The sequence below is a fragment of the Procambarus clarkii genome, chromosome 40 (assembly GCF_040958095.1).
Source record: "Procambarus clarkii isolate CNS0578487 chromosome 40, FALCON_Pclarkii_2.0, whole genome shotgun sequence".
Taxonomy (NCBI): domain Eukaryota; kingdom Metazoa; phylum Arthropoda; class Malacostraca; order Decapoda; family Cambaridae; genus Procambarus; species Procambarus clarkii.
In genome coordinates, this window is record NC_091189.1 from 13,450,915 (window position 1) to 13,523,003 (window position 72,089).

Sequence of the window (72,089 nt, forward strand, 5' to 3'; positions counted from 1 at the left end):
GGTCGAAACTACCAGCAACAAGATAACTAGAAACAAAAACTCGCCAAGAACCACATTAGCAAGCATGCAAACATGGGAAGTATGGAAGAAAATGTACTTGCAAGGTTTGGTATCAATCATTGAGTGCACTGGAACACACACAACAGCTCACTCTAGTACTAGACACAGCTTACATACAAGGCCCACACTACTGCACACACCACACCTTTCCCCACACTACGTCTATATAAATCACCGTTCTCATGTATTGTATAGAGTAGAGATAACATTACATTATTATGTTGAGTTAACCCGGAAAGTTATGCAGATGAGGAGTCACAATAACATGGCTGAAATATGTTGACCAAACTCAAATATGTTGACCCGAAAAGTTATGTTCAAGTTTATATTTGAAAACCTGGTACTGTATTCAATCCATAGTGAAAGATGTATTTTGTCTGAGGAAGTCAGGCAGTAAATCAGTGAGACGTGCCAGGAGACGTCGGACAAATTAGACTGTAAGACGTGACTGAAAACAGATGAGTTCGATGCGTCCCTGGAGGGAGAGTAACACCAACACCCGGTGTGCGGCTGTATCTGGAGAAGGCACTGTTGGACCTGCATACTAAGAAGGGGATCGTTCGAGACATTGAAGTCCGGAAAGACTGTTTGGCATGGTTCATTCAGCGTGAGAACTGTAGCGAGAAGTTCTACTGCTGATGACTTTTTATTCCCAGTAGCTGAATCTATAACAACAACAACATGCCGATGACATTGTTGAGACACGCTTGGAGCTCCGGGTCTCTTCAAGAATCAAAGAGGTAAAGAATCAAGAGAAAGCGTTAAGCCAGTACGACTATACCGGAAGGGATGTGAGGACCAGGAGCTGGGACATGACCGCCCACCCCGCGAGATGCACAGTTGTTGTTGTTGTTTTAGATTTGGCTACTCGGAACGAAATGTCCATGTAGCACGGGCTATGGTGAACCCGTAGAGAGATGCGACCATATTATATTATCCTAACCCATCATGGGTAGCGAGTGGTTAGTAGGCGGAAGTATAGGGTATCTGTGGGGGTGTGTGGGCGGCAGTAGTAGTGTGGCAGTGGCAGTAAGAGTGTGTGGGCGGCAATATTTATCTCTCTCGCCCCACCTGGGCATTTTCAGCCCTTACAATGCATCCAGGTAAATCAATTTTTTTTAGTTTGACACGTCGTGATTTATTGTGTATAATCGTTCTTTTTTCATTGTCATGTGGGGAAAGGTGGCCGTGTTTGATCCTGGTCCCGGGAAATATAGCTGGGGAAGAGGTGGTCCTGCTCTCGTAGTTACCAAGCAGTAACGTGACCTTCCAATCACGCCCAGACTGTGACAGTCATGGGTATTGATCTCTCTCTCTACCGCCCCCCCCCCTCACGCTCCAATCCCTCACCCCCCAGTAGGATCTCCTACTCTCCCCACCATACCCCGCACCCCCAATAACCTCCACAGTTTCAACCAGCCGCCTGGGAAAACCCCCAAGGCTTATCACCTCCCCCAGGATTAACCTACCAATCTCAGGCCAATCCCTCCCTAGCGTCCCAGGATTACCCATATCCTTCACGGCTTATTATCTAGCTCCTAACATTACCCCAATCCTTCAGGGCTTATTTTCCAGACATAAACTAACCCCAATCCCTTAGGGCTTATTCCTCAGCCCTTAGAACCTACTCTTCCGACGTTTTAATCCCGCACCATTGACAGGAAGAGCTTGGTAACCTTCATGGATCCCTTTAAGCAGGTGGCTCATGCAAGTCCACACACTACTGCCGCCCACTTATTGCCGCCCACACACTCTTACTGCCGCCCACACACTCTTATTGCCACTCCCACACTACTACTGCCGCCCACAGACACCCACAGGTACCCTATATATACTTCCGCCTACTGACCACTAACCTAACCAGGCTTTGCGCCCTGGAGAGGCCACTCCAGACCAACAACCAGAGCCCAACTCCGTAGTCTCCTGAGGCTGGTGGATGCCTACTACCGGTCACTCGCTACACATATGAACATTATCATTCGACATTTTCATTGAAAAATTATACATTAAAATATAGGAAATATGTTGTGGTTAAAATTAAGATTTGCCAACTTTTGTATATAGTTTTATTTAGTGCCAGTAGTGAAAAGTAATGTGTTAAATAAATACATTAAAGCATCAGTTCCTGTGATGGTCTCCATGGAGACAGCCTCTGGCCTGTGATGGTCTCCATGGAGACAGCCTCCGACCTGTGATGGTCTCCATGGAGACAGCCTCTGGCCTGTGATGGTCTCCATGGAGACAGCCTCCGACCTGTGATGGTCACCATGGAGACAGCCTCCGACCTGTGATGGTCACCATGGAGACAGCCTCTGGCCTTTGATGGTCTCCATGGAGACAGCCTCCGACCTGTGATGGTCTCCATGGAGACAGCCTCCGACCTGTGATGGTCTCCATGGAGACAGCCTCTGGCCTGTGATGGTCTCCATGGAGATAGCCTCAATTAACCTTAAACCCTAGAAAATAAATGCACTTCATATTTTGTGTACAAAATGGGAATGTTGAGTATAAAGAGATGTCTTTGCCTCCTCACATGTTGCTCCAGTAACAGGGATGCAATGTATGCAAATTAGGTGCAAAATCATACTTAGTATTAAGTATTCACAACAAGAGCTTTGACTTTGACAAGACCGATGCCTTCCGCTCGGAAATGAAGCAGAATAAATAGTTTCCAAATCTACAAGACAACTTAATAACGATGATTTGCGTATTCTTTAACTTAAGATATCAATTTCAGGGAATCTGCGACTTTATTAAAATTCTACAAGAAGTGGCACTTCTGAGGAAAAGGAGCACAGAGCACCGTGTCACTTGCCCCCTGACTACAAGGGGGGAGTCCGGGTGTCATCCTCGGGGTGTCTGGTGCACCCAACAATAGCGTTTGAACATTTAAGCTCGGCGCAAATTGCTCAAATTTGCCTATGGTGCCTATTGCCGGAAACGCGTTGCGTAATAGTGGCGTCATTAGTATGTGTAGTATGTCATTACAATGGTAGCGGACATTAGTATGTCCCTACAATTGTATTTTAGTCTTATATTCTTTGTACGCACATTATTCTGAATAAACATTAATAATAATAATAATAATTATATTATTATTATTATTAATTTATGCACAATAGGCCAACCTTGGTAAGCCTTCACACACACACTGATGTATACTTGACGAATGTTCTTAAATGACTTGGCCACGTCGTTCAGGATTGCCTAGTTACACTATGTTAAGTTAATTCCGACAAGATAATGTGTCTAAGGATGCACAGACAGGTCTCGTTTGATATTAAGGATACGCAAAGCTACACCTGATTATCCACGCGAAAAATTATTGTCATGTTAAACGGAGTTGACACTTTAAAGAGACACCGCTATCATTTGGGTCCCTTGCGGGCTATTCATGCCCGTGTCACCTCTTGGGTGGCTTAATCTTCATCAATTAATCTTTGGACACGGGAGACATCTCCCGTCACGCAGGGTGTAGTCGCACCGCCATAGATCTCCAGTATCATCTCTTGATACTGGTAATGGCTCAAAAAAGGCCACCACTTACGGGCTATTCATGCCCGTGCCACCTCTTGGGTGGCTTAATCTTCATCGATCAATCAATCTTGTGGTCCGTCACTACCAGCGCTCCGCTAATCTGACCAAGATTACTGGTCGCTACTACAACTTGAGCGACCGAATGAAAAACGTGAACACCTCTCACCACTTCTTCGCAGCCTGCACCACCCTTAGTCAACTCGCCCCACCTCCAGCTACGTGCATCTGACTGATGCCCTCTGCACGTGGTCTGTAATGTTTTCGTACATCTCGTGTGAGAATAAACGTCCTCGGGTCGTAGGCCGTCGCTTGGTCTGCACGTAGTCACGGTCTAGGGATCAGAATCATGAAGCAGTTACGAAAGTACTTACGAACGCGTACATATTTCCTCAATCTTTGACGGCTTTGGTTACATTTATTAAACAGTTTACAAGCATGAAAATGTCCCAATCAACTGTTGTTATTGTTATAAACAGCCTCCTGGTGCTTCGGAGCTCATTAACTGTTTAATAATTATAAACGAAGCCGCCGAAGATTGAGAAAAAAATGTACAGGTTCGTAAGTGCTTGCGTAACTGCTTCGTGAATCTGGTCCTAGGTTCAGAGTATGTGGGTTGAAAGGTACTTGTACCCTGCCACCCAGGTGACGCACTCACCCTCAATATCACTAGGGAAGGTGAAACGAAAATTGCTCGTGTTATTGTTCAGAGTACATGCATTTATTCTGAGACGCAGAGCTACTAAACGCGTCATAAAATGTGCATGATGGACTAGTTATTGATTCCAGACTTTAGTGTGATCCCATTATGGCTGTTCTAATGAACAAGTGAAATAATTTAATGCGCCAATTAATGCATTATTATTAGTCCCGTTGTGAGCCAATCTTATCAAATCATTTAAAGAAAAATAAGTATAACATTCAGGGGTTTAAAGTTCAAGCTCTGTGATAATATGAAACACTTCTTTACTGAGAATTATACTATTGTATATGTAATGTAGTGGTGCCTTGTAAATTTAAGTATCTATGATTTATATTGCATTTTATTAAATAAAGATAACAAAAAATCTTATCCATAAGCATAATCCGTTGCAGTCTAGCTGTCTTGACACTTACTTAAAGTAGCAACAATGCACTTTTGTTTTAATATAGAGCAAATAAATATTTTTGCAGACATGATCTTTCTCTGAAACCTGAAAAAAATCTTTGAGGTCGATAGAAATAGATCACTGTGTAGCATCGTAAACTAACCCTTCACAAAGTTGAGTTAACTGAGGATCGCAATAGTTTCCGACACGTGCAGTCGAGGTTTGCACCTTTTTTATTTACAAATATTATTGCATTCATCCTAAGAAAGATCCACAAGACGGTTAGCCACCCTGGGATTACCTCAAAAAAACAGTGCAGATTAGTGGTAGACACGAAATCTACTATAACGAACAATAAACTGATACAAACACTCCGTAAGGACTAAGATAACTGTGGGATCATTAGAAGCTCACCCTGGAGCAGGTGAGGCAGGTGAGGCATGCCTCACCCCCTGGCAGGACATAATGATAGGTGACGTGTCCAGGACGAGGGGGTGAGATAACGCTGGCAGCGAGGGGGGGGGGAGGGAGGGGACAAGAGAGGACACACGTGATAACCAGATAAGTTATCCAAGATATCCATCAGGTGTTAGGCATTGACTCCCATCTACCTGTAAAACTTATGCTTCTGCTTTCAGTAAAAACTGAGGCTCTTGGTGGTGGTGGTGCTTCTGATGTTGGTGGTGGTGGTGCTTCTGATGTTGGTGGTGGTGGTGCTTCTGATGTTGGTGGTGGTGGTGCTTCTGATGTTGGTGCTGGTGGTGCTTCTGATGTTGGTGCTGGTGGTGCTTCTGATGTTAGTGGTGGTGGTGCTTCTGATGTTGGTGGTGGTGGTGCTTCTGATGCTGGTGGTGGTGGTGCTTCTGATGTTGGTGCTGGTGGTGCTTCTGATGTTGGTAATGGTGGTGCTTCTAATGGTGGTGGTGGTGCTTCTGATGTTGGTGCTGGTGGTGCTTCTAATGTTGGTAATGGTGGTGCTTCTAGTGGTGGTGGTGGTGGTGTTTTTGATGATGTTGATGGTGGTGCTTCTGATGCTGGTGGTACCTCCGATGTTGGATATGGTGGCGGTGTTGATATATTTTGGGGGTAGGACTACTGTTAGTGGTGGTAATGATGTTGTTAGTGCTGCTCATGCGTCATCTCCCCGACCCAGACCAGCCCCCATGAAGGCATGTGAGCGACGGCTTGACTGTGCTGCCACCTGGCGGGTCCTTCATAACGGGTGCCATCGTAATACCCTCAGAGTAGAACCCTACCCCCGGCCGGATTGTAGCACTGTCCTCACATGGCAACATCTCACTTTGATAACAGCTTCAAAGCCTTAACTAATACAATCTTGACAGTGCCATTGGTTCCCTTAACTAATACAATCTTGACAGTGCCATTGGTTCAAAAAAATACTTGACAGCCTGCGATATCTGATATCTTTATCACTTATCACTGCTTGCATCCCCAGCAACTGTCATCACTTCCTGTTTCTGAACACAGTTGCAGAAGGAAATAACAGTCACATATAAACATACTGCCAGTGTTCTGTTCTGGGTTTAACGTTAAAAAAAAGCCTCGTGATATACCTGACTTTCGAACACCACTTGTAGGTAACGTCATTTGTAAACACTATCAGCTGTCAACGATGAGGCTAGCGGAGGTGCTAATGTCAATAACGACAAGTGAGCCAGATTAAACGAATATTTGGGTTTGGTGACAAGAGCCATGCCCATTATGAGATTAAAACTCTTCCTCTAACGCCAGCAAGATGGGTATTGGGTGCAAAATAAATGAATTAAACTAAACTAGCAAACTAAATACTACATTGTCATGAGAATCAAACCATGGTAGAAATACTGAAAGGTAATTTCAGTTTTAGTAAACATTAAAAAGACTCCAAAGATATAGTTATCTTTACATATTTTATGATATATTTTCATGTTCAAACTAGTTCATTAAAATTATCAAGGCACATTTTTCTTATGACCTTTTCAAAACAAATATTGGAATATATTACTTAAACTTGACAATACAAGTCCAAATTACAGCATGTTCAGAGTTCCACGATCAATTAATCTGATACAACTTGAACCTCTCGCAAAAAAAGGTTTCCAGCTCAGAGATTCTATGTCTTGTTATATTTCGTTGAAAAAAAAGAAATCGGCTGATAAAATATATGAGAAAAAATTCGAGAAAAAAAATCTATATAAATTTATATAATTTTTTTTTCTTGAAATTTTTTGGGGGGGCATAAAACTAAATATTAAAATACTTTATTATATGCTATTGTGATAGCTTAGAGTCATAGTCATGATTTCAGTTGACACTTGTGTTCGATGTTAAATTTTTGACCATTTTGGAAAATTTTTGACACATAATTCAATTTTTTTTCTCCCCTCCTATTTATGCTACGATGCTGAGACTTGGACCAGTTGAGCCCAATTTTATATATAACTAGTCAAAAAAGTTAGATTGAAATCGAACCAGTTTTCATTTTGTGCATATTTTCGTAATCCGCCCCCTTAACGTTGACCCAACGTTACCCCAGCACTGTGTCCCTGCTGGCAAAGTCTTGTAGCCTACGCTACTGCTACAAGGGCTCCCAAACCCTACTAACAGAAGCTGTCTTGCTACCTATCGCTGCTAGAGGATGATCTCATGCGAGTGAGCCGTGATGCTGTCGTGTCGAGGATGTGTGGCAAAGTATCGTTGAATCAACTCCTTAAAGGCCTCTATCTCCTGTATTGCCTCTTTGCTGATCTCCGTCTTGACCGATGTTGCCCCGAGCTGGTGGTGGCTCTGTTGTTGGTGCCGTTGATGCTGGTGGTCAAGCTCATCGTCACTACTGTTGTCGCTGCAAGACCCGTTGGCTGGAGTGCTGCTGTGCCTGTTGCCGGAGGAAAACAATATGCATAGAAACAGGGGAAAAATTAAGACACAAAAATCCTATTGTATTATACTAAATGATAACAAGAACTACAGGCCTGAATCTCCCGGCCAAACGGTCTATGCTAAGAATGTCAATGACCCAGATACTGCAGCAGAATCAATGAAATAATAAATTATTAGTCAAGGCTGAAAAGACTAAGCAGGAGAGACAGAGGCAGCAGAGCAGAAATAAAGTGGGATCCACAACAGTGGCATTTTGTGGGCTTATTACTGATAATATTGAATTTATCTCTAAATCTCAGAGGAAACAAAATGGAGATTCATGTTTTATGTAGACCTCTCCCCGTAAGACCAGCTTACATATGAGGCCACCTGTACAAAAGTGCCACAGAAAAAGTATGAAATCCTCACCTCTTAACACAGACAGACACACACACTTATTGTTTGTGTTTGTGTGTGTGTGTGTGTGTGTGTGTGTGTGTGTGTGTGTGTGTGTGTGTGTGTGTGTGTGTGTGTGTGTGTGTGTGTGTGTGTGCTAGAGAAAAGTACAAAGATTTACCACAAGGCTATTTAGTAAGAATTAAGAAGACACGCATATGAGATGTTAATTACAGAAACTGACCGATAGAAAAGATTGATAGAAAAATATAAGAGGACAGTACTCTGGGATACAGAGTAGACAAGGACTGTTCCGTCTAGAAGGGAACGAGGCCACGAGGCCACAGCTGGAAACTGGGAACACAGATGAGTAGGAAGGACAGAGTGAATTACTCCTTCAGTGCGCGAATAGTGAGAGAGAGAGGAGCTGGAGTTGAAAGTAGTAAGGTCATTTTCCTTCACAACTTCAGGAGTAGAAATGAGAAGAAGATATTCGGGAGTCACTACACCTTATGATTGATAGCTGAGAGCAGGAGCTCTTTCCTACACACACAAATAGGTAACTACCAGACAATAACAAACTCTTGATCATTTGTGAAACCTCAGGAAGAAGGGGGAGGATGTCAGGACAAGGTCCAAGAGAGTGGGAGGCATTACTACTACTGTTGAGCTACTTGGTTCCTGGCCCACCGTATTGATTCGCTGAATTTGGGATAACCCGGATTATGTCCAACTGCACAGTGGGCCTGCGGTGGCGTGGGGACTGCACGAGGAGAGTCACTCCCTCAGACCCGGGGTAGGGCAGCACTCTATGTGAAATTTATATGAGTCCAGATTTCATCTTAATTGACATAAATAACATCACTAATGGGTAAAGAGCATAAGAATGTAAGATTTTTATGCTCTTATATAAACAGTAAGATGTTTACTGCAGAAGGAAGACTGGTCCATGTGAGATCGGTCTATTTCACATCCCATTATTTTCCGTTACGTATCTGTCTAAACAACTTCTGTTTTACCAAGTTGTTTGTTCCGACGGTGTTCCTTGTGGTCAAAGCTCACCCAGTCTGGGACACAAGCGGCAAGTGTCGCGCACTCGAGGGACCAGCACAACTTTCACAGATGGGAGCAGGATAGCAGAAACCTATGCATCCCGTGAGCGAGATTTACAAGCAAGCGAGCACAATCTCCCACGAGTATGCCAATTATAACCTTTATACCCCCTTAGCTTCCTGGGCTGAGAGTGGCATCCCAACAGTGCTGCTAAGACACGTGTTCTCTGTTAATCCTCGGATGGATATGATTCGCTGCAAGGGAACGTCTTGGCGGAGCAAGTTGGCCGAGGGATTCTTGGCCACCTCACCAACTCGCACCTCACTATACACATTGACATGTGCTGGATACTTGCAGAAATCTACTTAGCGAACAAACCGTTAAGCTGCACCCAACTGAATTGGGTCAGGTAGTGGAAAGACAGGCGAAAGGGAGTAAAAGATATAAATTGGAGAATAAGCATAAGTCAGAGAGCAAGCCGAAGAGGAAGAGCTATCAGAGAGGGTGTATAAGATGGATGAGAACAAGCAGAAGAGGGAGAATATGTAAAAGAGAAGAACAAACAGAAGAAAGATAAGAGATGAAACTAACAGGCAGATGAACAAGCAAGAGGAGAACAAGTGGAAGACGGAGAAGAAGCAGAGGGAGGAGGACAGGCAGAAGAAGAAACAACAACAACATACAGGAAAAATAGAGCCAGGAGGAATAAGAGAAAGCCCCAACAGACCAATCTGTGTTAGCGAGGGACCAAGACGGCGGCCTTGTCAACTCGTCATCATTACAAGTCTACAACACGCACACCAGCGACCTCTGGTGGATCTACACACCCCCTCACTCATCACCGGGTTGTGTCAACACTCATCAGTCTCTCTCACCAACACTGATCAACCACTCACATGAGCGGAGATTCCGGAGGGAACCAACCAGCAGGATCTCACACTAGGTATGATAACAGTGAGGACACAGTGGTAGGTGTTATTTACAACCCTCCCATTATCTTCAGGAAGGTCAAGGGAGGATTATGATAAAAGCGACGAAAGATATCTGAGAATGATAGAAAATGCGGTCACAGTGGTAAGAAGAGCCAGGGCAAAGATCCTAATACTTAAAGATTTCATCCACATGGAAATGGACTTACACAATACAATACAATACAATTTTATTTAGGTAAGGTACATACATACAATAAATATTTACAAGGATTGTTTGACTTATAGGTAGAGCTAGTACATACAATGCCTAAAGCCACTATTACGCAAAGCGTTTCGGGCATGGACTTGACGGGTCCTCACGGGTCCTCACGGGGGAGGTGAAACATGGAGTAAGATTTGTAGACATTACAGGCAAATATTTCCTGTGCCAGCATATCAAGGAGCCGAGAAGAAAAAGAGGTGATCTACCAGCTACCTTATACAGTAACTGCTATTTGCCCAAAATGAGGATGTAGAGAACTTAAAATTTGAGGTACCACTAGAAGCCAGTGACTACTGCGCTATCGTGTTTAATTACATTGTTGAACTGAACGGGAGTTGGAAACAGGACAAGGCACACTAGAGAATAGAGAGAGAGGACTACAAGAGGGAAAGAGAGGAGGGGGAGAGGGATGTAGGAGTCTGAGAAGGGGGGAGGAAGGGAAGAAGCACCAAGGTCGTAATGATCAATACAGAACAAAAGAAGATTTCACTAGCGGCACCAGCAAGGAAGAAGAGGAAAGACGAGGTAAGATATAGGAAGGAGAAAAGAGGGGAAGGAAAGGGGAAAGTAGAGGGAGAGGAAGGAAAGGGGAATTACATGAAAGGGATAAGAAGTGGAGGGAGGGGAGGGAGGGAAGGCGAGGGGAGAGGACACAAACAACCTTCCGCCTCTGGAGTGTACATAAACGTTCATTAAGACACGAACGGTAATACACACTGAGGTCCTAATTGTTTACCAGGAGCATGGGAGGGAGGCCGGGAGCTGCCACCTTACCCTCCCTCTTCCCTCTCTTCATCTTCTCTCCCTCATTAGTTCCGTTACCACTCCTTCACACCAGGAACTAGGAGTGTGAAGGAAGGTGTATTTTTTCCATCCTGGAAAAAAAGGCCACTGATCACAAGGTGGTGTGACCCCCTGGCTTTTATTTAGTACTCTGCCAGTCAGGGTGTAGCTGGCGATGGCGCCTGGGGTGAGACACTGGAGTGTACTGACTCTCCCGGCCTGTCCGGGGCGTGGCTGGGGTGTTTTTTTGTTATAAGACACACTGTGGTAAGACACTGTGGGGTGTGGTGGGTGTGGCTGGAGTGTGATACTCACGACCTGTCAGGGGTGTGGTGGGTGTGACTGAGGTGTGGTACTCACGACCTGTCAGGGGTGTGGTGGGTGTGACTGAGGTGTGATACTCACGACCTGTCAGGGGTGTGGTGGGTGTGGCTGAGGTGTGATACTCACGACCTGTCAGGGGTGTGGTGGGTGTGATACTCACGACCTGTCAGGGGTGTGGTGGGTGTGGCTGAGGTGTGGTACTCACGACCTGTCAGGGGTGTGGTGGGTGTGATACTCACGACCTGTCAGGGGTGTGGTGGGTGTGGCTGAGGTGTGGTACTCACGACCTGTCAGGGGTGTGGTGGGTGTGATACTCACGACCTGTCAGGTGTGTTGGGTGTGATACTCACGACCTGTCAGGGGTGTGGTGGGTGTGACTGAGGTGTGGTACTCACGACCTGTCAGGGGTGTGGTGGGTGTGACTGAGGTGTGGTACTCACGACCTGTCAGGGGTGTGGCTGAGGTGTGGTACTCACGACCTGTCAGGGGTGTGGTGGGTGTGGCTGAGGTGTGGTACTCACGACCTGTCAGAGGTGTGGTGGGTGTGGCTGGGTGTGGTACTCACGACCTGTCAGGGGTGTGGTGGGTGTGATACTCACGACCTGTCAGGGGTGTGGTGGGTGTGATACTCACGACCTGTCAGGGGTGTGGTGGGTGTGATACTCACGACTTGTCAGGGGTGTGGTGGGTGTGATACTCACGACCTGTCAGGGGTGTGGTGGGTGTGATACTCACGACCTGTCAGGGGTGTGGTGGGTTTGGCTGGGTGTGGTAAGACACTCGGTGCTCTTGTGACGGCGCGACACTCGAAGCTTCAGGTCCAGGAAGTGCAGTGGGTTACGTCCCTTCAGCCGGCCCTCTCGCCCTCCTACCTGCAGGTATTGTCTTTCTTAAGTGGGTGGAGTGAGAGAGGGAAGGGGCGAGGAAGAGGGAGATGGGGGGCAAAGGAGAAGGGGTGAGGGAGAAAGGGTGAAGGGGGGGTGAGAGTGCATGACGTCGTGATTAGTGGTTAGTAGAGTGCATCATTGTTGGTTGGGTGGCGCTGTTGTTGTTTTACATTCAGCTATTCTGAACCAAAAGTTCCAAGTAGCACGGGCTATGGTGAGCCCGTTGTACTCACCTGGCACAGGAGATGTGCGGGTGGAGCTACACGGTATGGTTAATGAAGGAAGGTGTGAACGTATGACTTCGTGTGGGGGGGGGGGTCAAAACATGGGGTCAGTGAATGGGGGGAGGGGGTGCTGGGACTATGCTAGGATTATGAAAAAAAAAGTCGCAGGGTAGCATATATTATTCCATTTCAACCATGTCAACAAGAAACAACACAACTGTATATTTAATTTTACCTTTAAATAAATCAAGTAATAATGTCAAATAAATTTTGTAATGATAAGGTAGGTTAAATAAATTCTGTCAAAATATCCAAGATTAAAATTATTTGAAAAAAACAAAAAACAATAATCAGCCCAGCAACGGAAGTTGTACCTTGATCCCAAAGAATTTTTCAGGAGCTTTTCTCTCACTGGAGGAGACGACGATGGAGGGGATGGAGGAGAGAGAGCCCATGAATGAGCCGCCATGTGAACCCTTCAGCAGGTTGCCTTCGTCGCTCCCAGATCCCTTTGTCACGTCCCCCAGCTCGCCTCCGAGGTCTTCGTCGACGCCGCCTGCAACGGTCAGACACCTCTCAGACCACCATAGAAAACGAATATGAGAAAACGAGCTAACACACAAGAGAAAACGAAAGCCGTATGTATATTTAGGGCTAACTAAGGTAAAGCTAAAGTGTTTGTATTTTACCTACAAATAATACAAATTTTTTAATTATAGCAATTTAATGGTATCAAATGAACTGTTCATTTGATACAACTTTACTGACAACCCAGTGTACCTGTTTGTAAATATTATTAAATAAAATAATAGAGAGTAGGTGTGATAAATGTTTTAATTGTAGTCTTCATTGGCAACAAAAATGACTTTTCAAGTGTCCTAAGTTATAAATTCCTGGGAATGGGCATCAATGAGAATCAAATTCCCTAAAAATCTCTTGAATTAAATAAATAGAATGAATGATCTTTAACAGGCAACGCATTAATGCTTCCAGGATTATTAGAGTCACTAGATTTGTAACATTTAAGGAGACAATTTTGAATAATAATAATGAATTTTATTCACAAAAAGGTACAATGGGTTGGTGAAATTACATAAGATTGGTATTTTTACATTCTTGCAAAGCCACTAACACGCATAGCGTTTCGGGCAGACGTGAAACAATTCTCAGAGCTATGATGTGTGGATCTTGAATCCCCCAAAATAAGATAAATACAGCGTTATAAGACACACAACATTACTCATCACCTTTATCATTATTAGTTATCGCTTATCGGTTTGAGTCACTGGGCGCTGCAGAATGCACGTGTATATAATAGGATGGCAACGTTAATACTTGGAGTTAGAAACCCTCCTTTATGAAGAGATTCTAATTGATTAATTTTCACTCTAGAAAGGCAAATAGTAAAGGATGAGCTGATGAAAGGGTATAATGAAGGGGAAATCAATAATGTGCTAAATATATGAACACAAAATACACTTGAAAACAAATAATATAAATTGGATAAGTTTAGATTCAGAACAGACTTGGGAAGATATTGATTAGGAAATAAGGTTGCTAAGTTATGGAATAAATAACCGGGTACCATGATAGATATAGGATCGCTGCATTGTTTCATGCGTAGATTAGACACATGAATTAATTTGGTTGGCTATAAATATAGGTGCAACGCATGATACACTAAGCCTTCTGATGTTTCCTTTACTCTTTGGGTTTAATATTGTTATACACTGATATAGGAAAGAGTTCAGGCTTGAAGTAAATTCTCATTATATATACATTAAAAATTTATATTATATTATATATACATTACCTTGAACTTCTGTGAGGATATCTCACAGGATATGAGGATACACATGACCAAAGGAAAACTGTCTTAACCAACCCACATACGTTACCTTGGCAATGATTCAATACAATTCATTCAGATTTTTACTACACATGAGCATGCACTTCATGCCACTAAATTCGGTCAAATAGAGAGTATGACGCCATGGCGGCCTTCCCTTAGCCTCATGCACCGTGTTCCAATCCTTGGTGACTATAATTTACGTGACCTCAATACCATGGTACACATGCTGCTCTCCTCATTTTAGAATTTTAAGAGAAACGCTTGAGTAATTCTATTGTAAATAAGGAAGAAGCGTATTATGCGGGTATTTATTCAACTGCCTGTAGGGAACGGGGGGTTGCTCTAATGTCCACGTTATCGTTTATGGGGATGTTTCCCGCCAGAATGAGGATTCCTTTATCTCCAGGGAGACAAAAAGCACTCATGCCGCCATAAATGGACTTTAATTATGTCAAGGGGACCAGTCAGAACCGCGAATACTGTGGCGAGTTTTTTTTTTTAGGGTGTTTTTTTTATTAACCGCAAACCTTGTCATTAATTTACAAAGATAACCAGCAAATATATTTTTCTTCGATTCTCCATGAACAAGTTCAGAGATCTGTTACATTGTGTTACTGTGCTGTGGGGAGATAGGAGCTACCCAGCCTTGATAAGAATAAAGAATAAAGAATAAGAATAGAATAAAGAATAAGAATAGAATAAAGTGGTTCAAGGGTCCCCTAGTGTTGAATGAGAGAGAGAGAGAGAGAGAGAGAGAGAGAGAGAGAGAGAGAGAGAGAGAGAGAGAGAGAGAGAGAGAGAGAGAGAGAGAGAGAGAGAGAGAGAGAGAGAGAGAGAGAGAGAGAGAGAGAGAGAGAGAGAGAGAGAGAGAGAGAGAGAGAGAGAGAGAGAGAGAGAGAGAGAGAGAGAGAGAGAGAGAGAGAGAGAGAGAGAGAGAGAGAGAGAGAGAGAGAGAGAGAGAGAGAGAGAGAGAGAGAGAGAGAGAGAGAGAGAGAGAGAGAGAGAGAGAGAGAGAGAGAGAGAGAGAGAGAGAGAGAGAGAGAGAGAGAGAGAGAGAGAGAGAGAGAGAGAGAGAGAGAGAGAGAGAGAGAGAGAGAGAGAGAGAGAGAGAGAGAGAGAGAGAGAGAGAGAGAGAGAGAGAGAGAGAGAGAGAGAGAGAGAGAGAGAGAGAGAGAGAGAGAGAGAGAGAGAGAGAGAGAGAGAGAGAGAGAGAGAGAGAGAGAGAGAGAGAGAGAGAGAGAGAGAGAGAGAGAGAGAGAGAGAGAGAGAGAGAGAGAGAGAGAGAGAGAGAGAGAGAGAGAGAGAGAGAGAGAGAGAGACTGACCAAGGTCTTTGATGAGGTGTAGCTCCTGGTTGCGCCTGTGCTCCAGGTCCTGAAGCATCCTCTCGGTGTCCTGTTCACTCTCCCTCAGCTGAGTGTCCAAGGAGGAAAGCCTGTTCCTTAAAGCCTCCAGCTGCACTGACACGTCTGCCACCTCACGGGTCTTCTTCGATGACTGCTGCCTCTCCAGCGTCGCCATCTGCAACACAGGAACCATACTCAGAGTTCCTTGCGGCCAGTCATCATACAATCTACAATATAGAAGTCATAACCACAGGGCTCAGGAGCCCCGCCCTGAGCACTCATGAGCTACAACATCAGGGCTTCTCAGGGTAGGCCTGTGCACTCTACAATACAGGAGCATAACTTTAGAGCTTCTGGGCGCAATCATACAATCTGTATGCTAAATCAAGCATTCTACAAGCCAACTCAAGCTTACGATAGATGTTTTGGGCAGGGGGCAACCTATGCTACACTAAGGAAAATAGAACCAGGAGGAGGCAAAGGTGGAAATCTGGAAACAAACTAATTAGGTAAATGTAAAAATAAAGTACTAATATACATTGCCAAGTAAATGGAGTTATCTGTGAACTTAGGTATTGGAACCCACTTCTATCCACAACTTTTAGTGCACTGACACAGCATTACAAAGTAGCAAGGATTGATCGCACAAGGTACCTTATAGCTAAGAGGCAGGATGCAATAAGTAGACCTCTCCCCGGTTGACACAGACATGCATACGCAGTTTTAAGCAAGTACTAACCTTGATGGCCGTGGAGTTCTTGCGCTGGCGGAGGATGACGACCTTCCTGAGGGCTGATTGTTGTGCCTCGTGCTGTGCTCGGTCGTACTCGTTGGCCACCTCCCCCGCCGTCACCAACCACGCCCCCGCCTGCAACACCAGCGGTCTGGTTACAACACCAGTGGTCAGGATACCAACAATAGGGGTCTAACTATAACCTCATTATAGTTAGACCCCCTATAAATTAGTTATAACACCAGAGGTCTAGCTATAACACCAGGGGTCTAGTTATAACACCAGGGGGTACGGATATAACACCTAACCTCTTCCAAGCTGGTATACTAACCTTCCCTGATATCCTAACCTTTATGATTCCATATTTACATTATTGATTAGAGATTTAGATTATGAATATAAAATAACCCAAATAACTTTCAAGCTTATGTTATTACGAAAAATTCCAGATAAAACTGTAAGCGTCGCCAGCGTCTGCGTGTAAGTTGCAGGTCATTGTTCTTAGCGGATTACTCTCCGGGAGGAGGAGTAAGGCACGCTAGGCTGTCGTGTTGTTGCTCTAGTATGTGCAGGCGGAAAATATATGAAAAAAACAAAACAAACAGAAGGGTTATAGGGGACAGCAAGCCTACTTGTTTTATTGAAATTAGCCAAATGACTGATATTCCTTATGATGTGACCTCGCAATAGTCAACAAAGTCAACATCTTGACGTATACCTTACCTATGGCCAAACATTGTCGCGCTAGAAAATGATAGCGGCTCGCGCAATTGACATACTGTCCCGTTTTCTATTTTGGGTTCTCTGGTAGATTTGGAGAGGGCACTTTAATATAGGAGTTTCTTGACGTTGGGAAAACTTAGGAGGACGGGCTGCTCAATATATAAAACTCAAGCTACATGAGAGTTGTTCTCGCTCTTACATCTCTTATTATTTTACTATTCATGCTATCATTATCATTTTAATTAAGAGTGGGATAGTCTTGCGAGAGACTCCTGCTATGTCAAGACATACGGGCCACTCCGTCCATCACTGCAATCCTGAGAGAAAACCGTTCAGCATCCAGCATTCGTTGATCAAGCAAGATTTTGTTATCACCTTTACACAAAAAATAGCTAATCAGCAAATTTATTATATTTGAATTTAGAATGTCAAAATACATGATATACCAGCTCTTTTTATCTCAGAAGCAGACAACTTTTGAGAAACTGCTGACCAGTGTTATATCCATTGTCCGGCGAAAAATGTCGAGTGCGCTACGCGAGATTGGCGCTGTAAAATTGGACACAGGGAGTAATAGTTATGTGGTATGTTGATGGCTTCAGGGTGGTTACTGCAAGATTCAGTGACTCTTAAAGCTCTTCTAAGGTCGTTGATTGCCTCACGTTCTAGGAGACAGTGAAGTAGTGGCTTTTCTGTGATTGTTTGGCAGAAAATGCATTCCCACTCTCTGGGTTCATCAATCTCCTGGTTGCATCTGTAACCTAGACGTAGTCTATATAACATAACTGCTATTTCCCTGTGGATTCCTTTCGTGATATTTAACCCGTCTAACTTGGTGGCCTGAAGATATTATATTGCAGAGGGTGAACCTTCTGCTACACTCTGGTGTAGATGGGCTTTGTTGAGGTGTAAGAGTTTTTTGGTGATGGTGTTTTTTATGTACTCTGGGCTGGGTTGGATTGTTTTGTGGATCACTGGATGACGAGTTGCCAATTTAGAAGTTTCATGGGCTTTTTCATTTAATGGGATTCCAACATGGGATGGGATTCAGTTTAGGGTGATGTTGAGTCCTTTGCCTTTAGCGACTGCTCCTAGATACAAAATTGTGGTAATTATTTTCACGTTATCTTTCCACTGCTTTTTTCCTAATATTTGAAGTGCAGCTTTTGAGTCTGTCTGAATAATTGCATTTTTGAGTGTTTTGTGCAATCACATATGCGAATGCCTGTTGTATGGCAAACAACTCAGTTTGGGTTGATGATACTGGTCCTCCCAGTCTCCAATATGTCTGTTCGCTGTCCGTGCAAAAAGCAGCTCCAGCACTCATATTCTGTGTCCACCGATCCGTATGTGAAGATCTGGGTGGCTCCTGCTACTGTAATGTTGCTCATTTGCTTTTCTATGATGTGCCTTAGATTGTTGGATCATATTCAGACTTTTTCATCGGAAGACCTTCTTTATTATTTTGAAAGTAAATTCTTTTACTTTTACTCTTTTACTTTACTTGGGGAACAAGTGTAGTATGGGTGTGGTCGGTCACCTCTTCTATCCAGAATAATGCTTTTTAACTGTAGTCGGTTTAGGACTTCTCCCGCTCTAGCAGCCCAAGAGTTGCCAGTGAGTGCACTTCGTAGTGCAGTTCAGTTTGGAAGACCAAGCTAGTAGGTTAAGCATTCCCATAACCTCCACCCCCCCCCCTCCCCCACCCGTTTTTCGTGGTGTCAATTTTATCATGTGACCTAAAGGAGAGGAGGGATTTTGTGACACATCACATGCAGTGGTGTAAGGAAGCTTGCACCAAACGTATTACCCTGCCCCGGAATCGAACCGTGAACCAATCAGTTATGAATCGATGGGGCTACCACAACTACTAACATCTACCACAGCAACCAACAATTACCACAGCAACCAACACCTCTACCACAGCAACCATAGGCACACCGTCACCCCAAATTTACCCCAGACCGCCGATTTTTCTGCTTCTTCTCCAGCAGCGACTTTGTGGCCAACATCTGCTGAAGCAGCTCCTTCCTGGTGGCGTCGTCGCGGGCACTGTCATGCGAGAGAAGACGCGGGCGACGGAGGCGGACCTTGCCTTCCCCGCCTTCTGCCGCGGTCTCCAGCAGCGACGCGCCCTGTCCTCCCACGTCCTCCTCCTCCTCTTCCTCCCCTTGGCTCTCGGCTTCACACGAGTCCCCGCTCCCTGGGTCATGTTCACCTGCAGGAGACACTGAAGGTCAACATTCACACAGTAGGCGATAGTCTGACCTTAAGATATTCAACTGTTACAAAAACGGACAAGGATACAGGAAAGTTAAGATTAAGAGGCTTGCTTTTGTCCAAAAGGAATTGTATATGATATTAAAAATATTATTTTGTGCTTTTGATATGGTGAGTTAGGGAAGAGTGGTTTATTTCCACATTCAAAAGTTATGTTATGAGACAAATAACTGCGCCAAGATTACTCCGACAAGGTGACTACAGCAAGGTAACTACAGCAAGGTGACTACAGCAAGGTAACTACAGCAAGGTAACTACAGCAAGGTGACTACAGCAAGGTAACTACAGCAAGGTAACTACAGCAAGGAAACTACAGCAAGGTAACTACAGCAAGGTAACTACAGCAAGGTAACTACAGCAAGGTAACTACAGCAAGGTAACTACAGCAAGGTAACTACAGCAAGGTAACTACAGCAAGGTAACTACAGCAAGGTAACTACAGCAAGGTAACTACAGCAAGGTAACTACAGCAAGGTGACTACAACAAGGTGACTACAGCAAGGTGACTACAGCAAGGTAACTACAGCAAGGTGACTACAGCAAGGTAACTACAGCAAGGTGACTACAGCAAGGTGACTACAGCAAGGTAACTACAGCAAGGTGACTACAGCAAGGTAACTACAGCAAGGTGACTACAGCAAGGTAACTACAGCAAGGTGACTACAACAAGGTGACTACAGCAAGGTGACTACAACAAGGTGACTACAGCAAGGTAACTACAGCAAGGTGACTACAGCAAGGTGACTACAGCAAGGTAACTACAACAAGGTAACTACAGCAAGGTGACTACAGCAAGGTAACTACAACAAGGTAACTACAGCAAGGTGACTACAGCAAGGTAACTACAGCAAGGTAACTACAGCAAGGTAACTACAGCAAGGTAACTACAGCAAGGTAACTACAGCAAGGTGACTACAGCAAGGTAACTACAGCAAGGTGACTACAACAAGGTGACTACAGCAAGGTAACTACAGCAAGGTGACTACAGCAAGGTAACTACAGCAAGGTGACTACAGCAAGGTAACTACAGCAAGGTGACTACAACAAGGTGACTACAGCAAGGTAACTACAGCAAGGTGACTACAACAAGGTGACTACAGCAAGGTAACTACAGCAAGGTGACTACAGCAAGGTGACTACAGCAAGGTAACTACAACAAGGTAACTACAGCAAGGTGACTACAGCAAGGTAACTACAACAGATGAAGATGACAGCAACAAATGAAGGAACATGACAGCAACAGATGAAGGAACATGACAGCAACAGATGAAGGAACATGACAACAAAAGATAAAGGCAGATGTCAATAACAGACGAATGAACATGACAGTAAAAGACACTACAAAACAAAGAACAGCAAAAGAAAAAAGCATTACAATAACACGGGTGAAGGAAGTCGAACAGGGCGTTGAGAGCTTTCTTAGTGAGCTCATCTTCCTCCTCCCCCTCCTCCCCCGGGGTCTCATGCTGGGGGAGGCAGGAGAAGGGGAGAAGAAGTGCCCCCTCGCACATTCCCCTCAGCCCCAGGGAAAAGGGTGATCTGTAGCGAAAACAAATGACGGTCAAATCACTGATCATCAGGACTTTTTGGCTCAAAATGTGGACAAGGAACAAACTGTAAAGTACTAACAGTGAACAGTAGAGTAAGAACACTAAAAAAATGTATTCTACAGTAGAGTTAGAATGATAAAGTACTGATTACCCATTAGATTAGGAACCATTAAAGCAATGTAGTTTCCAGTAAAAATATATAAAGGTAATGTATCTCTTTATTCTTGAGATATAAAAAAGGAGTCTGAACACTGGGAAAACAAAGCACATGACGTGTTCTATAAAATAGTTTGTGTTAAGAAAGCTGAACAATAATGTTGGTCTCGAGAATGACACGGGCAGGAACAAGTGTAAGGAACTATTTTGTTTATACGTAGGTGGGTACAGGAAGAGACGATTTTTGGCTCCTGTTAGCAGGCTGAGAGCTTTCCCTTTCCCTTAACTCACAGTAAGTCTTACCCACTAATTACCCACATGCCCGTGGCACCTCTTGGGGGGCTTAACCTTCATCAATCTTAGGACGCCTGACCAATGTTGTATTTTGTTCGTTGTGGCAAATCAAGAGAACGGGCTGAATATTAAGCCGATGACTGTAAGAACCTTTATAAACGCTATAGTTTATCTAGGAAGATTAAAACTGGAGAAAAGTGCGACAAAAAGTGAAAACTTGAAACAATACAGGAAGTAGACAGGAATTAAGACCGGAAGTAAGACTTAAGTAGACAGGAATTAAGACCGGAAGTAAGACTTAAGTAGACAGGAATTAAGACCGGAAGTAAGACTTAAGTAGACAGGAATTAAGACCGGAAGTAAGACTTAAGTAGACAGGAAGAAGACTGGGGATACAGGGACCATAGCTGGCATACCAACACATCTGGCAAATGTCATATTAGTAGTAATAGAAAATGATAATATTATTATGAAAAAAAAGGTTTCTTTTAATTCGTGATGTTTTTAATTGTTTCAACATTTTTACGGTGGAAGATACGTGAAAAGATCGACTGGAGTCGACCTGAGAGGTGAGACGGGCGGTGACAGGTGTCAAGTGACAGGTGTGTCCACGTGACATGCATGATAAGTGTGAAGTGCATCCACGTGACAAGCGAGACAGATGTAAGTGAAGGTGTGTGTTAAAGGGACAAGTACACCTCCACAGGAAACGCAAAGTGTTTCCTGTGGAAACACAGGAAACACATGCTGTTTCCCGCCAACAACCTCCCCCCCCCCCCCATGTCTACACCTCTTTCCTGATCTCCAACCCTCCGTCCCACCTCCCCCTTGCTCACCCACCTGTCCACACTCTTCCCTTATTCCTCCCTCCCTGCCCACACCCTTCCCTTACTCTAACTCTTTCGTTGCCCACATAGCTTTTCCTTTATTAACAGCCCTCCTGAACACAGAATCAAATCTCATTTGCAGCCACACACACACACCTGCAGCCACACACCCACCTGCAGTCACACACCCACCTGCAGCCACACACACACACCTGCAGCCACACACACACACCTGCAGCCACACACAAGCTGGAAAAAGTCCAAAGGTATGCCACTAGACTAGTCCCAGAACTAAGAGGCATGAGTTACGAGGAAAGGCTGCGGGAAATGCACCTTACGACACTGGAAGACAGAAGAGTAAGGGGAGACATGATCACAACCTACAAAATCCTCAGAGGAATCGACCGGGTAAACAAGGATAAACTATTCAACACTGGTGGGACGCGAACAAGGGGACACAGGTGGAAACTGAGTACTCACATGAGCCACAGAGACGTTAGAAGGAACTTTTTCAGTGTCAGAGTAGTTAACGGATGGAATGCATTAGGCAGTGATGTGGTAGAGGCTGACTCCATACACAGTTTTAAATGTAGATATGATAGAGCCCAGTAGGCTCAGGAATCTGTACACCAGTTGATTGACAGTTGAGAGGCGGGACCAAAGAGCCAAAGCTCAACCCCCGCAAGCACAAATAGGTGAGTACAAATAGGTGAGTACACACACACCTGCAGCCACACACCCACCTGCAGTTCCACACTCCAGGTTGAGTCCCTCGAGCTGTAGAGAGCGCTTGACAGCGGTGACCCTCAACATGGCGGCCCAGACGTTGGCCTCCGACTCAGCTTGAAGAAATAGACTCACCTGCTCCTCACCCTGATGGAACAAACGTTAATTATAACACTATTATTAGTTATGATAATGATTACAACTAGATTTTATCTCTGGTAATTAATATACTAAAATGTATCACCTTCGCTTGACTGGTGAGAGAGATATCTCTTGAACAAAATGTCAGCTGACAAGCACATAGGGCAGTGTGATGTGTGATGTGCACAAGCACATCAATATGGCAGATTGAAGAGATTTGATCCCACTCAAATTAGAAGAACTCTCTCATGGATTACTCTCTGGTGTCTGGCGACTCTCCATTGTTACCCATCTTGCTTATTACGTCTACATTTTCACAAGGTTCATGATTGGTTCTTGGCTGATGTGATTATTTTGTATTTTTACCTATTTCTTGTTTGAGTTTCTGTTTCCTTTGTGTTTCTTCATTCCGTCATAATTGTTTTAGTTTGAGATCATAGCACTTCTTCAGTCTAGGGAGGAATTACACACTTCAAGAGGGGGGGGGGGGAAATTTGAACTTAGTCCAAAGTAGATTATTCGCTTTCTATTCATATTTCTGCATTTCTTAAGATGCAGGCAACTACATACTTTTCCTTTAATAACTCTATCATGACTATGTCTGCATCCTCCACTACCAATTTGCATATATTGGACTTTCTGGCCATAATCCGTGACATTTTACGTTCTATTACTGTCTTGATACATTTTTCTATTCCTGTGTTGCTTCCAAGTTTTTCCTGATTGATTGATTGATAAAGATTAAGCCACCCAAGAGGTGGCACGGGCATGAATAGCCCGTAAGTGGTAAAGGTTTTTCCTGCTCCTCGATTTGTATTTATACCGCTTCACGTGATGCTACTCCTTACCTTTTTATTCTTTGTTTCAATTTATGTTAACCTATTTTCAGCACACTTGTGATTCCGGTTCATCTTGGAGTTGCGGGTGTGACCCCACTGGGAGGAGGAAATCTTTGACAAGCCACCGGTTTCCTGTCCCCGTAGGGTCCGCTGGAGATTGTGACCACGAGGTAAATTCAGATAAATTTTGTACTTTTGTGAATTTGTTGCTTTATTTCCATTCTGCATAATAGTTGGTAAGTTGCCCACCTCTTGAAAACAAATTACATGTGATACGATCTCTTTGTCAAATTTCCCACATCAGTTTGTTGCTCCTACAATTTTAATTAAAATGCCGCAATACCATTTCTTATACTGATTTAATCATATAGGTGAAACCTGTGTCTTTATACATATATATCTTTATACATATCTTTATACTATATACATATAGTCGTATATATATATATATATGTGTGTGTGTGTGTGTGTGTGTGTGTGTGTGTGTGTGTGTGTGTGTGTGTGTGTGTGTGTGTGTGTGTGTGTGTGTGTGTGTGTGTGTGTGTACTCACCTATATGTGCTTGCAGGATCGAGCATTGACTCTTGGATCCCGCCTTTCTAGCTATCGGTTGTTTACAGCAATGACTCCTGTCCCATTTCCCTATCATACCTAGTTTTAAAAGTATGAATAGTATTTGCTTCCACAACCTGTTCCCCAAGTGCATTCCATTTTTCTACTACTCTCACGCTAAAAGAAAACTTCCTAACATCTCTGTGACTCATCTGAGTTTCCAGTTTCCACCCATGTCCCCTCGTTCTTTTATTATTACGTGTGAACATTTCATCTATTTCCACTTTGTCAATTCCCCTGAGTATTTTATATGTCCCTATCATATCTCCTCTCTCCCTTCTTTTCTCTAGTGTCGTAAGGTTCAGTTCCTTCAGCCGCTCTTCATATCCCATCCCTCGTAACTCTGGGACAAGCCTCGTCGCAAACCTCTGAACTTTCTCCAGTTTCTTTATGTGTTTCTTCAGGTGGGGGCTCCATGATGGCGCGGCATACTCTAAGACGGGTCTCACGTAGGCAGTGTAAAGCGCCCTAAAAGCTTCCTCATTTAGGTTTCTGAATGAAGTTCTAATTTTCGCCAGTGTAGAGTACGCTGCTGTCGTTATCCTATTTATATGTGCCTCAGGAGTTAGATTAGGTGTCACATCCACTCCCAGGTCTCTTTCTCGAATCGTTACAGGTAGGCTGTTCCCCTTCATTGTGTACTGTCCCTTTGGTCTCCTGTCACCTGATCCCATTTCCATAACTTTACATTTACTGGTGTTAAACTCCAGTAGCCATTTCCCTGACCATCTCTGCAGCCTGTTTAAGTCCTCTTGGAGGATCCTACAATCCTCGTCTGTCACAACTCTTCTCATTAATTTTGCGTCATCTGCAAACATTGACATGTATGATTCCACTCCTGTAAACATATCATTTACGTAAATTAGAAAGAGGATTGGTCCCAGCACCGATCCTTGAGGTACTCCACTTGTTACTGTTCGCCAGTCCGACTTTTCGCCCCTTACCATTACCCTCTGGCTCCTTCCTGTTAGGTAGTTCTTCACCCATACTAGGGCCTTTCCGCTTACTCCTGCCTGCCTCTCAAGTTTGTATAGCAGTCTCATGTGCGGTACCGTATCAAAGGCCTTTTGGCAGTCAAGAAATATGCAGTCTGCCCAGCCTTCTCTGTCCTGCCTTATCCTTGTTACTTTATCATAGAATTCTAAAAGGTTTGTTAGGCATGATTTCCCTGTCCAGAACCCATGTTGGTGCTTGTTTACAAACCCAATGCTCTCCAGGTGCTCAACAAGTCTTAGCCTAATTATTCTTTCAAGTATTTTGCAGGGGATGCTTGTCAGTGATACGGGTCTGTAGTTAAGTGCCTCCTCCCTATCACCTTTTTTGAAAATCGGTACGACATTTGCCTCCTTCCAGCAACTGGGCAATTCTCCCGACATAAGTGACTCATTAAAGATCATTGCCAGAGGCACGCTGAGAGCCTGCGCTGCCTCTTTAAGTATCCACGGTGATACTTTGTCTGGTCCAACAGCTTTATTTGCATCCAGTGTTGTCAACTGTTTCATTACATCCTCTGCTGTCACCTCTATATCTGATAGTCTTTCATCTTGGGTAATCTCTTCTAACAATGGGAGCTGCTCAGGCTCGGTTGTGAACACTCCATGGAATTTTGCATTCAGTACCTCGCAGATTTCCTTGTCGCTTTCTGTATATGCCCCTTCTGTTTTCCTCAGTCTTGTCACTTGGTCATTTACCGACATCTTCCTTCTTATATGGCTATGTAGTAATTTTGGTTGCTTTTTCGCTTTGACTGCAATATCATTCTCATAATTTCTTTCCGACACTCGTCTTATGTTAATGTAATCATTCCTGTGTGTGTGTGTGTGTGTGTGTGTGTGTGTGTGTGTGTGTGTGTGTGTGTGTGTGTGTGTGTGTGTGTGTGTGTGTGTGTGTGTGGCTGGCTGGAGGTGACAATTTACATATTTTATAATTTTCTTTCTTTAGGTTTGTATGGCATCCTGTTAATTCGGGTTTTCCCTTTGTATATTAATATACTGCAATTACTATGTAGGGACCACCTGGCCATGTAGGGACCACCTGGCCATGTAGGGACCACCTGGCCATGTAGGGACCACCTGGCCATGTAGGGACCACCTGGCCATGTAGGGACCACCTGGCCATGTAGGGACCACCTGGCCATGTAGGGACCACCTGGCCATGTAGGGACCACCTGGCCATGTAAGGACCACCTGGCCATGTAGGGACCACCTGGCCATGTAGGGACCACCTGGCCATGTAGGGACCACCTGGCCATGTAGGGTCCACCTGGCCATATAGGGACCACCTGGCCATGTAAGGACCACCTGGCCATGTAAGGACCACCTGGCCATGTAGGGACCACCTGGCCATGTAGGGACCACCTGGCCATGTAGGGACCACCTGGCCATGTAAGGACCACCTGGCCATGTAAGGACCACCTGGCCATGTGGGGACCACCTGGCCATGTGGGGACCACCTGGCCATGTGGGGACCACATGGCCATGTGGGGACCACCTGGCCATGTGGGGACCACCTGGCCATGTGGGGACCACCTGGCCATGTGGGGACCACCTGGCCATGTGGGGACCACCTGGCCATGTGGGGACCACCTGGCCATGTGGGGACCACCTGGCCATGTGGGGACCACCTGGCCATGTGGGGACCACCTGGCCATATGGGGACCACCTGGCCATGTGGGGACCACCTGGCCATGTGGGGACCACCTGGCCATGTAGGGACCACCAGGCCATGTGGGGACCACCTGGCCATGTGGGGATCACCTGGCCATGTGGGGACCACCTGGCCATGTGGGGACCACCTGGCCATGTGGGGACCACCTGGCCATGTGGGGACCACCTGGCCATGTAGGGACCACCTGGCCATGTGGGGACCACCTGGCCATGTGGGGACCACCTGGCCATGTAGGGACCACCTGGCCATGTAGGGACCACCTGGCCATGTAGGGACCACCTGGACTATAACTACCGAGCAGCAATCACATGGACCATCGCGGTCATAATGTTAATAGTTAGTAGGCCTGGCTGATTGTTACCAGCTACCACCAATAGGAACTATACCACCATCACCACTACCACGATCCCAGCTACCACCATCACCACTACCACGATCCCAGCTACCACCATCACCACTACCACGACCCCAGCTACCACCATCACCACTACCACGATCCCAGCTACCACCATCACCACTACCACGACCCCAGCTACCACCATCACCACTACCACGATCCCAGCTACCACCATCACCACTACCACGACCCCAGCTACCACCATCACCACTACCACGATCCCAGCTACCACCATCACCACTACCACGACCCCAGCTACCACCATCACCACTACCACGATCCCAGCTACCACCATCACCACTACCACGATCACAGCTACCACCATCACCACTACCACGATCCCAGCTACCACCATCACCACTACCACGATCCCAGCTACCACCATCACCACTACCACGACCCCAGCAACCACCATCACCAGCTACCACCATCACCACTACCACGATCCCAGCTACCACCATCACCACTACCACGACCCCAGCAACCACCATCACCAGCTACCACCATCACCACTACCACGATCCCAGCTACCACCATCACCACTACCACGACCCCAGCAACCACCATCACCAGCTACCACCATCACCACTACCACGATCCCAGCTACCACCATCACCACTACCACGACCCCAGCAACCACCATCACCAGCTACCACCATCACCACTATCTCGATACCAGCTACCACCGACACCACTATCACCGCCATTTTCATAGCGGCTCCAAGCCATATAGTCGTATTGACTTGGCGCTTTCCCTTGATAATTCCCTCCCTCGCTGGCCGCATCTTGTTAAGAGACAAACAAAGGAAATTCATTGCTGGAACTCAAGTGTTGATAGGTGACCGTTAGACCCGCCACCTTTGCTTTCTTGGGTCACCACCATCAATAGCAACAGTTAAGATTGCTAGAATTTATTTATAAATTCTTCACAATGCTCGAAAACAAATTCAAATATTTCATCCAAAGTTATGTTATCTAGAATATTTTCAAGTATCCCAAATTCGGTGCTTGTAGCCTAAGCCGTCAAGTCCCAGAGTAGCCAGCCTGCTGTGGTAGGAACCATTCCTTACCACCACCACCACAACCCCGGGGGGCCTGCATATGGTGGCCTAAGGTTTCATATCACATAAGTCACCATCACCACAATAACTAGCTCCATTTTCAACCATTAACCCCACGCTCCCCCTCCCATCACTCACGGTGGGTACCACTCCCACAACCCTACCTCTACCGATCCTCCTACCACCAGCATCTCTACTACCACCCTGAACCAACAGCCCCCGCAACCAGCACCAACACTCGTCTCACCACCACCCTAAAGCCCTCCCCCCCCCCCCCCAAAAAAAAAAAAAAAAAAAAACATGTAGCTATCATCCCTGATGATTTATATTTTCTGGCTACATTTCCACTCCTCATACCTGCCTGTATATACTAATGTTGGCGTGTCCAAAACGCGGGCATAGATACGAACTTGTGTTTGGGTGAGGATCGTCAGGTCAGGGGTCAAGGAAAGGGGGGAGGCGAAGGTCTGGACTATGGAGTAATCGGATGAGGGGTCAGGTCACGGCGGTAGGTTTGGACCGGGGAAGAAGGGCCTTGCGTGAGTATCAAGGTCGAATGTGGAGAGAGGATGGGGGTAGAAATAGCCTAAACTACTCGATCTATCCCTTTGAGATGTGTTTTATTGTCTCAATAAACGTACTTGAACGGTCATGGTCAGGGCAGAAGTGGAGTAGGGATATGGGTCATGGTTAGAGCCGAGGGTGGAGTGGGGATGAGGGTCATGGTCTGGGTTTGGGAGGTGGAGAGTCAAGGCCGGTGGTGCGGTCAGGGACGGGTGGTAGTAGTCAGGGTCAAGAGCAGCAGCAGCAGCAGCAGCAGCTGGAAGAACTTGGAACTCAGCCAAGAGTGTATTCAGCCTTCCACTGCACCATCACCTTCATACAGCTAGTTCACACAGGTTCGTTGTGATAGCAGGCGGGCTGCGCCACCTTGCTGACACGATGGGTGTGTAGCTGCCAAACACACATACACACACATCGTGTCAGCAAGGCGGATAGCCCGCCTATCACAACTTATACTATATTTTCCATTTCCAAACTTCTCCCTTCGCCTTTACACCCTCTTTACTACCTCCCCCTTAAGTGATGCAAACTGAATGATACAGAATCACGGATCATCTCAACTTGCCTTAGACACGCATGCAAGATATGCTCGGCTAAACCTTGCAAACAATAGCGACCCTTATGTCTCTTGACCAGTGACGGCCAACCGCATTCCAGCACATCTCTTCATTATGCACTCAACTCATCATTTAACTACATGTAACAATGCGCGAAATGCAAATGATAAACCAATAGCATTTGAGGAAAATGTTATAATTTAGGTAGGAGAGCTGTTTACAAATTATAATACAATTAATGCTAGTTTGGTCAATATCGGGGTTGGTTGGTTTTGCACCATGTCCAAACAAAGCTATATATATTGAGCACCGCGTGACCCACACCTGCCTCTACCACTACTGTGGCACCACTTTTAACCATAGTCCCCACTTTATCAGTCCCACTTGTGACAGTTCGTGCAACCTAAAAAACACATAAACCAATCCACTTAATATGCTCAAAATTTCACCAACAAAAATAGCCAATGCATTAATCTATTTATATTATATTTACATGCTACATTCGTGGATGCAATGGCGCAAAATGTGAGTCATAAATTGTTTGTTACAAATGAAAAGACATTGGTAGAAGTAACTTATTGGCTCCTGTCTGCACCGCGCACTCTCCTGTCTCTACGACACTATACCATGTTGTTGTTGCTATAGATTCAGCTACTCGGAACAAGTTCCAACTAGCATGGGCTATGGTGAGCCCGTGACTTACCTGGCACAGGAGCGGTGCCCCAGGACACTACCAGCTACCACACCTTTCAGTACTGCACCGTCACACCTCTCCACACCACTGTACCAAACCTGTTTAATACCAAGCAGTACTATACCAAGCAGTACCATACCAAGCAGTACCACCTGCTATACATATCACGTGTAAGAAAGAGTTGGATGACTCAACGCGGGTGAGGAAGTTACATCCGTCACGGCAACACCCCGTCATTATGCTACACTCTCCCATACCGTACTTCCACCACCTACACCTTCCTCAGACTCAACTACACTTACCACACTGCCCCACCTAGTACCCCACTACACCATTCGTGCCACCTACAACCAACTGGAATCATTATCATAAATCCAAACTATCATCACTCATTATGATTTACATGTATAAGGAATAAAAGCAATATAGAAGCATAGGGTAAATAATTATGACAATAATCACTCTGCCAGTAACATCAGAAAACAACAATTACATTGATATAGTTCCATTACAACTCTACACCAGCTGGTGAAGCCAGCTGGCAGAATTCACAACTTCATTGAACGATAAATTGTGATAAGTCCCAGACTAGGATACCAAAATTCTCCTATTCCAAATTGTACTCAAACTAATGCTAGTAGTTTTTGTCCTATTTGACATGCAGATAACTGCTTCAAATGCCAATCGTTCATTCCCGGGAAGAACAATTATTTATAACAATACCGACGGAAAGCAGTATATGAATGCAGAAAATCCGGCTCCAAGCAATGTGTTCACTGCGCCAAAAATGAATTGCAAAACGCCATAGCGACGACGATCCCACTCTGAAGGCCAGGACTCTCGACCGTCCTCTACCCGCCTTGCAATGCCATCCGTTGGCAACATTCATATCTCATAAGAACAACACTGCTGCAGAAAAGGAAAAACTAGTTTTAATATTAAACATCGATTTCGTACAATATTTAACGAAATTTAACCATCATAATCATAACTCTAGGTTTGCATTAGCAAATGTAATAACAAAATAATAATAATAATTATATTATCTATAATCTTTATTATCAACAAATATAAACATTCATTATCGTGCGATAATTAATATATAATACATAAGTAAATATCCAAGAATTATTAACTATTTTCAAACTGATCAATGACGTGAAGTCATCGATGTTTGAACACCAACTTCGTTGTCAAGTATTAAGGTATTCAAGGCACACGCGCGCGCTCATGTGCTCAACACTTATTTCTCTCACTGTTCGTTGATTATATACTTGTTTACTTTATACAAGAAGGTACAAAGGGCGGTCAAAGTGCACATTTTAGGGATTAAATGGTACATTCTTACAATACCACTAACACAGAGCATGAGGACTTCAGACGCGCCAATTAGGCAACCTATCTTAAAAAAATTAAAACAAAAAATTACCTTAAAAGTAATGAGATTTGTCAGAATCCAACAGTACTCTCAGCAATGAAAGGGCTTAGCAATAATAACAGATTGAAAGAACCAAAACTAATATCACTTAAATGAGACAAAGGGAAGTGATTCAGACATACAAAATACTTTGCTTTTTATATTGTAGACAGAGCAAGAAAATCTAAATTGAGGTGTAGCAGAATGAGAGACCACAGCTGGAGGCTAAACACACAGAGACAAACGGATGCATGTAATAACTATTTTACAGTAAGAACAGGAGGTGGGATTCAAGTAGAGGACGTGAACGAAGCACTATTCGCAGCTCGGCCTTGTCAACAAACAGCCCGTCCAAACTGACGAATTTTGTCCGAACCACAACGCTGTAAATGCTTCACCCACGTACTACAAATACAAATAACCGCCAGCAGAATCTAAACACCTAACCTAACCTAACCAATATCAAAACATATGCACAGTATGCTAATATATAATAAGATTAATTTATATTTGAGAAAATTCCTGTTTTGAATGAACAGCATGTTAAAATTTATGAATGCGTCTATGGGGTCGACCGCTGGATGTAATGGACTTGGTCTGAGGACGGGTTGAGGACACAATTAATCGCCGATGGAACCTAAACACCTAACCTAACCTACACATAACATAGAACTTTAATATATAATAATAATAATATATAAATGAGAAGAACCTATTTTAATACATTATACGTTAACAATGATAAATACGCCTTGGGCAACGGCCGCAGCTTTAACGAGCCTGGCCTGAGGACGAGTTGATGTTCAAGAAAAGTACACATGTCATCAGTTGTGAGTCGTGGGTAACGTGTTTTTCATTCATAAATATGGGGGATTGGCGGGCTGATTAACGAGTATTTGACCTTAGGATCAAGACGGGTTGACCGGAGACTACCATATGTGTATAACTGAACTAGTAGATATTAGTTAATCAAAACTTGGAGATAAGCCATGACGTCATCAATAAACAAGATTAGGACTGGAAGCACATTTACATTTCAGTAAATTAATTAAAGCCGAAGAGCCAGGCTCAATTACAATTGCACCAAATTAAGACGTGAATCGGGTTATTGACGTCAATAATAATGTAACAAAGTTCTCCTCCCCAAAAAATCACTGGCATGATAAATACTCAATCAAGCGTATTGTGGCATTATCTTCTATGTCTGTAAGAGAGCATGATCGAGGTTGGGGGCCAGACGCTTGGGGTTAACCTCATGCCAACCTTTGCCAGGTGATGTGTGACTGTATGGCGAGCGTCATAGTGGGGTTGGGGTCGACCCCCCCCCCCACGCCCCGCTTCAAGCAGGACCGTCTTCTATTGCGACAACCGACGAGTTCTGGGAAGTCTAAAATATGGGCTTGATTGTCCGTAGAGTGTCTCCAGTTTAGTTCTCGGTTGTTATCGACGTTGAATCAACATTGATTCAACGTCGATAACGTTGGTTCAATGTTGATTCAGTATTACTCGAGCATATTTTGCTCACTGCGAGAGGAACAGGAGGGTTAAACGGAGAGAGAACATGAGAGAGGGAGAATGTGAGGCAAGGAGGGAGAGGGGAGAATGAGAAAGAGACAAGAGACCCGGGCACTACCGGGTGCCGCCTCTAGTAAGCATATAAGATATTGCCAACTGGCAACTCTGGGCCGTGGGAGATGTCATTAGCTATTCCCACACAAGGTTTAGCACAGATTAGTTGACACTAAAATAGTCTAGTCTACCATTCGCATGATTAACCTCAATAAGAAAATAATAAGTTTATGGCGCTGTTTTATTTTAAAAAAATATGACAAATACATTGATTAGACGAATGAAAATTGGGGACAAATATGCATGGGAGATATATATTTGAGAGGTACAAGTCCAAGGTTGCCAGCTGCACTTTCCACAGGCAAGAGCAGATGGTGGGGCCCTGAGCTCTCCTGGGCCCCAGGCTAGAGCAGACAGTAGGCCCCAGAGCCCTCCTGGCCCAAGACTAGGACCAGGACGGCCCCCAGTGCCTGGGCCCCTAACCAATTCTCAAGGTTAGGGACTAAGAGCACACCTTCCTGTACTCACCTAGTTGTGCTTGCGGGGGTTGAGTTTTGGCTCTTGCCAAAGTCTGCACATCGTCCTGTGCAGACGATGAGTCACAATAACGTGGCTCAAGATAGGAAGACTAAACCACACACCAGAAGATGACGAGACGACGACGTTTCAGTCCGTCGTGGACCATTGTCAAGTCAACTGTGGCAGATGGTGTGCCCCTGAGCCCCTCTTGGCCACGGGTTAGGTGGACTCTTGACCCGTCATGGCCCCGGGCTGGAGCAGATGGTGGCCTCTTGAGTCCTCCAGGCCCCCGACTAGAGCAGATAAAACGTTTAAAGCAGAGTAGTAGAGCTTGTCAGACCACATCGACACCTGGTATGGATTGACAGCTTAACACGTGACACCAGCCTACCACCTGGTCAGGGCCGCGCATGTATCAGTATTCTTGCGCACTCCATCAAGGGGGAGAATTTAATCACTTGTAAGGGGAACACCCAAATAGTCTTTGCAAGATCAATTCCTATGTGATAGGTGGGTATCTCTCACTGTTCAATGGTCCAGGTGGTGTGGACCGGCTGAAGGTCAACACAAGCAAGCAGCCTCGAAGGTGGTGACCACAAGTCCAGAACAAGGTAGTGTGGACCAGCTGAAGGTCAACATCACTGACAAGGATCATTTCTGCATAGTGTTGTCATGGGCAGCTAATAAGGATAAGCTATATGAAGTATCGGAATAGGGGGGGGGAGGTATTATCACTACCCCTCCCCTTATCCTCACATTAAGGGATAGGTTATGTTACTATCTCTTGCAGAGTAAGAGTTGTATCATTGCACCCCCCTCTATTGGTGGGGCTATAGGAATAGGCTATATAACTATCCCTACGCAGATTAAGGAATAGGTTATATCAGTACCCCCACAGATTATATATATATATATATCAGTGATAGGCTATATCACTACTCCAATCCGCAAATTAAGGAATATGCTATATATACTCAGCCCATCCTCTTGAAACGACAGTACTAAGTAACTATTTGTTCGAGAGCAGAAATATGTAGTGATGGACGCTGTTGCTGTTTTGAAACAGTTAAATAGTCCTGCTGTTGCTGCTTTTCCCTGTCAACATATCACTTACCTCGCAGACGTCTCAGGGCGGTAGTATGCCCGATTCTTGGTAATATACCACAGCATATAGTCGGTAGCGGCTCACTGTAACATAATCTCGACTTTGTTTACCAAACTAGCTGCAGTCTATCAACGTGCTTTAAACAATTCCTACGGTACACAGTCACACAGTAGAGTACGCAAAGACAGCTTTACAAAGCAACACATCGAAAGTATGTTACTGACGTCTGCCTGTATACATTACAGTTAATGCCACATTAACCCAACACAATAATTCACTTGAATACGTTAAATATCTAAACCGTATATCAGTAGAGTATTTCTGGCCTGTGTATAGTTCACACAGAGCACAGTATACTCTAGAGGGGCGCAACATACTCTGGCGAGACTTGAAGGTGGTATACCAGAGTATGACTGAGTTTGTTGGGGGGGGGGAGGAATGTGGTGATCTTGTCTTAACAGTCAGCACTGAGGTGTGCAACCAGACTCTTCCACACACCTCACCCTCCACCAGGCTCTTCCACACTCCTCACCCTCCACCAGGCTCTTCCACACTCCTCACCCTCCACCAGTCTCTTCCACACTCCTCACCCTCCACCAGACTCTTCCACACTCCTCACCCTCCACCAGACTCTTCCACACTCCTCACCCTCCACCAGGCTCTTCCACACTCCTCACCCTCCACCAGACTCTTCCACACTCCTCACCCTCCACCAGGCTCTTCCACACTCCTCACCCTCCACCAGGCTCTTCAACACTCCTCACCCTCCACCAGGCTCTTCCACACTCCTCACCCTCCACCAGGCTCTTCAACACTCCTCACCCTCCACCAGGCTCTTCCACACTCCTCACCCTCCACCAGGCTCTTCCACACTCCTCACCCTCCACCACAGTCTCTTCCACTCTCCTCACCCTCCACCAGTCTCTCTCCTGCATCATTGCTGGCATACAGCTCCCCCCCCCCCTCAGTACTGCTACACCAGCACTAAGTCTCCCCTTCACCACCACCACCACCATCACCACCACCACCACCACCACCACCACCACCACCACCACCACCACCACCACCACCACCACCACCACCACCACTACCAGCTGTAATCGTCACAGTGCCCTCTTCAACACACTCATGCCTTCTTCGAAATAATTATCCAATCCTCCCCAGACAAGCCCTTTCTCTTCTCCCACCTTACCACCCACATCATAACCACTCCCACCCCATATCCACTCCCACCTCACCATATCTGGTCGAAGTAGGGTTAATATACTCAAGGAAGGGCCCAGAAAACTAAATGCTGGCATTTCGAAAGGGAAACTATGAGGAGACAAGAAAATTCCTATCAGATATAACTTGGGAGACATAGCTCAAAGGAAAGACGGCCCAAGACATGATGGACAGAAGTGTAAGGATGAGCAGACAAGTTCGTCCCAGTCCAAAAGGAAAAAAATAAATGCAGACGAGAAACCCATGGTTTAATCAGAGATGTAAGCTAGCTAAGCAACAAAGTACAAGGACATGGAGAAACTATAGAAATAACAGGGCACTTGAGAGCAGAGAACGATACCAGAGCGCCAGGAATGAATATGTCAGGGTGAAAAGAGAGGCAGAAGGGCAATACGAAAATGACATAGCAAGCAAGGCAAAAACTGAACCTAAATTGCTGCACAGCCACATCAGGAGAAAAACAACAGTGACGGAACAGATAATGCAACTGAGGATAAGGGGCAGACAGATTCACTACAAACGACATGGAAGTGTGCGGGGAACTCAATAAGATATTCCAGAAGGTCTTCATAGTAGAGCAAGAGGAAGTCCCAGAGATAAGAGAGGGGAATATCAAACCAGACACCACTAGAGACGAAACTCATGCCCGAAACGCTTTGCGTAATAGTGGCTTTAGGCATTGTATGTACTAGCTATACCTATAAGTTAAACAATCCTTGTAAATATTTATTGTATGTATGTACCTTACCTAAATAAAATTGTATTGTATTGTATTGTATTGTATAGAGGGGTTTGTGATTACCAGTGGGGAGGTGAGGAAGCATCTGCTAGAGTTGGATGTGACAAAGGCTATAGGCCCGGATGGAATGTCACCATTTATACTGCAGGAAGGAGCAGACGCACTGTGCCTGCCACTCTCCATGGTGTATAAAAAAAATGGAAGACTGCTAATGTAGTCCCGATATTCAAGAAGAGTGATGGACAGGAGGCACTGAACTTCAGGCCAGTGTTCATAACTTGTATACTATGCAAGATGATGGAGAAGATTGTGCGGAAAAAGCTAGTGTAACATCTAGAGTGAAAGAACTTTGTAACATAACATCAGCATGGGTTCATGGATGGCAAGTCCTGCCTCACAGGATTAATTGAATTCTATGACCAGGCAAGAAAGAGAGTAATGGGCAGACTGCATATTTTTGGATTGCCAGTAAGCCTTTGACACAGTACCACGTAAGAGACTAGTGCACAAGCTGGAGATGCAGGCAGGAGCGAAAGAGAAGGTACTCCACTGGATAAGGGAGTACCTAAGCAACAGAAGACAGCGAGTCACTGTGACGGGTGAGGTCTCGGGGTGGCGAGGCGTCACCAGTGAAGTCCCACGGGGATTAGTCCTTGGGCCTATTCTGCTTCTGATATATGTAAATGATCTCCCAGAGGGAATAGACTCGTTCCTCTCAATGTTTGTTGATGACGCAAAAATTATGAGGAGGATTAAGACAGAGGAAGATAGTATGAGGCTACAAGATGACCTAGACAAATTGAGGGAATAGTCCAACAAATGGTTACTGAAGTTCAACCCAAGTAAATGTAAAGTAATAAAACTCGGTGGAGGAAATAGGAGGCAAGACACTGGATACCAAATGGGAGATGAAGTCCTTCACGAAATGAACAGAGAAAGATCTAGGCGTTGATATTACGCCAAACCTGTCTCCTGAAGCCCTCCCATCAGAAGAATAACATCGGCGGCGTATTCGAGGCTGGCTAACATCAGAACAGCCTTCAGAAACCTGTGTAAGGAATCTTTCAGAATCTTGTATACCACGTATTTAAGGCCAATCCTGGAGTATGCGGCCCCAGCATGGAGCCCGTATCTTGTCAAGCACAAGATGAAGCTGGAAAAAAGTTCAGAGGCATGCCACAAGGCTAGTTCCAGAACTAAGAGGCATGAGTTACGAGGAAAAGCTGAGTGAACTGCACCTCACGTCGCTGGAAGACAGAAGAGCTTGGGGAGACATGATCACCACTGTTACGTACCCTTATAAGATACGTAAGTAAATATATTAATATGTACATTTATAATTGTATGTAAATTACAAGCATGTATATTGTTATACTTATGTTCTATGCAAATGCACATTCATGTTACAGTGTTGGCGTTAGGCCCAACGTATCGTGGGAATGATTGTTTATTTCTTTGTGTGATCAGTTTTCCCACGGGAACTAATGATTTATATGTGATCATAAGTGGGTAACAGAGTGAAATAATAATTGAGTGAACTGTATCTGGCAAATTGTCGTGGGATCGTCCGTTGCTGGGGTGTGCATGCCATTATTTCCTTCTGTATGCATATTTTAATTACTATGTAAAGAAACACTTACCTTATGTTTGAATATCAATATGTACTAATTATTCATTAAGTTAGTTTAAGATTACTTTTGTCACAATGTAGTGCTCCATTGTTGAAATAATAAATATTGTAACTTTGGCAATTTATTCGCGGGGCAAGGCAATCTGTTTTTTGACTCGCGTGATGTAGTTCAGTAGCTGAGCAGAAACCAGGGAGATAACAACTTGTTGAAGTTAAGTTCATTTGTTCTGTCATAGCCATACCTGTTATTCTTTTAATTTAATGTCTGGAAGTTACAGTGATATTTTTAATGTGATATATTGTGACCATATAATCATCTGTTTGCTTTTGAGATTTATTTAATATAATGTTATATATATATACTTAGTCTTTATTCTTCAGTCCTATGAAGATTCTATTTTTGTGCTCATTACCTATTAAGGGGTTATACTGGTGATTCGCTATTGAGAACAGCAGTTGTGTCGTATCCCTAGACTTATTAAAGTTTGGCTGCTGTAGGATCACGAGCCGTAACGTACGATAGGTAACAACCACATTCAAAATTCTCAGGGGAATTGACAGAGTAGACAAGGATGGATTATTTAACACGGGTGGTACATGCGCAAGAGGTGGTACACGCACTACCTAGATGTAGTACAGAATGATGCCATGCGCATCTTCCTGGGTTGTCCTAGAACTGTCAGAATTGTTAACATGAGAAAGGAACTAAAAGTACCTTCTATTTACGAGAGAATACTTCTACTGAATACCATGTTTTGGCTAAAACTTTAAAAAATAATGATCCTCCCAGCTCTATTCAAATTAAATTGAGATCCATTCTAAACAATTCTGACTGTTCCCTCAATCCGCCGCAAAAAGTTCCTCACAGTGTGTGGCTCAGTTGTTGTGCCAATAATCTTATGAAACTGAATGTGTCTCTTACTCCTGATAAAACTGTTCACTATATTCCCAAGAAGCTATTGACAGTCATCTTCAAAATCTCAAACCAACTGAATCCTACGCCTTTACTGATAGTTCTGTGCAATTAAGCACTGGCAGAACATGTTGTGCATGAGCAGTATATAAAGGGAATGAAATGATCATGTCTAGTACACAGAGATTGAACGAGCTATTGGGTATTTATCAAGCCACTGAGTACTTTAAGGGTGGAGTAATATTTTGAGACTAAAGTGCTTTGCTGTCCTTAAATAACCCATCACAATTTATGTCTGAAGTAGCTTGTAATATTAAATGGAATGGAATTTTTGCCAATGATAATAACTATACTATTGTATAAAATTTGTGTGGATCCCATCCCATGTTGGAGTTGGAGAACGTGACTTTGTAGATCGATTGGCCAATGAGGCTTGCAGGAAAGAAAACTCCATACACAGTTTCAAATGTAGATATGATGAGGCTAGAGAAGCTCAGGAATCTCTACACCAGTAAATTGGCAGTTGAAAGGCGGGACAAAGAGAGCCAAAGCAAGCACAACTAGGTGAGTACACCTTCCACCTTCTCAACAGGATACTCCCACCTGCTGCTTCTTCCCTCCTCCACACTCAGGCAATCCCGCACCTTCTCGATTGCTTCCTTACCCAATCCTCTAGTTCCCTTCTCACGCAAAGTTCAAGTATGTTTATTGAGACAAGAAAAAATACATCTCAAAGGGTTAGAGTAGCTTAGGCTACCTACCCTTCTTTCTCACGCAAAGATCACACAAAACACTGACTCTTCTGACCCCCGACTAACTAGTTTTTCTATCATTTATAGTTGAAAACAGATTCAGGCGAGTGACTCCAAACCAGTTCTGAATTTACAGAATCTACTGACCACAACTGGTCAAACAATCACCTCACAATCAACAGGTTGACGACCCCCATACAATGTTGCGCTTCAGAGGTACCGTACATCATCGTACCGCTGGAGGGTTGTTGACACACCAAACACTTTCTACCAAATTTATCATCCAAACCGTCCACTCTCTTCCCCCCCCCCATCCCATATTTACGCGGCTCGTGATATAATAATAATAATGACATGTAAATGGTCTGAAAGGAAATAACTAACGCTAAATATAAATAGACGGAAAAATTACATACTTTGGTTCATATCTTTACCTTTGAAAGTACTGAAAATTCATGGAAATTTTCAGCAGCTGCCAAAGTTTCTAATTGAGAATTTATTTATTAGTTATTAATCCATAGAGAAAGTCCTCCACAGAGACGATTATCAGGTGGGCAAGGTAGGCACCGTGGTGGGTGATGGTGGGCAGGGCAGGCACCGTGGAGGGTGGTGGGCAAAGAAGACATCGTGTTGGGTGAGGGTGGGCAAAGAAGACATTGTGGTGGGTGAGGGTGGGCAAGGAAGGCATCGTGGTGGGTGAGGGTGGGCAAAGAAGACATTGTGGTGGGTGAGGGTGGGCAAGGAAGCCATCGTGGTGGGGTGATGGTGGACAAGGAAGGCATCGTGTTGGGTGAGGGTGGGCAAAGAAGACATTGTGGTGGGTGAGGGTGGGCAAGGAAGCCATCGTGGTGGGGTGATGGTGGACAAGGAAGGCATCGTGTTGGGTGAGGGTGGGCAAGCGTGTAGCTACACCTATCACTGACGTCATTACCAGAGAGCGCACATGTTGGGCAAACAACGTTGACTCACTGTTACTGGTACATGTCTTGCCCACCGGAGAGTACCACCAGTCATCGAGTGAAGGAAATTCAGAGTAAGAGAAAGACAGCGTGAAAGTAACGCAGGAAATTAGAGTAACGGAGGAAGTGAGATAATAAGATCAAGTGGGAGAGAGAGAGAGAGAATGAATTAGGAGACAACGTGGGACTAAGCGACAGAGTGGCCTAAATGTGCAGTGTAATAATGGTAATAGTAATGATGATAATAATAAATGTATATGTAGACAATACAAACATTATATAAGAGGCAGACTGAGCACACTACCACCAAAGCGATCAAAGAAAACGGAGCGTGGGGAATACAATTAATATGAAAATATTTCCTGCGTGTTCTTGTAAGTCTGTGTATATATATTGCGCTGTAACTGTGAGTATATTACGTCATAACTGCGTATATCATGCCATAGCTGTGCGTATATTATGCCGTAACTGTGAGTTTATCACTCCGTATCTGGGAACATATCACTCCGTAACTTTGCGTACAGCAAACCGTACCCGTGCGTCTATTACCCCATAACTGTGCGTATACCACTCCGTGAGTGAGAATATTTTGTAACGTAGCTGTGCATATATCACTCCGCAACTGTGCGTATATCACTCTGTAGCTGTGAGCGCAGCACGCCGTAACTGTGCGTACACTGACGAATGCGTGTCAATGCACTGTTGATTGGCCGGGCGGAAGGGGAGACTGAACGAGAGAGCGCTGAATAACTAGCACCTTATCTTCGTTATCAGTACTTTGAGTGGCAGAGACGGATGGAGGGGGGGGGGGGATTATACAGACATTCATTCGGATTTAATGGTATGTTGTTGCTTGCAATACCGTATGTAACCTTTATACAGCCTTGAGAGAGAGAGAACGCGCGCAAGAGAGGGAAGTGACAGAGAAAAAATGTGTCATAGCTTTATCTCTGCAGCCGGTACTGCCAATGATACTGCAAATTGGGGTGAGGGTAAGGTTAGAGTTGACCTTAATCACCCTCAGTCATAGTACACAGCAGCTAAACTCGGAGATAAAATATCATTATTACGTCTTACCTACGTGGATGATGGACACGAGATTATTCGTGTTCATACGCATAATTATTATTCTGCATCCACACAAGCAGATTAAGCGAGTGTAAACTTAACGGGGAAGATAGACAAGAATGAGAGAGGTTCGTGAGCGGTGAAGGGGGGCAGCATGAATTACTGTTAGACAGGGGCGGGGGCGAGGCCCCACCAGTCATAACAAATTTATTACATATTGAAAAGCTGCATATATAACCACTACACATTGGTGCTTTACTGTCTACAATGTTGCCAATAAAATTCCGGTTCCAGTATATAGGAACGAATACGTTAAGGAAATACAGGAAAAACTTACTAGCACCACTAGTCATCAAGAAATAAGAGGACTAGAATAATATATGAAGGGGTGACAAAACTCGAAGTATTTCACAATATATTAAACTGAATATTCATATCTGATGTACATAAAATAAAATCAATATGAGCACTAACTAAAATTACCTGCAGCCACAATATAAACTAAACTGAAATAGGCTACATTATGATTATATGACCACAGATGAATGTTCAACACATTGTACTTCTACCAAGTCCACACTATAACTGACATTTAAAATCCAAGCAGACGAACCAACCCGTCCTCCTAATAGAACGTCGCATTTTGACGTACACTCTACCTAAGGCAAAAAATCGTCGTACTAGAAAATGGAAGCGGCTCGAGAAATTTAAAGTGTCCCGTTTTTTATTTTGGGTCCTCTGGTAGGTTAGAATAAGAGCACTTGAATGCAACAGTTTCTTGACGTTGGGAAACCGTTGGAGGACCGGCTGGAGGAACAGCTGAGAAGACTCCTTCCTATTGTTGCCTAATGTAAATAACTGCCAATTATTCCGGTTTATCTCTTTAACATAAGTTACACAACTTCATTAAATGGTGACAAACACTCGCCTACCTCCATAAGCAATATTGCTAACCCAAAACCTATCCACAATACATAACAGTTGTCTGAATACTATACTTCCCAGCCTAACCCTTTAAATTCCAAGTGGAAGACTCGACATCATTGCCCGCCTTCTCCCTGACTGCTCTAGCAGCTCCCCAACCAACAGCTTGATTAAATCAGGAAGGGGAATTAATTTTGGACATTTCCTAACTCTTTTTCTACTTTACCAAGATGATATTTACATATTGATAACAACTCAACTCTGACAATTCATAAGTAATTTGCCCAACCTTAAAGCTTACTGTACAACGCTGTATATTCGTTATTTCTCTAGCTAAATTTACATATGCTCCAGCAGCACAGGCTATGGTGAGCCCGTCGTACTCACCTGGCACAGGAGATGTGCTATATATCTGCATGTAATTGACAATATATTACCCATTAACCAATCATTTCCTACATGCCATGTTATAATAAGAATTTAAATTAATTCATAAAAGCTATTCAATTAAAAGATAAGCCTAGACTAGCCTATTAATTACGCATACGTTTTGCTCTCAATATTTACTCGGTTTCCTATTTGCCATTGCATATAGTATGCCATCTTAGCAACATTTTTAAGTAATTACAGAAATTACGTATGCAAATTAGAGGCGATTTCAAATAATAACACGTTGACTAGCCTAGTCGTAAGACTGCTCTAGTAATGCTGCTAGCTCAGTGACACACTTCTCATCACTGGATATGTTGCAGCCTCTCGTAGTGCATCAGCTTGGTCAAGTGCCAGGTGATGGATCTTTTACGTCTACAACATGTCTCCATACAAGATCATGTCTTTTTGGGAGATGGGGGCACTTTTGTACGTATTAGGCCCATTCTCTTAAGTTTTCCAAACGTCAAGAAAGTATCGTACTAAAGTGCCCTTATCCTAACCTACCAGAGGGCCAAAAACAGAAAACAGAACAGTATGTCAATTTCGCGAGCCGCTACCATTTTCTAATACGACAATTTTTGCCCTTAGGCAGAGTATGCGCCAAAATGCGACGTTTTATTAGGAGGAAAGGTTAGGCAATTAGGACCTTGATAATTAGTTAGAAGTGGAGAGTTGGGATGCATCCGTGTATGCCTCTTCTTTGTCACTTTCCGTCGTGTGTGTTATTGTTTCTGATCAAAAATTTTGACCTTGGTTTTCTGATCTTTTGATTTTGACCTTGGGTATACTATGTATTGTAGTAAAATCTTGAAAAGCTTATATTTTACAATTCTCTAAATGCAGCCAACTCTTCATCTAAGCTTTAACATAGATAAAGGACCTAGGACTATAAACAATATCCAGGTCTAGAAATATTTCCAGTGACCTACCTTGAGGGAAATCTGGACGCGGTAGGAGCTGCTGGTAGTGTGAGGTGCGACGGTGACGTGACAGAGGTGGAGGTGAGGCACCACCAGGGAGGGGATGGAGGAGGCCCGGTGGGGGTACACGTGGAGGCCTGAGCCACGCACCTCCACCCACACCCTAACACACAGTACACGATATATTAACTGTCACGGCGATAAGGATAATAATGCAGTAATATCATTATATCTCTTTAGGATGATCAAGGAAAATATTTCATGTCTCCTACATCATACAGAATGTTAATTGCATACTTTCAAATACAAATATATGATCTTTCACGTCCATCAAGACACACACGTCCATCAAAACACACACGTCCATCAAGACACACACGTCCATCAAAACACACACGTCCATCAAAACACACACGTCCATCAAAACACACACACGTCCATCAATACACACACACGTCCATCAATACACACACACACGTCCATCAAAACACACACGTCCATCAAAACACATACGTCCATCAAAACACACACACGTCCATCAATACACACACACACGTCCATCAAAACACACACACGTCCATCAAAACACACACACACGTCCATCAAAACACACACACGTCCATCAAAACACACACGTCCATCAAAACACACACACACGTCCCTCAAAACACACACGTCCCTCAAAACACACACGTCCATCAAAACACACACACACGTCCATCAAAACACACACACGTCCATCAAAACACACACACACGTCCATCAAAACACACACACGTCCATCAAAACACACACGTCCATCAAAACACACACACACGTCCCTCAAAACACACACGTCCCTCAAAACACACACGTCCATCAAAACACACACGTCCATCAAAATGTTATATAATAAAAATCATATGTGCATTCTGAACCAGAATAAAATCTAACTACAATTAAATAAGCCTAATTAAAAGTACTTGAAGCCTTAATCCTCCTCAATCTATAAGAAACTAACTGAATGATATGAAAACGGACTGAAGAAACGGTGCCCAACCACTTAAAGCATCGGGTGTCATATGTTTCTTTCACCAACACTGTTCTAACAATATAAAGCTGTTCACCACCACTGCACTAACAACACAAAGCTGTTCACTAAGCACTTTTGACACTTTACACTACAAAACATCACAGTGTATAGATGCCAGACATAGTGCCCCATAAAGTGGTGCAGGAGGGAAGATGAGCTCTGGTTTACAGTGACACACTACGTATCATTCCTCACCTCAGTAGCTGTGTACCGTGAGGGATGTGGGCGTAGCCGTGGTGGGCTGATGGTAGGCGGGTGGGCGCCGGCACCAGCAGCACCCCATCCCCGCCCATTTTCAGCTGGGCGAAGGTGGGCAGCACCCCAGCAGAGCAAGAGTGGGAGATCTTCCTCGGGGGAGCCATCCTCGACTCCTGAAGCCGGAGGACGGTAAGATTATAGCAGGTTTATACTAAGGTCAGACATACAAATAAAACAAATATATAAAAATGAGAGAGAGTGAGCTCACAACATTCACTTGCAAAAATGTCAACAATTTGTATGTCATTTTCTTGCACAACCCGAGGTTATTTTTCTCAAGGAAGTTCCTAGTTTCTCTTGTGTGTTTAATGTACCGCTTGTAAAGGAAATGAGGTACTTTTATTGCAGTAAACTACAGAAGTAAATGAAAAAATAGCTTAGAATGGTGAAAATAATAATAATAATAATAATAATAATAATAATAATAATAATAATAATAATAATAATAATAATACGCACAATATTATATGCACGCTTTGGCCAACATATTGGCGATCGATGTTTGGGCACGTTTCCTTTCACCTTATGCGTCTGTCCACCTATCAGTAAAAAAGGTACCCAGTCAGCTTGTTGTGGGGTTGCTTCCTGGGCGGGGTCATGTAATTCGACCCTGAGGAAAGACCTCGATATAAGCCTAGCATGTACTGTATGTATAACCCGGCTTCCTGTCTACCGACACAATGAATTATTATTAATTATCAAACAAACTATAAAGTTTAGTAAGGAAGAGGTGAAGCAAGCCTAGCATGGCCACACGTGTAGAACTATATTCTCTTATTAGTACCACTACTGCTGTCATTACAGCTACACACTCACTTACCAATATGCATCACCACTTTAATTTCAAGCTAACTTTTATAATTTGTCTAAAAATGTGTTTGATCTATAGATCAATTTTTTTTAACAACCAAATAAAACAAACATAAGTGCCGTAAAATACACTAGAGTTATGCCAAAAATAAACAGAAATTTTAATGCAAAACTAAGAGTGGGATGATTACCGCTTCGCTCGTGAACTAAAAAATTTCCACAAGAGATACGTGGCTCTTAGCGATCAATGAAGGCAGACCGGTGATCTCTCTCACACACGGCCCGCCACCACTGGCTTACGTAAGCTCCAGCTATCTTGTATATAGTACTGGAGAGTAATACAAACCTCCTAATTCTTGTAGTCTTCTATATTTAAGTTGAAGACAAACTTTAAGTAAATAAGATAAAAATTGTAGGGGTATAAGCAACTTTCACTATTATATTTTATTTTTTCACACTACCAAAACTTATTTATATAATCGTGATTCATATTTCCATAGTTTATAAAAAAAGTTAATTGATGTGTTTACAAACTTTCCTAAATAATTTTTGCATTGATATATTTAACTTTTATTTCCCCCTTCCCAGGGCTACCGTATATTTTTTCCTAAGTGTGACTGTAAATTCAACCTTTAGGTGGTCTATCAGTGTGGTCTTGCGAGTAATTATATCTGAAGTAGACAATGTCTGATCTCAGTTTTGTTACAGGTAAAGTAGCATGTGTGCGCCTTAAAGCCAAAGCCTGTCTGCTAGTGTCTGCTAGTGAGGGCTTGACGATTAGTCGGATGTAGGTAAGCGTGACGACTGAATTGATGTGGTCTTGACGACCCTGTGTTAGCTGGACAACCAGCAGGTCGAGTGTCAGCTGGACAACCAGCAGGTCGAGTGTCAGCTGGAAAACCAGCAGGTCGAGTGTTAGCTGGACAACCAGCAGGTCGAGTGTCAGCTGGACAACCAGCAGGTCGAGTGTTAGCTGGACAACCAGCAGGTCGAGTGTTAGCTAGACAACCAGCAGGTCGAGTGCGGACAGGTCGGTGCTGTAGCTCAAGGACACTAGGCGCCTCCTCCTCCTCTGCAGATACCCGCGATAAAACACCACGGCAGCTTCAACTCTTCCGATAATATCTTTTTCTCAAGTTAAATTTAGCAATTTGTTAATTGTTACCTCCAAATCAATAATTTAATCAAAGAAAGTAGCTCATTTAAGCAGAAATACAACTATATTTGTGTTTCCTACATTTGTGTGAAATCTAAATGTGACAAAAAATAAAATTTATACCTTTTTATACAAAGTTATAAAAAATAAGAATAAAAGGTATTAAGGCTTTACTATATCGATATGGGATATGTTTATTTAATTATCAGGAAAAAAGCGCTAAGCCAGCTCGGCTACACGTGGAAGGGATTTATGGACAAGGGGCTAGGATATGAAGATAAGGAGCCAGGGTACGAGGTCAGGTGGCTGGGATATGAGGATAAGGAGTTGGGTTATGAGGACAAGAAGATGGGATATGAGGATAAGGATCTGGGATAGAGCAGAAGGAAATATTGGTGGTCAACCACTTGGACCGTTGGGGATCGAACACCGACGTGCAAGAACCGAAATCGCCGCTGACCAACCAACCACTTGGTCAGTCTAAGTGGTTGGGTTCATGAGCTGTATATTACGAACACTATTTATTGTTAGTATGATTGTAAAATAACATAATAAGTAAAGATGATGAAACATTGAATATGGCCATTGGGCAAGGGTTTGTATAGTGACTGTGATATCTCCAGAATCCAGTTAAACTCTCGTAAGAATTCTAGAATTAAATTCTTAGTTTTAAGTAGCTGTAACTAGAAAGCAAACGGTGAAGTGGAAAAAATAAAAATATTAAAATTTTCATCAAATCACCAAAACAAACACACAGCACGCTTAAATAAAAAAAAAAGTTTGCATAAGTTCTCTTCACATTTGCGCGCAAGAAAAATTCTCTAAGCAATTACGTGGTTACTCAGTGGGATAGGATAACTCTAAACAATTAAGTGGTTGCAAAGTGGTTAGTGAGTGCCTGGTGCCTAATGATAGCTGGTGTTATGTGCCACGGAAACCGGAACTTAAGCTCGAACTTATATATATATATATATATATATATATATATATATATATATATATATATATATATATATATATATATATAATAATAAATATATTATATATTTAATTATATTATATATAGCCGCAAACCTCTCACCCCTGTAGGATTCGAAACCAGACAGTCAGGGCTCTATGAACCTTTGCGTATCCAGTACTATACCAACTAGACCATACTGACTGTACACGACGGTTGGAAGTCATGAGACTTTTAACCCAACCCCCGACAGCACTCGATGGTCACTTTTAGGGTATAGATATTTTATCGGATCACCTGGCTGTTGGGACCACATGAGTAGCACAAATGCGAAGAGAAATGCAAGAGAACCTGGTCAGCCAGGCCCGTCATGCCCCTTGGCGGGTCCAGTACTATAACCACTCTGCCATTACACGTTTCGAGCATATAATGTTATAACATAATTTTATCATAGGAGATATAATTTTTTTCCTAGATAGAAACATATGCAATGTGGTGAAAAAGCCTAGTAACTGACGCTAGCCTAGTTAATATTCAATACAATCAGCGTCATTTAACGCATATAGCATGCTGATATTTTTGTGGCAAGTAGAACGTACTAGTTGGTGGTCATACCGATGCTATAGTCAGTATAGTGTATGTCAAACAGTATAATGCACTTCTCTACCAACTACATGAAGCGAGCAACACAAAATACATTACCTTATCCGGCTTGGTAGCCTACCTAAGGCTCAAGCCGCACAGTGCGCCTCTCACTCTTTGATGACATTAATAAAAACATGTTAAAGCATTTTTAGACAGTAGTACAAGACATAGACTCACCTCTGGTAGGAATTCTAAGTTTGTATATCCTGCCAAGCACTCGTAACTATCTGGGCGAGTCTAACTCCAATCACTACCTCGCCAGTGTAGGGCTTATTTATGTTATTATTTTCTAGGGTTTATAAAATATATTACTTTTTAAGATGAGAAAAGCATGAGTCGTGAGAGTAAACGATAACTCTGAACACTGTAAATCCTTCAGTCACCTGTGTTGCTGTATTAAGTTCGTGAATATTCTGTTTACAGGTGAGGTGAGACGTGACACACTCCACATGGTACGCGAGGTACTGCTACACTTTACATGGTTCGCGAGGTACAGCTACAATTCACGTGGTACAGATACACTTTACATCATACACAATGTACAGCAACACGTCAGCAGGTACATGAGGTACAACTATACATACAGTTCACGTGGTACATGATGTACGGCTACACTTCACGTGGTACACGAGGTACAGCTACACCTTACATGGTACAAATATATTTTACACGGTACACGAGGTACAGCTACACGTCAGATGGTACACGAGGTAGAGCTACGCAACAGGTTTGTCTGCATTTTGATGACAGCCTTTACAAATGTTACGGTACGAGATTTCGCTGCAGGTACTCCAACTACGAGAAATTTGCCAAACGTACGATCAATATAACCTCTTTCTTGATCAAATGCTACACATTTTAAATAATATCAATAAATATCAAAGGAATTACTATCCATTCGAGATAAAAAAAACAGTATAACAAATCTGGAATCACGCAGATAAGATCTAAAAACAGAAGAAGCAAGCATTAATATGGCAACACTAGGTAAAAGTAGTAAAAGAGGGGCTGACCTTGGCGAGCGCACGCGCTTTCCCGTCCTTAAACCATTGCCTGTCTAGTCATACAAACGGTTCGAAAGTCGAAGTACGCTGTTTAGTCTTCGGGAACCGTACAACGATGTTCGATATTTCCACGATAGGCGAGTCTGGAGGTGTTGCAGCCGCGCGGGCAATGACCGCCTGTTGCTGCTCCAGCCAGGATCTGTGTTGCGGTTGGCTGGACTGAACTGGGAAAGAGAGTCAATTCTTGGTCTCCCAATTAACAATTCACTCTTGATCAAATTGAAATGAGAGAACCTGAGTGCAAGATCGTGGCCCACCTTGTTAGCATTAACAGAAAAACAGTTTCCGATGGCTCATCATAATGTTTTATGCCATAACAAATTATTATTATTATTATTATTATTATTATTATTATTATTATTATTATTATTATTATTATTATTATTATACATCTTTCAGTCAATTTTACTGCAGTAAAAACGAACGATGGGCGGTTGAAGAAGAGTTTTAGAGATACAATAACCATCTGTGTATGGTGACAGAAGGGCTGTATATGGGTTTCAAATACAGAGTAATGTATTCAAGAATTGGACCTCAGTATATCATTAGCCAAGCAAGATACTGTAATGAACTCATTACAAGGAAAGACACGCATCAGCAGGTAGAGGGAGCCAAAACAGTTGAGTCTGCCTCGCGCGCCACTCCTCGAGAGGGAATACATGCTGGAATTGGATTTTTATCTAAGCAGGAGACAGAGGATTTAGTTATTTACAATGATTTGTGTATACTATTTATAGCTGGGATATTTTGATAAGCCTTTGGGTAATACATAATTTTGGAAAACATTTTGTACATTTATTTAGAATTTGTGATAAATATCTAAATACTTTATTACAAAATGACACATCTTCACATTATTCAGGCATAATTTAAATTAGATTTCTAGAAGATGAATCCTATACAACCGGCCGCCCTGTAGTATCATTTTTATTAAATATCAATTAGTATCAATTGATATTTAATTGATAATTGGTACCAATTGATGTTGGTACTTACGTCGCAGGTCCCTGTGCCCTTCTTCACCACCTTCGTGCTCAACCCCGGGACTCACAGTTCCTGCGACGGCGCTGGAACCAATCGTATTGGCGTATGCCTTTCCATTGGAGACTTTCAGCGTCGTGGAGAGGGGGGACCTGCTGCCTGGGTAACAGCTTCTCCCCCGAATCAACCTACCCTGGCTTTGCGCCCCTGGTGAGGCCACTCCAGACCGACAACCAGAGCGCAACTCCATAGTCTCTTGAGACTGATGGATGCCTACTACTACTTACCTTTGCATGAATGTGTGTGTGGTATGCATTCGGACACTGTTGAAATTAATTCGATCAAATTTGGTATGACGACTGAGGGCTTAATAGAAGAGAATGTTGGGTTAACTCGATTTCGTCGTGGCCTTCAAGGGGTGCAAGAAGCCCCCAAAACTACAAAGTTCGAGGTCTGTGAATACCCCGGCTTCTCTAGGGAGGGGGCCTTCTGAATATGGTATTAGGAATCTTGGGGGAGGACCTGGAGTGTTGAAAAAAAATGAGAATCCTAATGCCGGTGTAGCCAGGGGTGAATAGCGTGGATAGTGAAGATCTCTACAAGAGCTCGTAAAGGGAACATCATGACTAGTGCGGATCATAGCCCGGGTTATGGTGGTGTACACGAAGTCACTACAAAGTTAGTGACTTCGTACAGTGTTAGTGACTTCGTACAGTGTTAGTGACTTCGTACAGTGTTAGTGATTTTGTGCAGTGTTAGTGATTTTGTGCAGTGTTAGTGATTTTGTAGATTTAGTGACCAGGTTACCGCATTTATAAACAAAGGTTCATCATGATGTAAATATTAATTGGATAATTATGTCCAAATTGTATAATGCAAAAAAAGAGTCAGTGCTTTTCAGGTCCAGATCCAGACCTGGTCATCCATTCATCATCCAATCCAGGTCATCATTCTTTACCAAGTTGATTGAAGACACAGCTGGAGGGTGCGTAAGGGCGTCCATCTGCCTTCTGCGCCTCTTTCGTTAACCCTCTGAATAGCCGCTTTGAAAATGAATGTAGTGGTTACTCCTGCTAGGACGAGTACTAGTACCTCAGCGGTGTTGTCAGCCAGAGACTTCCGCTAGCTCGGGATGTGCGCTCCCACACTGACGATGAAGATCAACAAGAGCGGCACCACAGTCAACATGATCATCAACAAGGCACTTTGAAGTACCCATACCATTTGTTCGAGTCTCTCGCTGAAGTAGTCATGATAAATAATAAGTTTGATCAGGCATAAAATGATCTCGAAACTAATAAGTATCGTGCAAATATTTTCCCAATATATTATCCCGTTTAAGCGAATCTATAAAATGTTCACTCTGTACTGAGAGTTCCAGTCTGACGACGGGACTTTTATTCTCGCCTCTATAGGATACTATGTGGGACTTTTGTCGACCGCTGCAGTGCTCTCTGGATGGTGATGCTTACCATTATGGTGTTGGTTATGCGTATCATTATTACCCACCAGGTGCAAATGTCCCAGCCGTTCGTGGTAAAAGGTGTCGTAATACACATTATGGATCTGACTATCCTCCGATCTGTACCTCGCCTGGAACGCCACCGTTAGTTTCTTTAGCTCTCGGCCTCTGAGTTCGATGGCGTTGGAAGCGAAAACTATAACACAGATGTGGAGGGCAAGCACTACCAGGTTAATGAAGGTCTCCATCGAAGTGCACATCTTAAATACAGGACCGAGGTTCTGGTTTATGTAGCCGAGGCGTAAGTGTTACAAACGCACACGTAGTTCGCAGAACGTCACCAAGCCTAGGACGATGAGGAAAACAAACATGATGATGACACTGGCATCAGGGTAGCTCAGCTCCACGGATTCCAACGAGTGCGAGATCCTCCACAGCTTGCTGTCATTCCGCTCGGCTGCATCTGTCGGAGTCCCGGGACGCTCGAAGGCGTAGGTGAAGATGACAGCTGCAGGTATTCCTGGCTCCACCGTAACAATGGTGAGCAGCACAGCGAGAGTCCTGTTGTCCACCCAATCGAAGCGCTGCAGCTCCTCTAGAGCGATGACGCCTTCTCTAGATGTCTGATGCGTTTGTGGGTCAGCTGATTAAACCACGTCCCCAAGGTACATGGTGTACCCTTCAGGAGGGTACGTGCACCTCAGGCCGGCCACTGCTGACGTCACCCCACTGCGGGTGTACTGCCAGGCACTCGCCGTCAAGGCTTCGAGTGGGGTGGGGCGTTCACTGGTGTCAAGACCAGCGAAGTCACAGTCAGGGAAGAAGGTCTCTGTGGCGTTGGCTCTGGCCCTGAATTGTCGCAGGGACACCACGCCCTTCAGTACGCCATTATGAGTTACGTCCTGATGGAGTAGGGCTTCTCTCACTAGCTGATGCAAGGAAAGCCACAGCTGAGAGGTGTTGAGGGAAGGTGAGATGTCCTCCTGTTGGGGCAGCAGTGTCTGGTAGATGTGACTGACGTCCTCCTACAAGTTCAGCAAGGCCGGGGAGTCCATCCTAATGGTGACCATCACCATCGCCAGCACCAGCACCACCAGGCTGGCAGCCTTAACGCCCCTCATCACCTCCTTCAGCTTCCTGGTGCGCGGGGTAGCGGCGTAGCGCTCCGGTAGGAGCACCACCAGGCGGCGGCGCCACTCACTCTACTTCTTTATTCTTTCAGGCATTGTTTTACGAATACAAAAAAATATATGTAATAATAATAAAAATAAAACCAATGTGTATTTTGTTGACCCATATGGCTGAAATACCAGTTTGCTGAACTACTGGTAGCTGGCGGTGTGTTCCGTCAGCTGAAGTGAAAGGAAACTTGAACTATCGTTGGTGGTGTCTACCGTCAGACGTTGTCCAAGCTAAATTAAGACACAATTTAAAATTTATATATAATAAGCAAAACGAGTAAATAAGGTCCATTGCATTCAACAACTGACATTCGGAAGGCTTGACGTAAAAGCTGAAGCTTGACCATGCAAACACATGTAGGTGAGTACATACACGAGTACATACACACTAATACAGAACAATTAACGATGGATAGGTCCGATTGAAGAGCAACAAAACATGTAATACGATTAGGAATGAATAAACTACAACATTTGGACTTGGAATGAATACACTACAACATTTGGACTTGGAATGAATACACTAGAACATTTGGACTTGGAATGAATACAACATTTACACTAGGAATGAATACACTACAACATTTGGACAAAGAATGAATACACTACAACATTTGGACAAAGAATGAATACACTACAACATTTGGACAAAGAATGAATACACTACAACATTTGGACAAAGAATGAATACACTACAACATTTGGACAAAGAATGAATACACTACAACATTTGGACTTGGAATGAATACAACATTATAACTAGGATTGAATACACTAGAACAATTTCATTCACTTATAGGAGACCCTATAGGAGGCTCGAAGCTCCGGCCCCAAGAGCAGTAGACGGGAGCTCTAACAATGTTCTTGAAGGTCGGAGGATGGAGGGAATTGTCAGGGGAAAGCGCCAAGCCATTACGACTATATAGCACTGGGAAGGGGAGCAGGAAAAAGGATTTGGGATGGGACTGGGGGAAGGAATGGTGCCCAACCACTGGGCCGGTCGGGGATTGAACGCCGACCTGCATGAAGCGAGACAACAATAAATGTTGATAATATCATTTCACTGACTTGGGGCCCTAGGAGGGTGGAGACTCCTAGGGGCCCTAGGAGGGTGGAGACTCCTAGGGGCCCTAGGAGGGTGGAGACTCCTAGGGGCCCAAGTCAGTGAAATGGTATTGCCAACGTTTATTGTTCTAGGCAATTTACATTAAAACAAAGTTAGAAAAATACTCTGGAAAATCACATCGCATTAAAGAATTAATCGAAATTGCTTTATAGCATGTTAGAAGGAAAATGTCATTTATGACCTGGGCGCCTCACACAATAAGACGGAAGAGAAGAGAAATGGAGGAGGGTTACCTTACCTTGAGGTTACCTTGAGGTGTTTCCGGGGCTTAGCGTCCCCGCGGCCAGGTCGTCGACCAGGCCTCCTGGTTGCCGGACTGATCAACCAGGCTGTTAGACGCGGCTGCTCGCAGCCTGACGTATGAGTCACAGCCTGGTTGATCAGGTATCCTTTGGAGGTGCTTATCCAGTTCTCTTTTGAACACTGTGAGGGGTCGGCCAGTTATGCCCCTTATGTGTAGTGGAAGCGTGTTGAACAGTCTCGGACCTCTGATGTTGATAGAGTTCTCTCTCAGAGTACCAGTTGCACCTCTGTTTTTCAACGGGGGTATTCTGCACATCCTGCCATGTCTTCTGGTCTCATGTGATGTTATTTCTGTGTGCAGGTTTGGGACCAGCCCCTCTAATATTTTCCACGTGTAAATTATTATGTACCTCTCCCGCCTGCGCTCAAGGGAGTACAGTTTTAGGCTCTTTAGTCGGTCCCAATAGTTTAGATGTTTTACCGAGTGGATTCTAGCAGTAAAGGATCTCTGCACGCTCTCCAGGTCAGCAATTTCTCCAGCTTTGAAAGGTGCTGTCATTGTGCAGCAGTACTCTACTCTAGAGAGCACAAGCGTTTTGAAAAGTATCATCATCGGTATAGCATCTCTAGTGTGAAAAGTTCTTGTTATCCAACCTGTCATTTTTCTTGCAGTTGTGACGGCTACTTTATTGTGTTCTTTAAAGGAAAGGTCTTCCGACATGAGTATACCCAGATCCTTTACATTGCCTTTTCGTTCTATGTTATGATTTGCCTGAGTTTTGTACGTGGTTTCCGTTTTTATATTTTCATTTTTTCCATAGCGCATGAGCTGGAACTTATCTTCGTTAAACACCATATTATTTTCTGTAGCCCATAGAAAGACCTGATCTACATCTGACTGGAGGTTCGCCGTGTCCTCTATGTTGCCTACTCTCATGAAGATCCTAGTGTCATCTGCAAAGGATGATACAGTGCTATAGGTTGTGTTCTTGTCTATGTCCGAAATGAGGATGAGAAAAAGTACTGGAGCAAGCACAGTACCCTGGGGGACTGAGCTCTTCACGGTTGATGGGCTGGATTTTATGATTTTTATGTTTATGATTCGTATGGTCGCTTCAGTAAGATTTTGCCATATGTGTTTAACAACTACTTCTGCTCTGTTGAATCTAAGTTGAAATCTTAATGGGGTTTGTAACTGTGCACTGTGTTAGATAATGTTCTAGTGGTCTGTTGTGGCTGTAACTGTGCACTGTGTTAATGTTCCAGTGGTCTGTGGGCATTTCTCCACAGTGCTGACATTTTTTCTCATCTTCCGGAACCTATAAGCCTATTTCCCATGCACATGGGTATCCAAGCCTGATGCGATGTAAGTGCACTTCTGTTGCTCTACTGCTCCCTTTCATCAAACTAAGTGGTTCGTAGTTGGTTGAATTCTTGTACCAACCCGCAGATCCTGATGTTGCAACTGGTGTGTTGTGGTCACTGCACATCTTTTGCATTGCTCTGTTTCTAATTACTTTCTTAATCTGTGATAGACTCTGTGGTATGTAAATGTCAACATTTCTTCTCTTAGTTGCAAGTTTTGCAGCTTCGTCTGTAATGTCATTTCCTATTATTCCCGCATGACTTGGCACTCAGTTGATAAGTACCCGACGGCCTTGTTGTTTGAGTGTTTGCATTAATGATATGACATTTGTGATCAGATGGATGTTATCACAGAGAAGGTGATGAACGGTAGGGAAGGTGGTGAAAGGTAGAGTACGTGAAGAAGGAGAGGGGAAAACAATGATCAAAATCAATGCATTATATTTTACTATGTCGTGGTGTAGTCGTGGTGGTGCAAACGCCCTAAGCCCTAGGGCGTTTGCTTGAGAATACCAAGTGAGCGGGTTCGAATTATCATCGTGACTTCTACTGATTTTCTCGTCACGTTAATGTGTTTTCGTTATTTTTTTTTTAATTTTGCCCCGAGGGACGAGTTTGTTGGGCAGCGCCACTCATCTTGTGAGTGAACACACCGCCATAGTAACAGTATTGGGCAGTGCCACTCATCCTGCGAGTGAACACACCGCCATAGTGACAGTATTGGGCAGCGCCACTCATCCTGTGAGTGAACACACCGCCATAGTAACAGTATTGGGCAGTGCCACTCATCCTGTGAGTGGACACACCGCCATAGTGACAGTATTGGGCAGCGCCACTCATCCTGTGAGTGGACACACCGCCATAGTGAGAGTATTGGACAGCGCCACTCATCCTGTGAGTGAACACACCGCCATAGTGACAGTATTGGGCAGCGCCACTCATCTTGTGAGTGGACACACCGCCATAGTGACAGTATTGGACAGCGCCACTCATCCTGTGAGTGAACACACCGCCATAGTGACAGTATTGGGCAGCGCCACTCATCCTGTGAGTGGACACACCGCCATAGTGACAGTATTGGGCAGCGCCACTCATCTTGTGAGTGGACACACCGCCATAGTGACAGTATTGGACAGCGCCACTCATCCTGTGAGTGAACACACCGCCATAGTGACAGTATTGGACAGCGCCACTCATCCTGTGAGTGGACACTCCGCCATAGTGACAGTATTGGGCAGCGCCACTCATCCTGTGAGTGGACACACCGCCATAGTGACAGTATTGGGCAGCGTCACTCATCTTGTGAGTGGACACACCGCCATATCAGCATGTACAACACTCCCCAATAGGAAGAAAACCCGCTGGGTTGTTCATCCTGTCACTTGTTCCCAGACACAGCTGGGACTTGCTTAATTAACTGTCTCAAGTGAACAGCTTCTCAAACAAGAAGATTAACATTTGTCAACTCATAAAATCTTATGTTATCTTGCGGGTGCAAAATGTGGGAGTCCTTTGAGAACAACATTTATATATATGACAGAGAGTATTTGCCTAACTCTATAGATAAATAGTGTTTTTTTTCTACCACAAACGTGGCCACACATTTACAATGCTAACCAGCATATATACATTTTCTTCTGTCCTCCATGGACAGGGTTAGAGATGTGTTAAACATATAGTTCAAGGGTTTATTGAACACTCAACCACAGAAGGTGATTCGGTGCTTTTAAAATGCTAAGCTAACCTACATACGTAAATACATAGATACACAGATTTACGTATGCCCTACATAAAGTGTTCGATGTGTCATTTACATAGTGTCATTAATGTGCATTTACAATGTGTACTTGGATGAAAAAGCGATTCTTCGCGGCAGGGAATCGTATTCCAGGGACCATAGGATTAAGAACTTGCCCGAAACGCTACGCGTACTAGTGGCTGTACAAGAATGTAACAACTCTTGTATATATCTCAAAAAAAAAAAAAAAAAAAAAAAAAAAAAAAAAAAAAAAAAAAAAAAAAAAAAAAAAAAAAAAAAAAAAAAAAAGTGAAATGTAATTGTGATCAGCTTCCATATAGAGTGATGATGGTTGTGTAGTAAAGATGGTTACAATAATGAAAACAATATAGAGTGGATATGGTTACAGTGATGATGCTAGATTGTACTGATACCTGATCAACCAGCCTGTTATTCATACGTCAGGCTGCGTACAGCCGCGTCCAATAGCCTGGTTGACCGGTCCATCAACCAGGAGGCCTGGTCACAGACCGGACCGCGGGTACCTTGACTCCGGGAATCACTGCAAGGTAGCCGCAAGGTAGGTAATCAATCACCCGAGCTACACCGGTTACCTCTTTTTTCTCTTACAAAGATAGGTAAACGATACAAAGATTGTAAGATTGTCAACATATGGTGAAATACACACACACACACACACACACACACACACACACACACACACACACACACACACACACACACACACACACACACACACACACAGGAGGAGAGACTACGGGAATTGAACCTCACTTCGTTGGAAGACAGAAGAGTTAGGGGGGGACATGATCACCACATTCAAGATTCTCAAGGGAATCGACAGGGTTGATAAAGATAGGCTATTTAACACAAGGGGCACACGCACTAGGGGACACAGGTGGAAACTGAGTGCCCAAGTGAGCCACAGAGATATTAGGAAGAACTTTTTTAGTGTCAGAGTGGTTGACAAATGGAATGCATTAGGAAGCAATGTGGTGGAGGTTGACTCCATACACAGTTTCAAGTGTAGATATGATAGAGCCCAATAGGCTCAGGAACCTGTACACCTGTTGATTGACGGTTGAGAGGCGGGACCAAAGAGCCAGAGCTCAACCCCCGCAAGCACAACTAGGTGAGTACAACTAGGTGAGTACACACACACACGCACGCACACACACACACACACAACAAATGGCTGTTGAAGTTCAACCCAAGCAAATGCAAAGTAATGAAACTAGGCAGTGGAAACAGGAGGCCAGACACGGATACAGAATAGGAGATGAAGTACTTAATGAAACGGACAGAGAGAAAGATCTAGGAGTTGATATCACACCAAACCTGTCTCCTGAAGCCCACATAAAAAGAATAACGTCTGCGGCATATGCGAGGCTGGCTAACATCAGAACAGCGTTCAGGAACCTGTGTAAGGAATCATTCAGAATCTTGTACACCACACATGTAAGACCAATCCTGGAGTATGCGGCCCCAACATGGAGCCCGTACCTTGTCAAGCACAAGAAGAAGCTGGAAAAAGTTCAAAGGTATGCCACTAGACTAGTCCCAGAACTAAGAGGCATGAGTTACGAGGAAAGGCTGCGGGAAATGCATCTTACGGCACTGGAAGACAGAAGAGTAAGGGGAGACATGATCACAATCTACAAAATCCTCAAGGGAATCGACCGGGTAAACAAGGATAAACTATTCAACACTGGTGGTACGGGTTGACGCGAACAAGGGGACACAGGTGGAAACTGAGTACCCACATGAGCTACAGGGACGTTAGAAGGAACTTTTTTTCAGTGTCAGAGTAATTAATGGATGGAATGCATTAGGCAGTGATGTGGTGGAGGCTGACTCCATACACAGTTTCAAATGTAGATATGATAGAGCCCAGTAGGCTCAGGAATCTGTACACCAGTTGATTGATAGTTGAGAGGCGGGACCAAAGAGCCAAAGCTCAACCCCCGCAAGCACAATTAGTTGAGTACAATTAGGTGAGTACACACACACACACACATACAGGGGGGCTGGTGGCTGAGTGGACAGCGCTCTAGAGTAGTGGACCGACCTAGGGACCGGGGTTCGATCCCCGGCGCCGGCGAAAAACAAATGGGCAGTTTCCTTCACCCTGATGCGCCTGTTACCTAGCAATGAATGGGTTCCTGGGAGTTAGACAGCCTGTTACGGGCTGCTTCCTGGGAGTGTGTGTGTAAGGAAAAAACTTAGTAGTTAGTAATAGTTTATTGATTGACAGTTGAGAGGCGGGCCAAAAGAGCAGAGCTCAACCCCCGCAAGCACAACTAGGTGAATACAGATGATTTAATTTGGGATATGAAATCCGAAACTCTGTGCCCGAAACGCTGTGAGTATTAGTGGCTATAGGTAGCGTATGTACTAGCTCTATCTATATATCCAACATTATGTTTGTAACTCTTCTTCTATGCATGTACTTTTAGCTGAATAAACATTTGAATTTGAATTTGAAATCCTTCAAGAATCAGAGAGAAAGACCTGGGGCCAGATTCAGGAAGCAGTTACGCAAGCACTTATGAACCTGTACATATTTTCTCAATCTTTGGCGGCTATGTTTACAATTATTAAACAGTTAATGAGCTCCGAAGCCCCAGGAGGCGGTTTATAACAATAACAACAGTTGATTGGGAAGTTTTCATGCGTATAAACTGTTTAATAAATGTAACCAAAGCCGTCAAAGATTGAGGAAAGTTGTATAGGTTCGTAAGTACTTTCGTAACTACTTCGTGAATCTGGGTCCTGAGGGTTGATATCACGCCAGACCTGTTATCTGAAGTCCATATCAAGAGGATAACATCAGCGGCATATGCCAGGTTGGCCAACATAAGAACATCCTTTAGAAACTTGTGTAAGGAGTCATTCAGAACTTTGTTTACCACACATGTCAGACCAATCCTGGAGTATCAGCTCCAGCATGAAGTCCATACCTGGTCAAACATAAATTAAAACCTGGTCAAACAAACAAACAAAAATTAGTGCATGTACACATCTCTTGTCTATATAGTTGCTGTTATGGGCGAAATGAACCAAATAATGTACTGCATTATTATTATCTCAAAATACATTTCTTGCTACTTTGTCACACAAATTATTAGTCAGACTAGCGTACATGCAGTAAATTGCCTTAATGTGGTTTGCCACCAGACCAGTACTCGAACTGAGGGATATGAGCTACGAGGAGATACTACGGAATTCAAACCTCATGTCGCTGGAAGTCAGAGGAGTTAGAGGGGACATTATCACCACATACAAGATTCTCAAAGAAATTGATAGGGTAGATAAAAACAGACTATTTAACTCAAGTGGCACACGTACTAGGGGACACAGATGGAAATTGAGTGCCCAAATGAGCCATAGTGACATTAAAACAAACATTTTTAGTGTCAAAGTAGTTGACAAATGGAATGCATTTGGACGTGATGAGGTGGAGACAGATTCCATACACAATTTTAAGTGTCGATATGATGAGAGCCAAGTAGGCTCAGGAACCTGTACATCAGTTAATTGACGGTTGAGAGGCTGGACCAAAGAGCCACAGCTCAACCCCCGCAAACACAACTAGGTGAGTACAACTAGGTGAGTACACACACACACACGCATTGCATCACGTGTAGTGTTCTGTACCAAAAGAAAATGCAGCTATAAAATAATAATAATAACGACTACAAAAACAGTGATAACTAATCAGATAAGGAATGACATTAGTTATACTACAACTATTACTACTTAATATTACAATCATCAACTACTACTACTAATAATAGTAGTGGTAGTATACTACTACTATTAGTTGTGGTTTCTCTTTGGTTAATTTTTTTATTCTAATATCTCAACCCGGACGTGTAAGAGTTCATGGTTTAGCCTCATGATTCATTATTGAAGCATAAAACTAAACCATAGTTCTATACTAAACTAAAACTAAAGTTCGCATTTATTTGTAACCCTATTTACTGTTTATAACATTGAATCGGCATAAAACTGATTTGATAATACAGTAACAGATTCCATTTTAAGCACAAGCTAGTAGGCTCAATATTATTATTATTATTATTATTATTATTATTATTATTATTATTATTATTATTATTATGATGCCCAATATGATATGTTAAGCACAACAATAATAATAACTCTGTTATTATTAACTTTTATTAGCAATCTCATTAAAGGCATGTACGCTAGTCTGACTAATAATTTGGGTGACAAAGTAGCAAGAAATGTATTTTGAGATATTTAATAATAATGCAGTACAGTATTTGGTTCATTTCGCCCATAACAGCAACTATATAGATAAGAGATGTGTACATGCACAGTAGCTGTTGCTATCGCCGATAACCACTCGGGGGAATCAAATATATTATTGTAACCTTTTAAGAACCCTTATCTGCTCAGGTCTAGCACAAGTATGTTTATTAGGTTTAAAAGAAAAGCTGTACGCCATGAAACATATGTTGGCAGTGTTCATGCAACATATCCAACAGACTAACTTTCTCCCTACAAATTATTGAGTAAACCTCAATACATTAGTTAACCCTTCGGGGTTGGGGGTGGGGTGCTTCTTAATTGAAAAAAATCAAAATATTTCCTTGTGAGGAATATTTGAGTTGAATATGAGGGTAGTAAATGAGTAGGTACGAGGGAAAATATTGGTGTTTTGAAGTGTATGAGTAGTTGACGCATGTCGACCGTCAGGTGCGGGAGGCGGCCATATTTGGTGGTTGGCGGGTGTGCTGTGCGCGCGCCCTCTCTCGCTCTCTGCTGCCTCGCCCCGGCAACACACGTGTGAGTTTACCTTCTCCTCAACCCCTTTTCTTCTCCCTGGCGTCACCTACGTGAGTGTTGAAGTGGTAGTGGCTTGCCGCAGGAGTTGAGAGCCGTGGTGGGTGGGAGTTGACTGGAGGATATCCCCGGCTGGTGCTCCCCAGCCCGATATTCTCGGGGAAAATACTCCCATGACCACAATGACAATACCCTGGCCGGCGCCATATTGTGAATTTTTGACAACTTTTTGAATAAATGTGAGACTTTGGGCTCGCATTAAGGCGGTGATAGGGCGCCGAGACTCTCGTTAACACATTGTAATTTACGGAAAAATGTGCAGCTTTGACAATATTGGAGTTTATGCACTTGTACGACATTTTTACCTTTGCTGCAACTTGAGGCAATTTTTGCTGGATTGCCGGACGTACGAATATACAAATAGTAGTATTAATTGAGTGACATTTGATCTAGGGAGAGAGGGTAGTGTAGTGGGAGAAGTGGTTTTGTAGATAGTGGCATGGTAGAGGCGAGGATGGGCAGGAGTGTGTGTGTGTAGAGGTTTAAACTGGAGGCTGTCAGCTGGCCGCTCGGCCTCTCTTTGTGTACTCCACGTTGCTGAAGCTATTTGTGGTGGAGGAGTGTGGTGGTGTAGGGTAGTGGGTGGCTGTGGCAGCTCCAGGTGTGGCAGCTCCAGTGGTTGGCACGGTAACATGAGGCCTCTAGTAATGGAGCAGTTGTTGGTGTGGTTCACTGGAGGCTTGGCCCACGGGGCTTTGGTGACCCAGCTGGGCTGGTTTGAGGGGGGAGGTTGGCCTTTGTTGAACTGTATTTTTGGAGGTTGATGACCTGGTGGGATACAGGTCTCTGTATTAGGGTATTTTGCCAGTGGAGAAACTTGAAGCCCTAACTTAGGCCTACCTAACCCTATGTATCCTAATTATACATAGTTTCAAGTTTGAAAGTGAGCTTTGTCAATGTTTGAATATGATTACTCCAAACCCCACCTTCTGCAGGGTTAGTTGGGGCACGGGGTAACCCCCTCTGCGGGGTTTGTTGGGGCACGGGGTGACCCCCTCTGCGGGGTTTGTTGGGGCACGGGGTGACCCCCTCTGCGGGGTTTGTTGGGGCACGGGGTGACCCCCTCTGCGGGGTTTGTTGGGGCACGGGGTGACCCCCTCTGCGGGGTTTGTTGGGGCACGGGGTGACCCCCTCTGCGGGGTTTGTTGGGGCACGGGGTGACCCCCTCTGCGGGGTTTGTTGGGGCACGGGGTGACCCCCCTCTGCGGGGTTTGTTGGGGCACGGGGTGACCCCCTCTGCGGGGCTAGTGAGTAGGGTCATAAGATGCAATAAAATTTAGTTTTGTCATTGCTATGCTCTAAACAAACCCAACCTATCCACACCAAACTTTGTAAATATGGGAGAAAATTTGATGTTTTATATATATATATAGGGGTGTAGTTTGTTACTCATCTTTATGATGGCATTGGATTTAGATGCTTCAGAAAATCTCTGGGGTTGTGGGGTCACCCTGGGCGCTCTGAAACCCCTGATGGATGGTGGGGTTGCCCTGTGTTCTAGAATGCCTGGCCGGTGGTGGGGTCACCCTAAGTTTGTCCTAAGCATCTGGTCGTCCTGGGTGCACTAAAACCCCTGATGGAGTCGCCCTGGGTTTATCTGAAACTTCTGGTGGGCACTAAGGTCACCCTGGTTGCTCTAAAACCCATGGAGTCGCCCTAGGCTGGTCCAGAACTCGTCATCCTGAGCTTAGTCTGACACTCCTTGCAGTGAGGCTGCCCAGGGCTTGATTGGAAACTTATGGTGGGGCCAGCCTAGGCTTGGTCAGAATCCAGGGGTTGGCCGGAATCTGCTGAGGGTAGGGCAGTCCTAAAGTTAGTTGGTTGTAATCTTCTGGTAGTGGGGCTATCTTGGGGTTGGTTGGTCGTAATCTTCTGGTGGTGGGGCTGTCCTGTGGGTTGGTTGGTCGTAATATTCTGGGGTTGGTTGATTGGAATCTACTGGCGGTGGGGGCAGCCCTGTCCTTGATCAGTCCCCTTCCATGTTTGATGAAACATTAAAAAACAAAATGCTCTATTAAAATACTGCCCAGTATGGTATACAGATATGTGTATAATAATATTTATGCTTGGTACAGTATACAGATGTGTAATATTTATGCTTGGTACAGTATGTTTTAATATTAAATATATTTAATACCCTGTAGCTTGACCTTGCAGTGTCAAGAGGGTGTCATTCAAACAGCATGTACCTTCGTGATATTTATGATTTTAATCCATAAAATTAAGTGAACTGTGAAGGTAATATCAAACCAACATTAAAATGAATTATCATACTAGTATTTGGAAAATTAAGTTATTTTCGTACAATTATTGGAAATCTGATATTAGCCTGGAGAAAATGTAACTAAAAATTTGTTAGGAAATGTAAATTTGATCTGCCTTAAGTTTCTTAATTTACATACACCTCCATTTGTTCCTTTGCTTAATGTCAAGAAATATTTTGTACAGTAAATGTATGGAGGTGAAATAGAGAAGTAGGATGTTATTTGTATGAAAAAATAGGTTGAAGGGTTGGGTACTTGTGCCGTACAAGATATTGTAATGGATAACATTAACTTTGTTCTGTTTAAAATGTACCACACAATAATATACTGTCTCCACTCGATCATCCGGACTATATGGGAAGGACCCCCAGCCGGATTATCACATTTTTCGGATAATGGTACTTTTTCACCTACGAGTCCAAAAGTGACCATTTCCAACTATTTTTATACTACAAACAACATAATTTGAATTGCCTTGCCACATACAATTATTAAATATTCAACTAGAAACCTCAACTTACCTTGTTGGTGTTCGTCTTCTTGATTGATGCCACACATCTTGAAGTTAAAAATTCTTAACAATTTACGTAACCTATACTAACACAACACTAAAATTAACACTTAAAATTACTGTACAGTTCATTAAGCTAAGTTAGTTTTGACTGCCAGCTGCTGAAGCCTCACTGGTTGAGGGCATTTGGGTTGCCTGTGAGGCCTCACTTGTTGAAGGTGCTTGCTTGCACCTCACTTGTTGAAGCGCTTGCATGCCCTCACTTGTTGAAGGCGCTTGGCTTGCCTGTGACGCCTCACTTGTTAAAGGCGCTTGCTTGCGCCTCACTTGTTGAAAGCGCTTGGCTTGCCTGTGGCGCGTCACTTGTTGAAAGCGCTTGGTTTGCCTATAATGCCTCACTTGTTGAAGGAGCTTGGCTTGCCTGTGGCGCCTCACTTGTTGAAGGCGCTTGGCTGCCTGTGACGCCTCACTGTTTGAACAACACGTAACTTGTCTTTAATTGCTAGGACAATCTTCTTCCTCTTAACACTTCCAGAACGATTGATGCTGCTACCAGACATATTCTTGGCCAAAAATGTTCAAAATTACTATGAAAATTAAGAAAGTTATTTAAAAAAATATTTCACTAATGGCGCAACACTGTGAGGCCGCACTGGTTGAGGTGTATATCTGTGACTTGTCTTTTATTGTTATGGTCAAAGGATTGGCAGATGCAGTTTAATGCTGATAAATGTAAAGTTCTGAGGTTAGGTAATGATGATAGTTACAAGATACGAGCTAGATGGTGTTGAGATTGCGAAGTCGGATTGCGAAAGGGATCTGGGAGTTATGATTAGTAAGAATTTAAAACAAAAGGATCAATGCATAAATGTTCGTAATAAGGCAAATCGGACACTTGGATTTATTAATCGCAGCGTTAGTAACAAGACACCTGGTGTGGTTCTCAAGCTATATCTTGCTCTAGTTAGGCCCCATTTAGATTATGCAGTTCAGTTTTGGTCGCCATATTATAGAATGGATATAAATTCACTTGAACGTGTCCAGCGTAGGATGACTAAGTTAATTCCCCAAATTAGAAATCTTTCATATGAAGAAAGATTAACAAAGCTTAAGTTGCATTCACTGGAAAGGCGAAGAGTTAGGGGCGACATGATAGAGGTTTACAAGTGGGTGAATGGACATAACAAGGGGGATATTAATAGGGTATTAAAAGTATCAACACAGGACAGAACACGAAACAATGGGTATAAATTGGATAAGTTTAGATTTAGGAAAGACTTGGGTAAATACTGGTTCAGTAACAGGGTTGTAGATTTGTGGAACCAATTGCCGCGTAACGTGGTGGTGGGGTCCCTCGATTGTTTCAAGCGCGGGTTGGACAAGTATATGAGTGGGATTGGGTGGTTATAGAATAGGAGCTGCCTCGTATGGGCCAATAGGCCTTCTGCAGTTACCTTTGTTCTTATGTTCTTATGTTAGGACAACTTTCTTCCTCTTAACACCTCCAGAACGATTGATGCTGCTACCAGACATAGTCTTGGCCAAAAATGTTCAAAGTTACTATGAAAATAAAAAAGTTATTTAAAAAAATATTTCACTAATGGCGCAGCACTGTGTATAACACGAGGGACGGACGCACATGGGTTGACCAGTGTTGGACAGGTCCACTTGGGGCAGCCATAGCGTTACGTAGGCCGCCAGGAGGAAAAAAATTCAATATTTTTGAAGGAAACTTCAGCCTGTGCACAATGCTTTTAGGAAACTTATTTATTTATTACATAATTACTAGTAGTTATTTTATTTGTTTTTGGCTATGATTAATTGTTCTAAAATTAATGGTAATTCCTGTACCCAGGTGGTCCCTCCTGACGCACCCCTCCCACCCTCCCAACACCACCCACCCACCCTACCCCCACCTACACCATGCGCCTCGAGTCTCGGGCAGACAGGATTAATACCGTATGGCCCGCCTCATGTTTTCATATACGGACAAAGGCACGATTATCAGGGGGACTGACCGGATAGTGTAATTTCTGCAGAAAACCTGCTTTAATCCGGTCCCTGTGGCTATTTTGGCCGGATATTGTGATAACTTTATCCGTTCACGATTTTGGCCGTATAAGGGCGTTTTTCGGATGTTCGAATCCCGGATAATCGCGGGGTTACAGTATAGATTAACTTTATTATGGAGTTTATGGTGAGAAAATGCATTTGATTTATAGAAAAGTGTAATGGTTTTTGCTGTTTTACTTCACTAGGTCTCTTAAATAGTGAACGAGTATGGTATACAGCACAGACCATCAAATTTAAATAACTCGTCTTATGGATCATGTTTTTCTATTTTAGGAAGACTAGGTTAGTTATGTCAGTTAAATAATAATAGGTGATGCTTTTGCAGCTTGTGGCTTTATTAATGACCATTTTAATTAACTTCCAAGGTTACAGTTACCTCCTTATTAGCTTAAAAGTAATACTTGAGCAGTTTGTTAAGCAAGTACAGTAATTGCAACAAAATGTACTACAATATATTGTTGTATATCAACATGGATAGGTAAAGAAAATCATAAATGAATAGTTAAGTGAAGAGAATTAATAACAGGCATGAATTACACACAGAAATCACAATAGCGTAATGCATAAAATGATGTGTCTTGGAGAGGCTGCAGGATCCAGCAAGTTCAGTAGAACTTCAGTTTCAACTCTTTTTGACCATGTCGTAGCTTAGTCGATAAGGCAGCGTCTGGGATGCTCTCGGACGCAGGTTCGAATCCTCGTCACGGCCCTTGTGGATTTGTTCAGGCGTGAATTAGATTGCAGTTAAACACGTAAAAGGTATCCGGAATAATATAGCTGCTGTTTTTTGGGCGAGTCATGTAGGAGGATGAATGTTGAAAGAGAATTATTTGTGCACAGTGGCATCTGTACTTCATAGGAATTCCATCGAAGCATTATGTGATCTCACCAGAATTGGTGAGACTTGCCAGTCTTGGGATGTCCAATTTGGTATTTATATAATTTTTTTCTTATATTGTTAAACATTGATCCCCAAGCTTTACTTAAAATTTACATGCAGATAAACATTTCCATTATGATTGTAGTGATTTTAATTAAAATGTTACAATATGACGCCATATTTAAGCAACAAGATATTTAAAATTTATCAATGTTTGAAGTATTTGTGGTATTTAGAAATACTGGTACAGTGCTGTGTTAAATTTTGACTTCGGGTACTATACAGTACAGTATTGTAATTGGCGAGTTCATTTTGGCTGAGAACATTCGTTTAATCCTTAGACAGCAGCTTTGGAGAAATGGTCATACCCACTGCTATGCACAAATTTTTTTTTTTTTTTTAATTATTCATTTATATAGGAAAATGTAAGAAAAAAAGTGAATATATATAGTTTCACTGGGTGAAGGCGCTCTGCAAGGCTGCGTCTGGCATTGACGCCTCGTGCTCGACTTTGCTTACGCGTCCTGTTTTATCCTCTGATGTTTCACTGATTTTATCACTCGCTTTTTATTTACATCATGAACTAATATATCAATATTGCATCATACGTGTAAAATCCAGACAATAATTGCATAAATCATCACGTGACAATGACGGCATTCCCTAGTAATATTCATAACTGCATTTCTACCATGAAATGATGGTAGGATTTTTTCCATGGGTCAAGGTAAACTCCATTACACCAACATAGACCTATTATATTTATATTTGCATCATGCATGTAAAACCCACACTATAATTGTTTAAATTCTTTTGACGATCGTCCCCCTAGGATCATCAATAGACGATAATCACTGCCCGAGGGTTAAGTAACATTCAACTTTAGTAGACTGAAATTGAAGAATGTCTTCATTGTGACACTTTTGATAATATCCCTTAACTACAGTATTTAAAATGCCTCTACTCAGATACATGTCTATTTGGCAATTGCAGCTCTGTACCTGGCCATAAAGATATACAGTATACTGTATATCGTATACTACAACTACAATGCTAATTTTCCTTTTCCCTCCACTAAATTTTATACAAAGGACTTTTTAGTAATGATATGGAAAACCATTCTTTTTCAATTAGGAATTTAATATGCCTGTGTACATGCAAAAATACAAAAATAAGAATTTATAGTATTGATTGTATTTTTTTCTAAAATATATAAAGTAATTGGTTATTGTAGTGTTTGATATTCTATGCCTTCAACTGCAGATCTGATATTTAGTTTGGAAATTTAATAATTTGTTCTCTTGTTCAAAAATTTTTACATGGATTTTTTTTTTTAGACGAGCGAGTGAGCATTGGAAATTCTATTTTATTAGTTATATAGGAATATACTCAATCAAAAGTTTACACTGTACGAAGGTGAATTTGATTTTAAAGTATATATACGTTTCTTCACAAGAGATACCAAGTACTGTATTTTTCTGGAGGGAACTTTTATATACTGCAAGGCACTTTTCCTCTCAAAGGAAGATGGCTATTTTTACAGGGCACATGTAGCCCAAGGTGGCAGATTTTAGCACCAGTTATTGCTACCACCATTACCACATAACCACACCATCTTGCTTCACAAGGTTCCAGGTCATGTTTAAAATGGAACCAGATTGGTGTTCAAGAAGGAAAGAAGGCCAGAAGCAACTCTGAGAGATTTTAAAATTATCTGAAAAGTCCTGTACAGTATTTGCGGGCATATAAGATGCACTTTTTATTTTTAAACGCATCAAAAAATTTCCCTGCGTCTAATGCGGCTCTATTACAGATGGGATCTATGAGCCGTAGGCTAGGGAGCGGGGCGTTCATACTGGATAAGTTTGCTAGGCACAAAAATTGTTGCTAATAATAAAATATTCAAAACAAGCAGTTATCAGTCTGTTATCACAAACTTACAAGAAATTGCTTACGATACGTCGGCAGTTATGAGGGAAGCTCAGATCATTTCACCCTCGCCCAGCATGCGTAACCCACACCCGATGTCATACATTATTTGATGACGCTATTACCTTCAATAAGAAACACTTATTCATTATCTAAATGAAAATGGCTCCTAGAAATTTGAAAGAAATGTTAAACTTTCGTCCATCTGTTACATTTGCAATGAGTGAATGATGACAAAACCATCGCGCTGCGATGGTGTGCCCCCACCAGTTCACCGCCCTGGTGGCCTGTTGTGGTAACACGCATCACTTCCAGAAATACAAGTTTCACAAACTGTATAGCAATTCTTTTGCCCAAAATATAAACTAAATGGCTGGTCTTAGGGCAGGTAAGAGTTGCTGTACAAAAACCACTTTAAAATATCTTTAAATAAATGAATGATGAAACATACTAAATAATTTTTCCACAAAATATCCCTTTAAAATAGGGGCGCGTGAGAGTGCGTCTTTTATGTCGGCAAATATGTTACTGTATTAAAAAAATGCCTAGAAGAACTAGCACTGGTTATTGGTGGTGGTTATTATCCACTAACTAGAGCTTTCAGTTTGGTAGTAAACTGGCAGACTTTGAATTCTGGAAAAGGGCAAACGTAATTTGGGTATTGCTAGAGAGGAGATTGACATGAAGTAATAAACTATTGATAAGTTCTAATAATAAACTATTGATAAGTTCTAAGGATGCAAAGGATATGCATCCTTTGCAAAATTCGGAAATATAATCTGAAAAAATTAATCACTCGAAGAGAAATAAATTTCGTAAGTGACAACACTGGTGATAAGTAATAAAGGAGGCTGGAATGATTGCACAATTAACAAAATATAAAAATTGTT

At 43.3% G+C, this 72,089-nt stretch overlaps 2 protein-coding genes across 6 annotated transcripts in view; one reads left to right on the forward strand and one right to left on the reverse strand.

Annotated features, from left to right (window-relative positions):
- Positions 1-4,617: 4,617 nt before the first annotated feature.
- LOC123757899 (uncharacterized) lies at positions 4,618-50,247 on the reverse strand. 3 transcript variants are annotated; one of them, XM_069338698.1, is made up of 10 exons: positions 50,074-50,247; positions 45,858-46,033; positions 44,600-44,753; positions 22,906-23,035; positions 19,014-19,273; positions 16,339-16,467; positions 15,579-15,774; positions 12,777-12,958; positions 12,027-12,163; positions 4,618-7,557 (listed from the first exon to the last, which is right to left on the reverse strand). In XM_069338698.1, the coding sequence occupies exons 2-10, from the start codon at positions 46,022-46,024 to the stop codon at positions 7,314-7,316; spliced, it is 1,599 nt and encodes a 532-aa protein (XP_069194799.1). In that variant the 5' UTR covers positions 46,025-46,033; positions 50,074-50,247; the 3' UTR covers positions 4,618-7,313. The 3 variants fall into 3 exon arrangements, with proteins under 3 accessions (XP_069194799.1, XP_069194798.1, XP_069194797.1); XM_069338697.1 differs by having other exon boundaries at positions 49,873-50,247; XM_069338696.1 differs by having other exon boundaries at positions 49,667-50,247.
- Positions 50,248-63,337: 13,090 nt separating this feature from the next.
- The window catches only part of eEF5 (eukaryotic translation elongation factor 5), an 18,969-nt gene continuing 10,217 nt past the window's right edge, over positions 63,338-72,089 (forward strand). The window contains exon 1 of one of the 3 annotated variants that reach the window (XM_045741834.2): positions 63,338-63,485. The gene's annotated coding sequence lies outside the window, so the exon portion shown is untranslated. Of the gene's footprint in view, positions 63,536-64,069; positions 64,170-72,089 lie in introns of those variants that run through there. The other 2 variants (XM_045741835.2, XM_069338700.1) reach the window with 2 other exon arrangements.

Bases quoted from the DNA above. Each gene is read 5' to 3' on its own strand.
- LOC123757899 (XM_069338698.1), bottom strand. From the start codon at position 46,024: ATGGCTCCCCCGAGGAAGATCTCCCACTCTTGCTCTGCTGGGGTGCTG. The intron at 19,274-22,905 runs GTGGGTGTGTGG...TGTCTCCTGCAG, and splicing joins CCTGGAGTGTGGAACTGCAG to GTGAACATGACCCAGGGAGC. The intron at 12,164-12,776 runs GTACAACTTCCG...CAATACCTGCAG, and splicing joins AAAAATTCTTTGGGATCAAG to GTAGGAGGGCGAGAGGGCCG.